At 32.5% G+C, this 72,089-nt stretch overlaps 4 protein-coding genes and 2 long non-coding RNA genes across 6 annotated transcripts; 4 read left to right on the top strand and 2 right to left on the bottom strand.

The window, feature by feature from the left end:
• The first annotated feature begins 17,040 nt into the window (after positions 1-17,040).
• Positions 17,041-17,656, top strand: LOC113471009. The gene is made up of 2 exons (XR_003393872.1): positions 17,041-17,092; positions 17,457-17,656. It is a non-coding gene; the product is annotated as an uncharacterized LOC113471009 (long non-coding RNA).
• An 18,513-nt stretch (positions 17,657-36,169) lies between these two features.
• On the top strand, positions 36,170-40,474 carry LOC103518260. The gene is given in 4 exon segments (XM_026829847.1): positions 36,170-36,180; positions 36,564-36,680; positions 39,343-39,811; positions 40,040-40,474. Coding segments are annotated over 4 exon segments (1,032 nt in total).
• Positions 40,475-43,908: 3,434 nt separating this feature from the next.
• LOC103518189 lies at positions 43,909-52,091 on the bottom strand. The gene is made up of 3 exons (XM_008483248.3): positions 51,843-52,091; positions 46,121-46,322; positions 43,909-44,621 (listed from the first exon to the last, which is right to left on the bottom strand). Exons 1-3 carry the CDS (start codon positions 52,036-52,038, stop codon positions 44,474-44,476), a joined length of 546 nt encoding a protein of 181 aa, XP_008481470.1. The 5' UTR covers positions 52,039-52,091; the 3' UTR covers positions 43,909-44,473.
• Positions 52,092-55,427: 3,336 nt separating this feature from the next.
• Positions 55,428-56,137, top strand: LOC113471037. Its single transcript, XR_003393885.1, has 2 exons — positions 55,428-55,573; positions 55,849-56,137. It is a non-coding gene; the product is annotated as an uncharacterized LOC113471037 (long non-coding RNA).
• On the bottom strand, positions 55,727-68,915 carry LOC103518177. Its single transcript, XM_008483234.3, has 3 exons — positions 68,196-68,915; positions 63,337-63,475; positions 55,727-56,253 (listed from the first exon to the last, which is right to left on the bottom strand). Exons 1-3 carry the CDS (start codon positions 68,488-68,490, stop codon positions 56,079-56,081), a joined length of 609 nt encoding a protein of 202 aa, XP_008481456.1. The 5' UTR covers positions 68,491-68,915; the 3' UTR covers positions 55,727-56,078.
• LOC108253577 lies at positions 59,638-61,428 on the top strand. Its single transcript, XM_017447800.2, has 2 exons — positions 59,638-60,942; positions 61,171-61,428. Exon 1 carries the CDS (start codon positions 59,997-59,999, stop codon positions 60,807-60,809), a length of 813 nt encoding a protein of 270 aa, XP_017303289.1. The 5' UTR covers positions 59,638-59,996; the 3' UTR covers positions 60,810-60,942; positions 61,171-61,428.
• Positions 68,916-72,089: the final 3,174 nt, after the last annotated feature.

Raw genomic sequence — 72,089 nt, 5'->3', positions numbered from 1 at the left:
AAAATATTTATATAAAGCTCTATCTTATAAAACTTTGAATTTTAATATTTTTTATTTATTTATATTTATGTAGATATTCTGGCAATTACTCAATTTTTTCAGCTAACTACTTATTTCGATGGACATTAAATAAATACCTTCCTAATAATATTATTTACCTATAGATAACAATCAAAAAATAATCCATTTCTTATCTACCTATTATTATTATTATTATTTTAAAATAATTACATATTCTGTAAGAGATGTGAGATGATTAAAACTTAACATAACTACTTATCACTCTGATAAGAAATTTTTATATGTAACTACCTACTTATGTGCCTACCTACTGCAATTCACGTGAGAAACCTCCTTATCACTGCATTTTAAAAAAAGACCAATTTTTTTCACTTTTGAAATTTATCTATAAGTAGTACCTGCTTACATGTTTTTTTTTTTTTTTTTTTTTTTTTTTTTTTAATTATTATTTTTTTTTTTTAACTTTGAATTTTCACGTGGCCTGCGTTAGTCAGTTATTATCACTCTGAATATTTTTATTCCTATTTGATTTTTCGTTTCAATAACTAATAATAAAATACTAATGACAAAAAAAAACTAGTGCCTATGAATTCCTAGTAGTTGAGAAGGTACTTACGAAAATTGGCCTGCACTGCCAGGTGAGGATGTTGCCTTGTCAGGATAATTCGCAACACTTCATAAATATCAGCTAACAGTTGCTCCAATCTCCGATAGTGATCCTCCGTCTCTTCGTCTGATGGCAAACAGAATGGAATGGCCATTTTGAGAAATAATTTTCCACAACACTCTTAAAAATATCTCCGTCTCTTCGTCTGATGGCAAACAGAATGGAATGGCCATTTTGAGAAATAATTTTCCACAACACTCTTAAAAATATTTTTTTTTTCCCCAAGAATTCACAATGTCACCACTGTTTAAGAAAATTTTAGTTTTTGAGTTAATTTTAGGCAAGGCAAAATAAAAATTCAATATTTGAAAATTTCAAAGTCACAAAAGTTCAAAAATACATAAAAGACACTAAATTTCATTAAAAAGGTTAGTTTAAAAAAATTCATTAAACTCGAAACGCCGAAATGAAAATTTCACGCGAAATTGAAGTTAAATTTTGGTTATCAGCGAAATAATATTACGATAAAATTTATAAATTCACTGAGATTGAAATAAAATAATTCGAGCAGGTAACACGGAACAGACAACTTCACTCGGCAAGGTTCAAATGCATCCTGAAACAAGAGCGTGCATTCAAAACGAATATAGAGAGACTACTGAAGTTTGAGAAGAGTTTGAGGGGAAAAATTGAAGAGTAGTATTGTAGTATTATACGACTTCAGCAGGGATAATTTTCTACCCCTCTTTTGTACTCTTCAGCATAAAAAGCCCGCCAATATAACCAATCACGAAACGAAGGGATGAGGGCTATGTATAAAGCGTATTGTTCGGAACCTGTTGGCATGAGGGGTATCTTTTCTTCTTTTACTTTTTCTCCGAAGGGATGAGGGCTATGTATAAAGCGTATTGTTCGGAACCTGTTGGCATGAGGGGTATCTTTTCTTCTTTTACTTTTTCTCCTCTTCCTCTTCTTCTTCTTCTTCTTCTTCTTCTTCTTCTTCTTCTTCTTCTTCTTCTTCTTCTTCAAACAAAAACGGGGCAAATGTGTGTTTCTTTTCCTTTCTTTCACTCCTTTTTTTTTCCCTTCATTCTACCTATTCATGAGATTTTTCTGTCCACCTTTTTTTATTGTCTTCGTATTCACGCTTTATTTCAAGACACAATTATGGGTATTTTTTGCAAAGTCATAATCATTGGGATATTTACTTACGATTTTATTGAAAAGTTAAGCTACGAACAATTTCGCAGTCTTTTTGTCTTCAAATATCTAAAAAAAAAAAAAAAATGTTAATAATAAAATGAGACAGATAGGTACCTATAAGCTATAAGGTGATAAGAATTATAAGATTCATGGGAATAATTTGTACGAAGTGGGAGCATTTATAAATAAAACCGTAGGTCTGCCGTTTTATTCCTTGAGTATGCAATCCTCAGTACAATAATACGAGGGGTCAGCGCAGTGTATTTCTAATGTTGGTGGATGTGCTCTTTTTACAACAGAAAGAAAAGTTTACACGAGCTTCAGGAATACGGTTGACTTTAGGTATACGAGTATTGTAAACATTGTTCTACTACCAACGCAACGTTACGAAAATTGGTGAAAGTGACACATCCACCAACACTACGATAGCTTGTGAAATTTGCACATCCACCAATTTTTTAAGAAATATCTAGCTCCATCGCTGAATTCGCCTAATGGACGAAAAAAAAAAGTATTTTTGATAGCTCATTATTAATATTTTTAAATTATTATTTTTATATTTTATATTTTAAGGTTGCAATAATCATGTTTAACCCTAAAGGTCAGTTAGTCCTCAACTCCTCATAGGTTGTTTTCAAGTTTTAATAGGTACATTCTTCAGAAGAGGTCAAGTTAAGAGCGAATTCTCCGAATTAAAATTGAGAGCCGTGACACAATTTAAAAATGAAGGGTTAAAGTTAAAATAATGAACTTCAGGAAAAGTTGCGCGGGAAATCGATAGCGAGTTTGAAGGGCAGTAGAGCAATGTTCTCATTTAGATTGCTTGTGTTAAGGGTTGCATACACGTGTAATTACGAGGCGTTTACACAATTTCATAAAAATAATGATAATTAGAGGCACACTTGCGACCTATCTAATCTTTATGTCTATCATTTCTTGGCCTATAGTTTTTGGAACTACGGTTATTACTGTTAAGAGTATAAGGCCCGTCACACACTGAAACGTAGGCACCTGAAAAACACAACCTATGAAAATGATAGAGGGTTTATAGAGAGTCTTTATCATTTTCATAGATTTGATTTTTCAGCGACTATGCTTCCCATGTGCTACGGGCCTTACGTTTACAGATAAGTAAAAGATTTTTTTCTAGACTGAATGAGTCATCAATTCGGATCAAGCCCATTTCGCTCTGAGTGAGAATTCAAGCAGACACTTTTTTTTTTACTTTCTAGGTATTACATTATCTACTGTTAATTAGGCACCTAAAAATCAATTGATCGTAAATATTATTTGTTCTATTGTTATTTTTCTTTTTTTGTGTTGTAGAAAGGTACACATTAGGTTTTGGGTACTTTCCTATTGCTTTTTTACGTCTACATAGCAATTATGTAATATATCTTAATTTTATGACTTGATTTGACAGCCAGATAAGTACCTAAATGATAATGTGTGCTTATTAGTGGCACACTCGCACACTTGTTCTTCTTAGGACATCAATTTTTACTTATCAACCACAGATCCTGGAAATAATTATCAACCTGGACTCTGCGTTTACTATATCTAACTAGTAGGTACCTCCTAGGAAAAAATGGCTTATCTCTTCTTTTGAGTAGTATAAATTCGTGACTAGGAACGTAAACTGAGGTCACGTGTTTCACCGTATTATCACTGGTGTACTCGTAATATCCCGATTCCGGCTACCAAGGAGTCAACTCGGGACTCTGAAATTTATTTGACAACCACAAACAACGACCATGTTCACCATATACAGGGCGTAGGTGAAGTAGTGTTATCATTAATGAATTATTATGTTCTAAGGACTATGTTGATCCACTTTAATGACGAAGGCACTTTGTTTCGTTGAGACTGGTACCTTGGACAGGAAATTGGGAAAATCAAATATAGGTAGGTACGTATTCAACTTGACTACTCAAAATAGGTTCAGAATTTGTACCATAAGTAGGTAAAATAGACGAATTTGCATTGTATGTCAAATACTTACTTACCAGACCTGATAATTATATTATCCTAATTAATTTGGTCATACCCTGTATAGGGATTGTGATTTTATTCTTTGTATTCTACCTAACGACTTCGACATTAGATAAGAAACATACGTTCAATTAATTTCTATTTCACTATGATAAAAATTATTATAATTGATTTGAAGAGAAAAAAGAAGAAGAAAAAAATCCAAACAAAATGACGTAGGTAAGATGTATCGTTTATCTTAGGACACCTCTTACCTAATTACGTTTCCATGAATTTGTGAACTATGATAACAGAAATGACAGTGTCAAATTTAAAACCCATTAGAAACATTAGAAGCTAAGTTGAAAAACAAAGAACACATTTCAACGAGGGAATCAAAAAACTAGGCCAATCCGCTCAGGCCTTGAGGGCAAATTTGTTTTACGCATTAGTCAAAATTATGGTCGAGGTACCTATTAATAGTCTTTGAGTAGGGATCGGAAATGAGGTGTCCCAGATTTTAATAGAAGAGTGACATCACCCTAATCTTGAAGGATATTTAAATAAAGAAGAAAACCATTTCATTGATAACCAAACGTAGGGACAGACGTCAATCTAGAATTCTAGAAGACAAAGGCTTGCATTAGGATCAGGGAAGCCTCAGGAAATATTGGTTCTGTAAGTACCCATACTGAAAACTTATCAGCTGATTATTAAGACCTTTTTAAACATGACCTCTCTGATGTCAATAAATAGTTTATTCTACATTAAAATACGCTTAACATGAACTTATGATAACATCACCTGAAGTATTCCTAATAATAGGCTTCCTTTCAGAGGTGCTAAATTAGAATCGCTTATCAGAAAATAAATATTTGATAATGATAAGAAATAATTCGTTGTTCAATATTCCAATATTGTTCTTTTGTTTGACAAGCTTTACTCTAAAGTTCTGGATTGTTCACCCTTCAGTACCTACTTACTGAAATCCTTAACATATGACAAAACCTGGCTACATTCTATCCTTTCTTTCTGCTGTAGTACTGACACTATATTCAAACGAATGTACATTTTGACACTAAACTTGCTCTGTAGATCTTTGGCCTTATGTCAAGGGCAATTCTAATAATTGCCCGCGATTAAGCTCCTTTGGTAATTAATAATTTGTTATAATTAAACTGCATAGTTGGGAATCTGCAGAAATATAAATACCTATGTATGATGACAATGTTATGTCTGTATTTTTTCTTTTTATCTACTACTCGACAAAACAATTATTATCTCAAATCAATAGTGTTAGTCTCAGGATGAAAGAGTATAATGTCTACTAGTATGCTTTATCACCCTAAGCAAATAAAATCTGAGTAATCTGCGCTCAAGTTGCATCATTCACTCTAACAATTGATACTATGTACGAAGAATATTTGTTTTGATTATGTTAGCGGTTTGAATACTGTCCAAAATCAGGTATTATCAGAACTTCATCATAGTGGATTTCTAAGTCGTTCTATAAACCAATGGCCTCTATCCCACCCCTGCAATTCGGGGCTCCCAGGCAAAACTTGCGGGGGGACCGAAAAGTTATATAATTACGAGGACACATAATTATCTACAATTGCTAATGTGAACTGACATTGTCCTTTACCCCTACAGCCAACATCACATCTCTTCTTTTCGACTTTACATTTTTCCCCCTTCTTTTTCCCCTCACTAGGTTCATCATTATTATTACTATTATCATAATTTCTAATTTAATTTAAAAACAAAATTACAATAAAGAGGTGCTCTATTAATCTGTTAGCATAATGAGACAACTTGTTTTAGGCTGACAGTCTAAATAAAGCACTGCTTAAACTTATCACCCTTCTCCGCTGGTCTAGACAGATACGAGTAACAATACCTAATATACATCCCGGACTAATTATATTATTAACATCTTTAATGTCCTCTAATAGTCTGAATACGTCGAGTTTAATATCATCACACAACATGGTGAAATCCATTAGACAAAAGTAGGTCTCTGGGTCATCAATATTACACCGAATCTGAGTCCATAACGATTAACGATTTCAATAGCGAACTAATGATACGCTTCTACCAAAGTAGTGTTTGCAAAAAAAAAAAAAAAAAAAAAAAAAAAAAAAAATACGCTTTTACAAAAGAGGGTTTTGAAAAAAAAAAAAAAAAAAAAAAAAAAAAAAAAAAATCATACCAACAACATAAGGTTTCTGAGTTTTCTCAAGAAAGCACGGATACTTTTTCCTCCACTTCCCAATAGTAACCGAAATTGAACCAATTTATTTACTTTTTACTATTTCTCTCTGTAAAGTAAAGGAAACATACGTGGGAGTGTAGGATTGAATTGAATTCTAACAAATCTAAGGTAACAATGAAACCACAGAATTAGGCTGAAAATTAAAAATCATTCAACATACTCAGTCATTTGGATTTTGGGAAAGGAAGAGTGAACTTTACAAGTACTATCCTCTAAATGGCGACCTACTTACATTGAACTAGGTGTGAAGATATGTCCTATACCCAGCGATATGAATAATTATGATGGGGGGATAGTAAATAAAGCTCAGTGCAAATATAACAGCTTTATGAAGGGTTAGCGAATATAGGTAAAAATATTGTCCTTTGTATTCGCGATAGATCCAAGTCAAAAATATAAACTTCCCAAGCTTTACCTGAATTCAAAGGGATGAACACTATTCAATGCATTTGTCTACGCTCTGAATAATTTACAAAAATGTAGAATTCCCATTTTACAAAGATCCAGTGAGTATACCCCTTTTCAGAGTAATTTATCATTAATGCAATTTCAGAAGTGTTAGGTTGCATTTGTATGCAATTGTCTATTGTATGACGATCGCCTGCATTCAACACTATGTCCATTACAAGTCTGAAAAGAACAATCTCTGCCTACACCTGAAAATTATGATGTTGATGAATGAAAGTGTGCATTTTTATCATATTGGTCGTTTTCGAGTTTAATGTGGGAAATATTAATTTATTGTTGAACTTTGAAGAGAGTCTCATGGCTTTTTGAAAAGATGTTTATGTTGCTGTGGTTGTATTCAAGTTCTTCCATGTATGTCCATTACAAGTCTGAAAAGAACAATCTCTGCCTACACCTGAAAATTATGATGTTGATGAATGAAAGTGTGCATTTTTATCATAATTATTGGTCGTTTTCGAGTTTAATGTGGGAAATATTAATTTATTATTGAACTTTGAAGAGAGTCTCATGGCTTTTTGAAAAGATGTTTACGTTGCTGTGGTTGTATTCAAGTTCTTCCATATTTATGTCTATCATTTTTTCAAACAGAACAATCGCAGAACTGATAATTTTACACTTTCATCATACCATGATAGAGCAGGTTAATATTATGTAATTTGTATGAAGTGAAAACTTGCAGGGTGTAAGCTTTACTCCAAGAGTATTTAAATCCGCTAATTTTGAAAGACCTTTCGTTATGGTCTGTGAATCAACAGTATTTGAGGAAAAGTTACGTATGAAAGACGATGTCTACATTGGTTTTTGGTTCTGTTGAGTAGTTCTTCCATTCTTGATTTAGGTACGTTGTTTATTGAGTGATTAACAGTCTAAGTAAATATGTGAATTACTGATGAGTAGAATCAACACACTATAGGGTCTATCAGCAAACCAGCAATAGATCGGTGAAAACCCCTTATTCCAATTCCCATACCTATAACTTTTTGTAACGAACAAATTTCATATGATTTTTTAAAAAAAACGTTCTCATCAAAACAATTTTATTGGGCAGAACTGATAATTTTACACTTTCATCATACCATGATAGAGCAGGTTAATATTATGTAATTTGTATGAAGTGAAAACTTGCAGGGTGTGAGCTTTACTCCAAGAGTATTTAATTCCGCTAATTTTGAGAGACCTTTCGTTATGGCCTGTGAATCAACAGTATTTGAGAAAAAGTTAAGTATGAAAGACGATGTCTACATTGGTTTTTGGTTCTGTTAAGCAGTTCTCAATCCATACAAAACTTGTATCTTCCATTCTTGATTTAGGTACGTTGTTTATTGAGTGATTAACTGTCTAAGTAAATATGTGAATTACTGATGAGTAGAATCAACACACTATAGGGTCTATCAGAAAACCAGCAATAGATCGGTGAAAACCCCTTATTCCAATTCCCATACCTATAACTTTTTGTAACGAACAAATTTGATATGAATTATTTAAAAAAACGTTCTCATCAAAACAATTTTATTGGGTTTAAAAAGATGGCAAATTTTGTGGATAGTTTATCACTTTTCGTTGACCGTAGATGATTTCTCGGAATCCCTAATTTGGGAGACCCTGGAACCTCATATGTGAACAACCTATTGGATATAGGTACAGATGGAACCTGATATTTCAGGTAGATATAGTCCCATAATATAAAAAGAGCATGGCAAATTGATTCATTCTAATACATGACTCATTTTTCGTATGACTCATATTCACCTGACCTACCAAACAGAAAGGAAACAGAAACTTGTATAGACAAAGTAGACGTGTACGAGTATTTCTACTAGACATAATCATCTTGAAAGCATTTCATTTTATTTGTAATATCGGCATACTTCTTTAGGAACTTGTGGATCTCTGCTTGGTTAAAAAAGGGAGCAAGATATTTCCAAATTCAAAAAGTATTCAAAAGTTTTCACTTGTTCTACACTGTCTACACATCAAATTTGAAATGTTGGAGTTGTTCCTTATCCACAGTTGAGACTTTGGATTGGACAATAGACATTTCTTTAAACTTTGCACAGGTTCTTCTACAAGTATAATACTGAGTCATCTTCGGATAAGGTATCGTTTCTATTTATTTATAGTGAGGGGTTATTATCTCCTTCGAGAGACATTGAAGAGAAAAGACAGGAGGAAACGTTTTGTGTGGAGGTCTTAATATCGACTGAATTTTATTTGGGAAACGACATCAAAATCTTTACAAAAATGTGTGGCTGAAACTCTCGCCACATTACTCCCCCCCTAGTGACTTGGTCACACGAATCACGAATTATTAATTTATTGACAATATCGTGTCTGGGTGCCAAAATATGGTAATTTAATTTTCTTTCTTTGTATTGGATACTTTTATGTGGGTAGTAATTTGAAAGTAGGGAGGTACCTAATTGACGGCCTCAAGTTAGAAATAACATTACTATACTATCTATCTATATTTAAAGATTTTTTTTCTAGACTGAATGAGTCATCAATTCGGATCAAGCCCATTTCGCTCTGAGTGAGAATTCAAGCAGACACTTTTTTTTTACTTTCTAGGCATTACATTACCTACTGTTAATTAGGCACCTAAAAATCAATTGATCGTAAATATTATTTGTTCTATTGTTATTTTTCTTTCTTTTTTTGTGTTGCAGAAAGGTACACATTAGGTTTTGGGTACTTTTCTATTGCTTTTTTACGTCTACATAGCAATTATGTAATATATCTTAATAATATGACTTGATTTGACAGTCATGTGGAAAAAAGCTCTTTAGCTCTCTAAAAAAAGCTAAAAAGTTTGAAATAATCCTAAAGTTATCATGTTACAAGAAGGGCAAAAATTATGCCTACCTACTAAAAGCGTACAGTTTCAATTATTGTATAGGTAATGTAGGTAGTTTTTTTTTTCGTTTGCCCTACCTACGATTTTTTTCCTCTCATTTTATGATCCTAATGCATTGATATTATTTTATTCCAAACTGGAAACCTGAAAAGGCATACCTACTGCAGTACTGCAGTAATAAATAGTACATTGGGGATAGTGATTCCCTTATCTCTCCCCTTCAAAAACAAGGATCGGTTTACACAATTATTGAAAAATAATAAAAAATATTTAACTAACATGATTTCAGTTCAATGTCTATTCTTTGGATGGAGTAGAAAATAATGATGTAATTGTGATAGCTTTTGAAGACAGACACGAGACTAAGGTACGCCATGAGTAATGGTAACGTGCAGGAAGAAATTAGCTAATATTTAAATTTAATAAAGCATAAAATTAGTTTTAATAAACTTTTGTCTTCCTCTTCAGTGCTGAAATGCTCTGTATCGGCATGTTTTTTGTTAAATGGGGTTTCACATTTTTTTACTTTCTATCACTACAGTATAGCGGAGCTATACTAGTTTCGTTTAGAAATATGTAGTATGCTACCTAGTTCCTACTTGTAAATATGTTCTCAGTATATTATTCCAGGAATAGGCTGAAAAGTCCATCTGTTTTTCAGACAGCCAAAGAAAGAGATACATAATATCTAATATTTATAGGTACCTACCTAGTTTCCTATACCATTTTTTTTTCTCTCCTGTTTTGTAACTTGTTTCACAAAATTATATTTAATCACAAGCATTTCAGGTAAGTTGGAACCGAACAAGTCAAAACCAGAGCTCTTAACTCTTTTTTACCTTTAGCACTTGAACCTTGTGACCTATCTTAAATTTCAGCACGTGCTCTAAAAAAAAGAGCAGTTTTTTTTTTCTCCACGAGTTTAATTATTTCAAACTAGAATGATTCAGAGGGAGAACAACATAATAATATAATTTTAATATAGAACTAATGATATAACAAATGAAGAGTGCAACTTTAAAGTTTTAGGAATGAAATATGGTGGTGTTTTTTTATTCAAACCTTTCTGGACTAAAGCGCTGACAATATTCCTTCCTTAAAAGTATATTTTACTAAATAATTACCAATTTTTAGTGTGGGTAAAGAAAAGGATCGCAAATCGCAAGTATTTAGTTGAATTTTCTTTTCCCTCCCTAGTAAGGTAATAAAAAAAGAGACGTTAAAAAGTGTAGTACACTTTAAAATCATATTATAAAACGGGTTCAAGGTTTTAAAATCCACGTATTTTCCGCTACTTAAATTGTTGATTTAAAACATTTTCAATTTGAATTTGAAACAATAAAAAGAAGTGGAAGAAAAAAGCCCACTAAAAAAATCTAATATATCTCCTCATAACAAGGAGAAAAAAAAAAGAAAGAAAATAGTTAAGACTGTACGAAACAGGAGGAAAATGGAAGGAAATATTTTCCATTTGGAATCAGCAAAATTCTTCCTCTGGAAAAAAAAAAACTTTCACAAAAAAAGTTAATTATGGACCTCACTTTCAGTCATTGATATTGAATTGAGAAAACAATCATTATAAGTCTAGGCTTTACTTCCAACCAGAATATTAGAAGAAGTTTTCAGTATATTATTCCAGGAATAGGCTGAAAAGTCCATCTGTTTTTCAGACAGCCAAAGAAAGAGATACATAATATCTAATATTTATAGCTACCTACCTAGTTTCCTATACCATTTTTTTTCTCTCCTGTTTTGTAACTTGTTTCACAAAATTATATTTAATCACAAGCATTTCCAGGTAAGTTGGAACCGAACAAGTCAAAACCAGAGCTCTCAACTCTTTTTTACCTTTAGCACTTGAACCTTGTGACCTATCTTAAATTTCAGCACGTGCTCTAAAAAAAGAGCAGTTTTTTTTCTCCACGAGTTTAATTATTTCAAACTTGAATGATTCAGAGGGAGAACAACATAATAATGTAATTTTAATATAGAACTAATGATATAACAAATGAAGAGTGTTCCATTATAATCACATAAGTCTAAAAGATGGGTATGATATTATGATAATTTTGCTAGGAACTTGATTACTTGATGCTAGAATTAAGGAAGAAAAGTCACGTTTCTTACATCACATTTTTTTTCTTTTTAAAAGTACAAGCCACGAGTAGGTATACGATGATGATGAAAATGTTTTCTTAAGTTTTGGGAAAAACTAAGGATTTTACAAGTGGTTTTTGAGATTTTTGTTCCCTCTTCTATTGACAGCTTCCGAAAATATGTATCACAATCACACTACAATTATTTTGTCTTGATATCTTTCAACTTTAAAATCTGCGTCTACCGTTTCCTGTCCAAAGTAAACTGATCGTATGCTAGATTGGCTTTTACATTTTCTCGAACATCTAACTACTAGTGATGCACGACAAGGCGGGAAATTTCTCGTCAATATGGCCAGGTATATCTACGTTGGTGTTAGCAATATTCGAGATGAGAGCCCAAGATAAACAAGTTGTAGATACCTACCATAGAGCAAACAATGTGCTCTCCTCATTTCCTATTTCATAAACAATAAAAAGAAGTGGAAAAAAAAGCCCACTAAAAAAAATCTAATATATCTCCTCATAACAAGGAGAAAAAAAAAATAGTTAAGACTGTACGAAACAGAAGGAAAATGGGAGGAAATATTTTCCATTTGAAATCAGCAAAATTCTTCCTCTGGAAAAAAACTTTCACAAAAAAGTTAATTATGGACCTCACTTTCAGTCATTGATATTGAATTGAGAACACAATCATTATAAGTCTAGGCTTTACTTCCAACCAGAATATTAGAAGAAGTTTTCATAACATATTTAACAAAAAAAGCTCATCACAATATTGAACAACTTAATCGGCGTTACCTCAGAGAGCAAAGAACTTTTCTTCTCCTTCCTCTTGTTTGTGACAAAGTTCTTTTAAACAGAAGTATTTTCCACCCTTTGAGTAAACAATATACAAATATTGTAAAAAGATCTTAGAGCTTTAATGAAGAAAAAAATACAAGATTTTCTTAATAATTTTTTTCAGTAATTAAAAAAATAAAGGGTTTAGAAAAAAAGAAGAAAAAACGTAAACTAAGGATTTTACAAGTGGTTTTTGAGATTTTTGTTCCCTCTTCTATTGACAGCTTCCGAAAATATGTATCACAATCACACTACAATTTTGTCTTGATATCTTTCAACTTTAAAATCTGCGTCTACCGTTTCCTGTCCAAAGTAAACTGATCGTATGCTAGATTGGCTTTTACATTTTCTCGAACATCTAACTACTAGTGATGCACGACAAGACGAGAAATTTCTCGTCAATATGGCCAGGTATACCTACGTTGGTGTTAGCAATATTCGAGATGAGAGCCCAAAATAAACAAGTTGTAGATACCTACCATAGAGCAAACAATGTGCTCTCCTCATTTCCTATTTCAAACGTAAACTTTGAGCGTAATAAAAATAAAAAACAATAAAACCTATAAAATAAATGCTTTTAAAAAATCCTTAAGACAAATAATAACCCTTTTGTATTATCTGCAGAAGAAAAAAATCGTGTTTTCTTTTTTATCCTATAGTATTTATTTATTATATTTATTTTTAAAAATAATAATGGTTTGATGCCTCTAGATAGGAAATTACAAAAGCAGGTTGAGCCTTGCTCATTCCTAATAATGAAACAAAAGCTCATTACTATAAAACTTGAGAAGAAGGTAGGTATTGATTAGATCACAACCCTTTGCCTATTTCAAGACACAACACCAAGAAAATATTATGCGGAAAAGTCATCTTGTGTTTTTGGGAAGAATGGGATGTCTTGTTGAATTTTTCTCAAGGAATATTGTTCTTGTGACTCTCGAAATGTGTGTGCTCTTCATTAAAAATCGTTGAGTGATATAGGCACCTGACTTTTCAGTCGAACAGCCCCCACGGATATGTTTTCTGCTCAAGGAATATTGTTCTTGTGACTCTCGAAATGTGTGTGCTCTTCATTAAAAATCGTTGAGTGATATAGGCACCTGACTTTTCAGTCAAACAGCCCCCACGGATATGTTTTCTAAAAGGTAGAGGGGGGCTGAAATAATTTAAATAATTGAAAAGCTTCAAAACCCATTCATTGGAACATCTCTCCATTCCGTGTAGTTTGCTTTCTTTTTACTCTCTAAGAAATTGTTGCTGAGGAGATCAAATTTTTGTCCTCCTTATTAAGGTATGTTTTCCCCCTACCCTATGTGATTCAGTCTTCGTTTGGTTTGTGCAAAATATGGATGTGAAGTCATTATAAAAATATTAAAATTGTACAATATCCTCACCTGTCTTCAAAAGCTATCACAATTACATCATTATTTTCTACTCCATCCAAAGAATAGACATTGAACTGCTGAAATCATGTTTGTTAAATATTTTTTATTATTTTTCAATAATTGTGTAAACCGATCCCTGTTTTTGAAGGGGAGAGATAAGGGAATCACTATCCCCAATGTACTATTTATTACTGCAGTAGGTATGCCTTTTCAGTTTTCCAGTTTGGAATAAAATAATATCAATGCATTAGGATCATTCTACTAGACATAATCATCTTGAAAGCATTTCATTTTATTTGTAATATCGGCATACTTCTTTAGGAACTTGTGGATCTCTGCTTGGTTGAAAAAGGTAGAAGGATATTTCCAAATTCAAAAAGTATCCAAAAGTTTTCACTTGTTCTACACTGTCTACACATCAAATTTGAAATGTTGGAGTTGTTCCTTATCCACAGTTGTTGAGACTTTGGACAATGGACATTTCTTTAAATTTTGCACAGGTTCTTCTACAAGTATAATACTGAGTCATCTTCGGATAAGGTATCGTTTCTATTTATTTATAGATTATTAATTTATTGACAATATCGTGACTGGGTGCCAAAATATGGTAATTTAATTTTCTTTCTTTGTATTGGATACTTTTATGTGGGTAGTAATATGAAAGTAGGTAGGTACCTAATTGACGGCCTCAAGTTAGAAATAACATTACTATACTATCTATCTATATTTAAAGAAGTTTTCTCAAGAAAGCACGGATACTTTTTCCTCCACTTCCCAATAGTAACCGAAATTGAACCAATTTATTTACTTTTTACTATTTCTGTCTGTAAAGTAAAGGAAACATACGTGGGAGTGTAGGATTGAATTGAATTCTAACAAATCTAAGGTAATAATGAAACCACAGAATTAGACTGAAAATTAAAAATCATTCAACATCCTCAGTCATTTGGATTTTGGGAAAGCAAGAGTGAACTTTACAAGTACTATCCTCTTAATGGCGACCTACTTACATTGAACTAGGTGTGAAGATATGTCCTATACCCAGCGATATGAATAATTATGATGGGGGGATAGTAAATAAAGCTCAGTGCAAATAAGCAAATATATTAATGTGAGTTAAAGGTTTACATGGTTAAGGATAAGCATTAAATGGAGATAAATATCTTGATACTGACGCTACTCACATGAGTATAAAGCCTTTCAGTCTAGAAAGTTAGACAATCCATCAAAAGATGTTTCCCCATTTTAGCTTGAATTTTTGATAATTCAAGATAGGTACCTAAAAATATAAATAAAATAAATATATTCTCGACACACTTTTCACAGGCTTGGTCAGATTGACAAAAACAAAACAATTTTGTGAGTATATCATAAAGGCTTAAAGGTACACTATATAATGTGAGTTAAAGGTTTACATGGTTAAGGATAAGCATTAAATGGAGATAAATATCTTGATACTGACGCTACTCACATGAGTATAAAACCTTTCAGTCTAGAAAGTGAGACAATCCATCAAAAGATGTTTCCCCATTTTAGCTTGAATATTTTTGATAATTCAAGATAGGTACCTAAAAAAATATAAATAAAATAAATATATTTTCGACACACTTTTCACAGTCTTGGTCAGATTGACAAAAACAAAACAATTTTGTGAGTATATCATAAAGGTTTAAAGGTACACTATGAAAACACAACCACAAGTACTGAAGGGCCAACATAAAAGCTAAAGGCTTTACACATATTTAACAAAACATTTAGTGAGGGTCAGATTAAAGATATTACCTCCCAACTTCCACATTCTGGTTAAATGCCACTGCAAGTAATGTTCCTCATATGTTTGTATACGTGGATGTTTTGCTATTAACTTGATTTAAGAGATTTCGTGGAAACGATTTTAACAGCTAGTGCAACTGGGATCAAAAGCTTAGACCTTAGACCATTTACAATGTCCTTTGGAAGAGTACTGAATGCCTAGTATACCTATTAAAGGATTATTTTTTCATCTTAATTAATTTATACAGTGATCCAAAATGCCCAGGTATTGTTATCTGAAGAATGTAGTTCCAAGTATGTTACCTGTTGTGCCTTGAAAACAGCTTTCTCAAATTTTCCCTTGAAATTTGTAATGAATTGCTATAACGGGTTATTTTTAATAAATTTATCATTTTTTATGTCAATTCCAATCTTCATATTGAAACTGTTTCCAGCGCAGACTAACATTTCTCCATATTACCGAAAACAGCTTTCTCAAATTTTCCCTTGAAATTTGTAATGAATTGCTATAACGGGTTATTTTTAATAAATTTATCATTTTTTATGTCAGTTCCAATCTTCATATTGAAACTGTTTCCAGCGCAGACTAACATTTCTCCATATTACGTCAATTTTTCGTTGCAACTGCACTCTGCAATTTCGCCTGAAAACGGGCTTATAATACGTCAAGTAATATTCAGAAACACATAAAATAGGAAATATTATTATGAAGTGTTTAAGGTTTATTCAAATGGCCCCAAATACCCTTTAGCTGAGATAATGCTCTTGGAACATATTGCTCACAAGGCGACCTGATAAGCAAAACTTTAGCAGGGATTTTTTTCTTCTTCTTTTGCAGAGTCTTGGTTTTTCATACAAGATAGGTATTATTTTTATGTGTTTTGACCCTAGGGCTGTCTTTTTATGATTTAAATATAAATGTGTGGCAAAATGAAATATTTTCTGAATATGGTGAAAATTGAGTCTAATGCAGTTTGATTTGCTTTAGTTTTCATAAAGACAATCATAAATACAACGCTTTTGCTATCTACCCTTAACATTTTCAGCTTGAAGAAAGAAGTGAATTAAGTCATTGATGTTTGTCTGTAGATGAAGGGAATTAAACACTTCAAAGCGCCTCTATCCAAGTATTTATATTTGGCTTTAATTTAAATTAGAATTTCGTGGAAGGAGGGACACAGAAAATGGTCAGGAAAAAAAAGCTAGATGTGTATGAATATTTGATGTCATTAACGAAATATTAATAAGGCTCCTTTTTTTTAATTTCAAAAAATAAATCCCTTTATTTGAGTTTAAGTTTGACTTCACTACACAAGCACAAGTTTTCTTCTTTGATTCTTTTTTCCTTGTTGAAATATGTATTTATCGGTTAGGTTGTCTCGAAATCTGTGAGTTCAACGATAAAAGGTGGTAATATAGGGACAGAATGCCTGCTCTAAGTTTGACATTCTACCTACTCTTTTCCTTCAGACCATCTCTATTTTGACGTTTAAAACTCAATGAACAACAACTCAGATGAACACCCTTCTTCGTAACTATGAAGAGAAAGAAGAACTGAGAACTATAGCTGACAGTTTCAGATCCAATTATAAAAAGGTGAGTGTCGATGTCGTTTGAAACCAAAAATCTACAATGTAGGGAAGTTGTCACTTTTTAAGTATGTAAAATGAGTATTTGCTCTTCTTTGATTTTCTTACCTAAAACATTTATGTGATGGATATTTAATCTACTGAAAGAATTTAGTGTTGCATCACTGAACACATCTTTTTTTTCTAATCATTCCCCTTAAAAACAAAATATTCTTTTCAATCTGTGACAGTTGCATTAGGGGGTGGTTGTAGAAATCTCTACAAAATGACAAGTGACATCCTAGCCAATCATACACATTGAGTGTTGATTGTATGGTGATACTAATTGATTAATTGCTTCATACTAATATTTACTTCTTTTTTGTTTTCAGACTAACAAAGGTAAAGAACCAATAGACTTGCCTGCACTGAAAGCCTCCAGTTTATTATCTCTCCTACTGCCAACTCCCTTGCTGAATCGCTCTGTATGGACAACCGTCCTCTTCATTGTGGGTTGGCGAATATTGTTGCGTCAGCGATAATCATCCAATCATCCCTCTTCAAGTTACTATAAGCGAAATTGTGGTTATATGGTTGGCGAATATTGTTGCGTCAGCGATAATCATCCAATCATCCCTCTTCAAGTTACTATAAGCGAAATTGTGGTTATATAAAAAAAAAAAAATATTTTGTATTTTCTTTGGAAAAAAGTCATAGTGGCAGTCTGAATTATAAATTTTTCTTTAAAAGACTTAAATTATTTGAATGTATTATAAAATATTATTTATAAGAGTATTATTTGTAGTTCTATTTATTTGTTTTGTAAGATTTTTTAACTGAATCATTATTGTTTTTCTGTTCGTTTGTTGTATGAATTCATAGTTCAGTTTATTGTTTTTATCAACATTTTCTTTTCGTTTGAAGTGATCGTCTTTTGAATCATTGCTCAAATTTCTTTTCTTTTGGATTTGTCCAAGTTAAAATTACATCTCAAAGCTCAATAGTGAAAAAAAAAGAAAAAAAAATTAAAATTAGAATTATAACCTAAAATACATAGGTACCCAAGTGTGCCAAGTTCTAAATCGATCTGTTCGGTAAAAGTGGCGAGTAAATACAAGATTTGACTCTAATACGACTAAGTAAACGGAGTTCTCATGTTGAATAAAACCATAAAAAAGCATGTATTCATTGACACTAATTTGAAATTCTAGAGCCAATTCGTTTTGACTGTGAAATGTTGATATTTAAAAAACAATCCAAACCTCTGATCTCATTTGTATTAAGGATTTTTTCTATCAATTACACTATGTTCTTCCTTCGTCCTTTTTTCTCCATCTTTTAATTAATCATCATTGCCTATAGTGTCTACAAACATAAACTGTCAAATCTATTATTCCTTTTTTTTAACTATAATTTTCTTACCTCTAATGATCACACCACGGAAAATCCTGAAAATTATGATTTTCCAAGGTACCTATTTTCATCATGAAGAAGATTTCTTTTTCCCTTTTTTTCCTCAGTTCTTTCTTGATTTCATAACTTTGGTCTTTAGGTCTTTATTACGTTTCCTTTTTACACTGGTAGGCAACTCTTTCTTTCTCTCTCCCTTTCTTTTTAAAGAATATCTCTGTCTTACCTTTTGTGTTAAAATTTGTTTCACTTTAAAGAGTGTTGAAAGTTTTCTTCCTTCTTTTTTTCCTAGCACAAAAAGAAAATAACACACTCTTTCAGCGGAAATGATCTCCATAGGTATAATATTTCATTACACAGACCGGTATTCATGGAAATAAAGCATAAATATTCTCTATTTATGATATTATGATAATTTTGCTAGGAACTTGATTACTTGATGCTAGAATTAAGGAAGAAAAGTCACGTTTCTTACATCACAAGATTCGGTGTAATATTGATGACCCAGAGACCTACTTTTGTCTAATGGATTTCACCATGTTGTGTGATGATATTAAACTCGACGTATTGAGAATATTAGAAGACATTAAAGATGTTAATAATATAATTAGTTCGGGATGTATATTAGGTATTGTTACTCGTATCTATTCTGTCTAGACCAGCGGAGAAGGGTGATAAGTTTAAGCAGTGCTTTATTTAGACTGTCAGCCTAGAACAAGTTGTCCCATTATGCTAACAGATTAATAGAGCACCTCTTTATTGTAATTTTGTTTTTAAATTAAATTAGAAATTATAATAATAGTAATAATAATGATGAACATAGTGAGGGGAAAAAGAAGGGGGGAAAAATGTAAAGTCGAAAAGAAGAGAATGAAGAGATGTGATGTCGGCTGTAGGGGTCAAGGACCATGTCAGTTCACATTAGCAATTGTAGATAATTATGTGTCCTCGTAATTATATAACTTTTCGGTCCCCCCCGCAAGTTTTGCCTGGGAGCCCCGAATTGCAGGGGTAGGATAGAGGCCATTGGTTTATAGAACGACTTAGAAATCCATTATGATGAAGTTCTGATAATACCTGATTTTGGACAGTATTCAAACTGCTAACACAATCAAAGCAAATATTCCTCGTACATAGTATCAATTTTTAGAGTGAATGATGCAACTTGAGCGCAGATTACTCAGATTTTATTTGCTTAGGGTGATAAAGCATATCTACTAGTAGACATTATACTCTTTCATCCTGAGACTAACACTATTGATTTGAGATAATAATTGTTTTGTCGAGTAGTAGATAAAAAGAAAAAATACAGACATAACATTGTCATCATACATAGGTATTTATATTTCTGCAGATTCCCAACTATGCAGTTTAATTATAACAAATTATTAATTACCAAAGGAGCTTAATCGCGGGCAATTATTAGAATTGCCCTTGACATAAGGCCAAAGATCTACAGAGCAAGTTTAGTGTCAAAATGTACATTCGTTTGAATATAGTGTCAGTACTACAGCAGAAAGAAAGGATAGAATGTAGCCAGGTTTTGTCATATGTTAAGGATTTCAGTAAGTAGGTAGGTACTGAAGGGTGAACAATCCAGAACTTTAAAGTAAAGCTTGTCAAACAAAAGAACAATATTGGAATATTGAACAACGAATTATTTCTTATCATTATCAAATATTTATTTTCTGATAAGCGATTCAAATTTAGCACCTCTGAAAGGAAGCCTATTATTAGGAATACTTCAGGTGATGTTATCATAAGTTCATGTTAAGCGTATTTTAATGTAGAATAAACTATTTATTGACATCAGAGAGGTTATGTTTGAAAAGGTCTTAATAATCAGCTGATAAGTTTTCAGTATGGGTACTTACAGAACCAATATTTCCTGAGGCTTCCCTGATCCTAATGCAAGCCTTTGTCTTCTAGAATTCTAGATTGACGTCTGTCCCTACGTTTGGTTATCAATTAAATCGTTTTCTTCTTTATTTAAATATCCTTCAAGATTAGGGTGATACTAGTTTTTTTTTTTTTATTATTATTTATTAAACCAGTGGAAGACATGAATATTATTTGTGATATTATTTAAATATTTTTAGACCTCATCAGCATTCATTTTTGAAGGGTAGGCATCAATCTGAAAATAATAAGTCATTTAAAATCTGAATACAATCAACCTCAAGTTAACTGGTGAACTTGCTAAAGATAAAGATAGTAAAAATATAGCATACACCCTGTATTCAAATTATGAGTTGAAAGACCAAACAATATCAAAGGAGATTGCTACCGTGTTACTATGTACAGTAGAGATACAGACTGCTATGTGCTTACAGTGTACAGGCTATTACATAGACCAAGTACATAGGAATTCATATACTCAAGCACTACTGAGTTAGTCCTGAGTCAGTAGTGTAGATAAAATGTGTAGTAGACATTCGGATGGATTTATACCGGAGAAAAATAGTTATAACTACCTCTCCCCTCTTAATCTGTTGAAACCTGACTATATGTTTACCATAAAATTGTAAACTCTACAAGGTTAAGACTCAAAATTACTGAAATCTACTCTTTTTAGGCCTTTATTCCTGAGAAATGTTAGAATGCTTTGTTTCCCAGTCACATATTTTTGTTGTCCTCACCAAACTTCTAGAAATTCACTATGGAACACTCCAAGGAAAGTGAAAAATCCACTAAATTTGAACAACTATACCACTATGTTACCCAACTCCACACTTTGCCATCAGCGAAAATCATCGAACCCTGTAGTTCTCGCTCAGCAGATAATTCTTTATTCTCTTGTGTTCAAGATAGAGGATAGAGTGAACCTCTATAATATTTCCTGAGGCTTCCCTGATCCTAATGCAAGCCTTTGTCTTCTAGAATTCTAGATTGACGTCTGTCCCTACGTTTGGTTATCAATGAAATGGTTTTCTTCTTTATTTAAATATCCTTCAAGATTAGGGTGATGTCACTCTTCTATTAAAATCTGGGACACCTCATTTCCGATCCCTACTCAAAGACTATTAATAGGTACCTCGACCATAATTTTGACTAATGCGTAAAACAAATTTGCCCTCAAGGCCTGAGCGGATTGGCCTAGTTTTTTGATTCCCTCGTTGAAATGTGTTCTTTGTTTTTCAACTTAGCTTCTAATGTTTCTAATGGGTTTTAAATTTGACACTGTCATTTCTGTTATCATAGTTCACAAATTCATGGAAACGTAATTAGGTAAGAGGTGTCCTAAGATAAACGATACATCTTACCTACGTCATTTTGTTTGGATTTTTTTCTTCTTCTTTTTTCTCTTCAAATCAATTATAATAATTTTTATCATAGTGAAATAGAAATTAATTGAACGTATGTTTCTTATCTAATGTCGAAGTCGTTAGGTAGAATACAAAGAATAAAATCACAATCCCTATACAGGGTATGACCAAATTAATTAGGATAATATAATTATCAGGTCTGGTAAGTAAGTATTTGACATACAGTTCAAATTCGTCTATTTTACCTACTTATAGTACAAATTCTGAACCTCTTTTAAGTGGTCAAGTTGAATACGTACCTACCTATATTTGATTTCCCCAATTTCCTGTCCAAGGTACCAGTCTCAACGAAACAAAGTGTCTTCGTCATTAAAGTGGATCAACATAGTCCTTAGAACATAATAATTCATTAATGATAACACTACTTCACCTACGCCCTGTATATGGTGAACATGGTCGTTGTTTGTGGTTGTCAAATAAATTTCAGAGTCCCGAGTTGACTCCTTGGTAGCCGGAATCGGGATATTACGAGTACACCAGTGATAATGCGGTGAAACACGTGACCTCAGTTTACGTTCCTAGTCACGAATTTATACAACTCAAAAGAAGAGATAAGCCATTTTTTCCTATGAGGTACCTACTAGTTAGATATAGTAAACGCAGAGTCCAGGTTGATAATTATTTCCAGGATCTGTGGTTGATAAGTAAAAATTGATGTCCTAAGAAGAACAAGTGTGCGAGTGTGCCACTAATAAGCACACATTATCATTTAGGTACTTATCTGTAAACGTAAGGCCCGTAGCACATGGGAAGCATAGTCGCTGAAAAATCAAATCCATGAAAATGATAAAGACTCTCTACAAACCCTCTATCATTTTCATAGGTTGTGTTTTTCAGGTGCCTACGTTTCAGTGTGTGACGGGCCTTATACTCTTAGTAATAATAACCGTAGTTCCAAAAACTATAGGCCAAGAAATCATAGACATAAAGATTAGATAGGTCGCAAGTGTGCCTCTAATTATTATTTTTATAAAATTGTGTAAACGCCTCGTAATTACACGTGTATGCAACCCTTAATACAAGCAAAATAAATGAGAACATTACTCTACTGCCCTTCAAACTCGCTATCGATTTCCCGCGCAACTTTTCCTGAAGTTTTTCCAAAATAATTAGGACCAGAGATATAAGTGTTTTTGTCTGGAAAAACCCTTAGGTGGGCGAATAAATGGTACACTTACCCACCAAGTTTCCTTTTGGTCAATTATTTATGTAGTTATCTAGGTACCTATATTATAAAAAATTCCAAGTTGAAATACCCAACACATTCGTAATGTACAAAACGGCAAGTACGAGGTATTTTTCTATTGCTCACACTCACATCTTAACATTCGTAACGCTATCAAATTAGAGGGCATAGCTGAATACCACTCATAATTCAGTAGTTAAGAGATGTGTATTTATTTCTTTAGTACCTAAATATTTGAAATTACCCATGTGTCTTCCATCGCAAAACTTGTGTACAATATGAATAAATATAACACATGGAACAAAGAATATTAAATAGCGTAAACACAACCACATTAATCATCAATATTAAAATAGCGACGGTCGTTTTAAATTAATCAATGCAAAAAAAAGAAAAAAAAAAAAAACATTCGGAGTTGCATCTTGGCTTCTTCCATAGTGCGTTGTTTAATTTCTGAGTCAAGGATTTACAATTGATTGCCATCTACATAATAATTCGCTTGACATTGAACTTGTAATGCAATAATATGCACTGTCCGTATTGACCAATACGCTAACTCACATTTATTTCACAAGCTATCGTAGTGTTGGTGGATGTGTCACTTTCACCAATTTTCGTAACGTTGCGTTGGTAGTAGAACAATGTTTACAATACTCGTATACCTAAAGTCAACCGTATTCCTGAAGCTCGTGTAAACTTTTCCTTCTGTTGTAAAAAGAGCACATCCACCAACATTAGAAATACACTGCGCTGACCTATAATTATGTTTATACATTGTAAAGTATACTTACTTATGTACACAATTGTACATACCAATAAATATGGATAATAATATAGGTAGTATCTTTGTGTAAGAACAAACTTACGAGGACATCAAGTTTAAAAATGGTTTCACTTTTTAAATGACAGTAAAATAACTGCACCTTAGTTGTAGGACAATTATTTGAAACTCAACCAAGTTTCCTTTTGGTCAATTATTTATGTAGTTATCTAGGTACCTATATTATAAAAAATTCCAAGTTGAAATACCCAACACATTCGCAATGTACAAAACGGCAAGTAGGGTAAGTGTACCATTTATTCGCCCACCTAAAAAACGTACCATTTATTGGCCCACCTGTGGGTCTGGATATTTACGGTATGTCTAAGTATACATGCTATGTATTCACCTAATATACCCAGGTACTCTTTTCAAATAGGTATATGGGTAAAATTTCCAAAATAATTAGGACCAGAGATATAAGTGTTTTTGTCTGGAAAAACCCTTAGGTGGGCGAATAAATGGTACACTTACCCTATATTAATATGAGATCAAAAGAAATGGTATTTATGCTAACAAACGAAGTGAGAGAGTATACCTAATTTATTCCAATAAAATAAATAAATACCAATAATAATATTGGTAATTAAGTTTTCTAATAGGTACCTATATCATAATAAATTCTTGTGTAATGTAGATATACCTGAAGTTCATTATTTTAACTTTAACCCTTCATTTTTAAATTGTGTCACGGCTCTCAATTTTAATTCGGAGAATTCGCTCTTAACTTGACCTCTTCTGAAGAATGTACCTATTAAAACTTGAAAACAACCTATGAGGAGTTGAGGACTAACTGACCTTTAGGGTTAAACATGATTATTGCAACCTTAAAATATAAAATATAAAAATAATAATTTAAAAATATTAATAATGAGCTATCAAAAATACTTTTTTTTTTCGTCCATTAGGCGAATTCAGCGATGGAGCTAGATATTTCTTAAAAAATTGGTGGATGTGCAAATTTCACAAGCTATCGTAGTGTTGGTGGATGTGTCACTTTCACCAATTTTCGTAACGTTGCGTTGGTAGTAGAACAATGTTTACAATAGGTACTCTTATACCTAAAGTCAACCGTATTCCTGAAGCTCGTGTAAACTTTTCTTTCTGTTGTAAAAAGAGCACATCCACCAACATTAGAAATACACTGCGCTGACCCCTCGTATTATTGTACTGAGGATTGCATACTCAAGGAATAAAACGGCAGACCTACGGTTTTATTTATAAATGCTCCCACTTCGTACAAATTATTCCCATGAATCTTATAATTCTTATCACCTTATAGCTTATAGGTACCTATCTGTCTCATTTTATTATTAACATTTTTTTTTTTAGATATTTATTTTCATTTTAAAAGTGGATCTGTAAGTCTTCGACGCGACGGCGATTTATGCGAATACAGCGATTTGAGTAGATTCTATCGAAGATTACAGGTAACGAGAAGACAAAAAGACTGCGAAATTGTTCGTAGCTTAACTTTTCAATAAAATCGTAAGTAAATATCCCAATGATTATGACTTTGCAAAAAATACCCATAATTGTGTCTTGAAATAAAGCGTGAATACGAAGACAATAAAAAAAGGTGGACAGAAAAATCTCATGAATAGGTAGAATGAAGGAAAAAAAAGGAGTGAAAGAAAGGAAAAGAAACACACATTTGCGTCAAAATTGACCAATCAAATGCCTTGAGACTATGCTTAGCACGAACTTAAGAGCCAGCATTTTGTTCATAAATATGGGTGTAAGTGAATCGATCGAAGCAAGTTCTATGAATCAAGTTGGATACGAGTTACTCACTATAGTAGGTCATTTAGCACGTATGCTTTATTTGACGTGCGAACATACAACATTATTATGGCGTGAGGTTTCCTTTGTTCTTTACAACAGTGGAGTAGAGGACAATAAAATTGTAAAGTGTGCAGTTCTGTATTACATTCCAATATCAGACATACTTGATAACCACTATCTTGGACGTTTAATAAAGTACATAGTACGTTCTTTAGATCAGGTACTCTACTTCTACATCAAGTACGTATAAAGTGAGAACAAATCAATACCTACCAATGATAGTTTCAAATGTTCAAGTACTTTTGGCTCTGATGGTCAAAGATGATTACCTAGGTACTACCTATTCAAAATCATCTCTAAAAGTGCCTAAAATTAGGTGGAAATTTGAAATTCTCTAGAAATTTCCGCTATTATTGTGTCTATGTGATATTTTCTGGCATAACATTCTCCACTGACCGAGACTGAGTGCTAGTTTTTACCCATGTCACGTTTTACACAACATGAACTATTGAAGAGTAGGTATTAGGGTAGGTACTTCGTCATATAATTTCTCAATTGTAAGTAACTTCTTACTTCACTTATCCTATAAAAAAATGTACAATTTAGTTAGTAGTTATGGAAACTTTTCAAGGAGGTACATACTAGGTACTCCAGTTAAATATGTTAGATGTTCATAAAATTAAAAAAAAAAGTGTTTTTCTTATCATATTCTTGACTTGTTAAGTAAATACCTAGTTATAATGCACTTGGAATTATACTCTCTTAAAAATTGTTTAGATTTAATCAGATTTATTCTGTATTTAATGGGAGGAAAAAATGAGTACTTACTTTAGAGAATAATTACGAACTTTATCTAATTTATTTTTTCAGGGTATCAATTAATAGAGTACCTAAGACTCAATTTGTTGAGTCACATCATCATAATATTTTTATTCTCGCTTGAGTTTGTTTCGTTTTCCATTCTGCTCCACATACCAAAAGTGAAAAAAATTGGTCTTTTTTTAAAATGCAGTGATAAGGAGGTTTCTCACGTGAATTGCAGTAGGTAGGCACATAAGTAGGTAGTTACATATAAAAATTTCTTATCAGAGTGATAAGTAGTTATGTTAAGTTTTAATCATCTCACATCTCTTACAGAATATGTAATTATTTAGTTCTTTTTTTCCCATCTATTTATTTACCTGGTGGTGACAACACACTACAAAGTGTAATTATTTGAACTTGGGTAATCGACATTATACAAGGTACAGAGCTACAATGTGATGGATGGAAAGATACGGAAGGAACCTTATACGAGTTATTATCAACGAAAGAAATTAGGGTAGTGGTAATAATGTATAAAAAAATGCAAATCAATGAAAGAAAATTGCAACAGTACCTAAGACTCAATTTGTTGAGTCACATCATCATAATATTTTTATTCTCGCTTGAGTTTGTTTCGTTTTCCATTCTGCTCCACATATGTAATAAGTTGGTTAGAAATCTAAGTATGACGAATGTACCTATAACTAACTAATAGATAATGGATCAGAATAGGTTTGTTCAAATTACCAGTTCTAGACATCTGGATAATCTACATTAATCATACTCGAGTAGTTATCTATGACGAATGTACCTATAACTAACTAATAGATAATGGATCAGAATAGGTTTGTTCAAATTACCAGTTCTAGACATCTGGATAATCTAATTTAATCATACTCGAGTAGTTATCAAATAAATTATCTCAGGTTATTATTTGAAAGAGAGAGAAAAAGTTACCCATATTTAACCTATAAACTGTTTTTCATAGTAGAAAATGAGCACATTACTTATAAACGCATAAAGAGGTATTACAATTTGTGGAAATCGGTGTTCAGTTCTTTTTTTCCCATCTATTTATTTACCTGGTGGTGACAACACACTACAAAGTGTAATTATTTGAACTTGGGTAATCGACATTATAAGTACAAGGTACAGAGCTACAATGTGATGGATCGAAAGATACGGAAGGAACCTTATACGAGTTATTATCAACGAAAGAAATTAGGGTAGTGGAAATAATGTATAAAAAAAATGCAAATCAATGAAAGAAAATTGCAACATTATAACCTTCGAATAACGTCTATTTTAATACAAATGCAGTAAAACATTCAAATAATACGTACCGACATATCATTGTATGAAACGTCATTAGGTATGCCCTAACATTGACTTGGTGAACTTGGAGATTGTTTTCAATAGATAATTTAATCATTTAATTCCGTTTGAACAGTCGTGCTTCTTATCAAGTGCGATATCTCTTCTGAGAAAATAATTTCATTAAGATAATAAGGTTAATTATTACTGCAGTGTATTGTCAGGTGAACCGCACTATAGTTAATCGTATTTCTGGAATAAAATTTTTCTTTTTGTAAGTTCTGGCAAGTACAGAGGTACCTAATTGTGATTTCCTCAGGCTAAATAGTTCAGTAGACATACTGTCATCTAAGTAACTAACATACAAATATATTAAGTTACAGTTGTTAAAAAAATGCTGTATTAGGAGACCAAGTGATATCTCTGATATAAGGACCTGCCTAAACCATAAGATGTTTCGATTTTATAACCTAGCGTGAAGCGTCATTTACATCCAAGTGTTTTCTATACGCTTGCCTCCTAATTACTACTGAAACCATAATATCCTATGCCTATGACATTAAAATTAGTGTGGTAGAAAAAATACTACTAAAACTACTATCCAACTGATTTATTATTATTATTATCATTATTATTTTATTTTTTAACGACAGCTCCTCAAGGTCATTTCTACAACTAATACCTACTATTCTTTTTATTTTCAAGGCAACCTTTAGGTTTTTTCTAATCATGACCCTTAAATTTTAAATCTGAGGTTCATCTCTCGACTGCAGGTGTGTGTATCTTTTTTTTTTTTTTTTTTTTTTTTTTTTTTTTTTTTCTTATTTAACCACGCACCTAATCACCTAATGGAATCAAATTTGTCCAATCAATGAAAATCTTTTCATTCATAAATATTGTTCATTTCATTTAAGTAATGATCTCATGTATTTCAAATAACTGATTTTTAAAACAATCAATAATTTCAATGAAAAATGATATTCTGATCAAATCTCTCACTGGAAATTAGTCAGGAAAATCAACATTCTCTGTTTAAATTACCTATCTTATGCATGAAATGAAAGCTTCAAAATCATATTTAACTGTTTTATTTTCAGTAAAATTTACCTGAACTACTCGGACTTACTTTTTTCTTGTTTTAATTAAACCTTAAATTCCTTCAATAAACAGTCCTGCAACTACAGTCGCCTTCTTCGAATTCCTTCTAATTGTTTCACAATTCCGGCCTAAATAACTGAAGTAAGAATCTACATAATAATGAACAATGATTTTTGATCAGAACTTTTTATTCATTTATTTATTTATAAAATAAGCGCAATGGTGATGTAATTAATAATAATTTTCCCTTTTAAAAAGTTTTTTTTTCTAAATTATTTTTAAGGACCAAATGTAAGAGTTTTGATATTTTTTTGGGCATAAATGGAATTATAAAAATACACCAAACTAGTGACAGTATGGTCAAATAGATACAACTTTCTCAGCCAAGTCTTAAATATCAAGGAAATCACTATTATCAAACTGATTCATACCTACATTACATTGCTTTTACATCTTGTAATCTTATATTTTATCAATATTTAGTACCTACATGTTATTCAATTTTTATTTTTTAATGAGCATTGCTTTTACATCTTGTAATCTTATATTTTATCAATATTTAGTACCTACATGTTATTCAATTTTTATTTTTTAATGAGTTTTTTTTTCCATTATTTAATATTGTAAAATAGTGTTGTGTGTAGGAGAATGATGATGTCTGAAGAAATCGTTTGAAAATCCACCTATTTCCCGATAAGGGTTACCTATAAGAAAATAATACCTTCATGAATATTATCAGTTGTCCTACGAGAACACAACTCAACTATTTACAAATTTTCTCCGGCCCAATGGTCTTTCATGCAAATGTACAGATTTTTTTAATGAATTATATGTATAACAATAATCGTGTAAAATGTGTCCCAAACCGTTAGAATAAAATTTATACTAATGTATTACTACTTATTCTTTACTCTTTATGTTTAAATTATTTGAGTCCAAATTAAATTTTAATAGGTACCTATTTCTATTCAGTCACGAGATTTTTCCTTGAACGTGGATTTTCCATTTCCAATCCAGTTTTTGCCTTCATTCCAATTCATTTTACAACTTATTTAGTACTCTTTATGTTTAAATTATTTGAGTCCAAATTAAATTTTAATAGGTACCTATTTCTATTCAGTCACGAGATTTTTCCTTGAACGTGAATTTTCCATTTCTAATCCAATTTTTGCCTTCATTCCAATTCATTTTAACTTATTTATAGAAAACTCAAATGATCTAAACAAGAGAGTAAATCAATACAGCTAAATTGAAACTTAGCTGACGGTTTTTCATGTTGATTTAAATCTCTTTATTTTTAAAAAATTGACTAAACAAAATTATGAATATAAATATTATTATTGAAAATATACATGTTTTTCAAAATATAAAACTTGACTTTTCTCATTTTCTTTCTTAAATGCTTCAACAATCCAGTATCTGGGTACTTCATAGCAAACAAGTCCAGGTTCAATTCCTGGTCGGCCAATGAATCATTCCTGTATTTAATATTAGGGTACACAAAGTGGAGTAGCTCATTGTGAGCAAAAAGTGATCAGGGGTGTCTTTTTTTAAGCTATTTATTATCAAGTTATTCATCTCATATACAATGAGATAGGTAGACATTATTTACAATACATAATGATGTACCAAAATACTCAACTATTGAAGGAGATAATTCTATAAACTATGTAGTTACCACAGGTTTTCTTCCTGGTAGATAAATTGCACATAATAGGTAATAGGTATCCAGTGTTTCACTATCATTATAGTCTAATTTTTTAAATGGATTTCTAAAGAAGTGCCGTACCTATATGTTATGTTTGTTATGTTACATGCAATACACACTTGCCTGCAATCATCAGAGTTTGGACTTGATCCTATATATATATAAAACACCTTCAATCTGAATGTTTATTCTTCATGCTACATTGCATTTTTTTACATTTTGCAAAACTCTTTATCAAGTATCAGAGAACGATAAAAATTTTATTGTAGGCGATAGTAAGGTAAGAAGTATGTCAATCTGAATGTTTATTCTTCATGCTACATTGCATTTTTTTACATTTTGCAAAACTCTTTATCAAGTATCAGAGAACGATAAAAATTGTAGGCGATAGTAAGGTAAGAAGTATTTTTGGTGGGTTCCACTGTTTCGGTGCTTGAGTACCTACTTAACAGGTAAGACAAGACCTTTGAGTTCAAGCATCAAAGGGTCGAAACATTAATGGACGATGATTATCTCTAAGGCCCAAAAAACCTAGCTACTCAAATTTAAAATTAAGTCATACATGGCTAGTGGATATGGGTTCCACTGTTTCGGTGCTTGAGTACCTACTTAACAGGTAAGACAAGACCTTTGAGTTCAAGCATCAAAGGGTCGAAACATTAATTGAGGATGATTATCTCTAAGGCCCAAAAAACCTAGCTACTCAAATTTAAAATTAAGTCATACATGGCTAGTGGATGAATATGAAATTATTTGTAATTAGAAAGTTTAGAGATAATGGAAGAATGTGCTAAAGCTAAATCTGTTGAAAACGAAGAGAGGAGCAATTTCATCTTATATTGTTAATTATTTTGACGAGTGAGTTGAGTTTTTCGAACCGAGTGTAAAAACCCAGCATGATAGAGAATTAAAAATGACTAAAATAGATCAAATTAAGAGATAAAGGGAAAAAAAGGAGTTACAATATTGTGCTGAAGGATTTCTCAGGTCTTTCTCTAAAACTTTGAACGACATCTTACTTATAAAGGTAAAATTTATTTACCTGGGAAAATCCTACAATGCTGCAGTGAGCACCAAAGTTGTGACATAATAACACAAAGAAACTGCATTTACATTACATTTACATTACATGTAGTTGAATTAGTCGATTATTTTCTTCTAATGAAAGATCTCATAACCGCCCAAGTGCCCTAATCAAAAAGCTTTGTAATTTTAATACGTACCTATTAGGTAGTTTCAGTAGGTAGCTACCTAAAAGATTCATTCATGCATATAGGTACATGGGTAATTCACTTTTTTTACGTAGGTAATGTAGGTATGCACCTCCAGATGACTGACGTTCGAATCCCAGTAACAACCTAAAAACACACATCAGAGTAATACCTAGAAAACAAGAGCAAACATAAAAAAAAAAAATCAATAGAATTTTCACATTGAATAAACAAGATTAGTAAATTCCTGTCATAGCTGTAATCTGTAACTCTGAAGTTTGCAACACAATTCAGAAATTAACATGGAAAACAATTTCTGGAGTTTTTCGAACCGAGTGTAAAAACCCAGCATGATAGAGAATTAAAAATGACTAAAATAGATCAAATTAAGAGATAAAGGGAAAAAAGGAGTTACAATATTGTGCTGAAGGATTTCTCAGGTCTTTCTCTAAAACTTTGAATGACATCTTACTTATAAAGGTAAAATTTATTTACTTTAACTAAATGAGCGATTAGATTAGTCTGATGAGTCATTTACTGAAACTGTACTATTCTTGTAAATAATCTATAGAAGATATCACGGTTAAGAAATTATGACGTAATATTTTTTCTCAAATGACAAAGCAATCAAAAGCTAGGTAATATTGAAATATCGCAACTGATTTGCAAGTTAGAGGAAGCAACAACAAGTTAGCAATAAAAAAAGGGTTGAAAATTCATTAATTAGCATGAATAAAATGCATATTCATAATTCTTCACTTTGAAATCTGTACTTATTAAATTCTAATTTTAACACCATCAGTAGATCTTTAACCGAAGCGTTCACTATTAGGTATTTCATTTTTTTAAATGACATCAATGAAAAGTTAAAGCCTTGAAAATAAATTTAAGTCATATTATGGACACTTGGTTGACTGATTGATCACATTAAGCTCTCACAGTTCTTACACATTTTATAATATTCATAACCAAAGTGAAGATAGTTTCCATTTTGTTCTTCTTTTTTATCTCCTGATGATGAACTATAATCGAAAAATAAATTAATTTGATAAAATTGTGGATCATGGACTGGGGAATCTTTGACAGTAAGCATTTATGACAGTAAGCACTCTTGAACAGTTTACAATAGGTACCTGCCGCTTACCTTATAGATTAGATTGTGAATTTGGAATCTCCATTTGTCCAATACACAGTTCTTACACATTTTATAATATTCATAACCAAAGTGAAGATAGTTTCCATTTTGTTCTTCTTTTTTATCTCCTGATGATGAACTTTAATCGAAAAATAAATTAATTTGATAAAATTGTGGATCATGGACTGGGGAATCTTTGAACGTTATTTATGACAGTAAGCACTCTTGAACAGTTTACAATAGGTACCTACCACTTACCTTATAGATTAGATTGTGAATTTGGAATCTCTATTTGTCCAATTTAAAGTTGTCCGGTTGTAGACGGAAATTAAAATATGTATTTCATTCACACTCATGCACGATTTCACTTCCACTCTACAATTTTATCACATTATGGTTTTTTCAAAAATGCCGCCTTTTCAATGTTTACAAGTGGGTAGTTTAAACTTGGAGATATCAAAGCCGTGGATTCTGGATTACATCATAGAAGTGAGACTGTTTGTTGCTTTCAAATTTCTCTATTCGGTACTCCGTTTTTCCTTAAAGTTCTCATTTTATTAGGTACATATTCTGGATTACATCATAGAAGTGAGACTGTTTGTTGCTTTCAAATTTCTCTATTCGGTACTCCGTTTTTCCTTAAAGTTCTCATTTTAGGTATTAGGTACATATTATTATTATTTATTCTTGGTTATTTGTTTAATAATAGTTCTATGGTCACGGTGAAATCAGAATCTGCAAACAGACTACCTAACTAGATAGGTAATTAGGACGTGCACTTGATTGCTCAAATGTCACTAAACCTATTTGATTATTCTCATTCATAGTATAAATTGATCTAATTGTTCTAAGTGCCAAAGAGATTTTCCGACCGCGGTACACTGATCATTGCTTACTCGGTACTAGTTAGAGTTAGGTATTCTGTATTATCAGTTTTTTACCTATCGGTCTTAAAACTAACTACCAGAAAGATTTTATCACAAAATACCAGGGGAAAACCTTTCAGGTTGTTTCACTATAGATTGTTAGAAAAATGTTTGGCGTTTTGCACCTCCCTAGAAAAATTAAGAAAATTGGATAAGGAATTGTAAAATAGGTAAGTATAAACAATCAAACAACAATCAAACTATGAAATTGTTACAGTGATCAGCAACACCATAAACATATATTTGCATCACTCCATTGTCAGTGCAATCGTCAAAGGAAACAAAAAACATCACAACAACAATTAATCAAAGTCCCGTCTTATCCTAACGCTAAGTACTTCATTCATATAGTCAACTATCTAACGAAATCAGCGAGGGCGTTAAACATATTCTCATTTAAGTTCCATAAACTAGACTAAGTTCGCCTACAATAGTAAGATCACCTCGGTTGGAGAAATTTTAAAAAGTTTTTGATTGGGATTCATTTTTTTACATCACTTCAATTTGTGTTGTTTGTGTGTGTTCATTATTCTGCTCAGTGTCTGTGCCATTTTTTATTTTATTTTAAAATATTCTAGTTTCATTTTGACTTGAAAAGTATTTCGCTACCTATTATTTTGTAAGTATTAAATTTATTTTAATTGTACTAGAATCATTTACTTCATTTGTACAGGCTGTCCTAGAATTTATGCTTAGATACTAGGCTTTTCCCTGCTTGAATCCTTAGATTTCTATCCGTTAGAAGGTTAGACAGTCTTTCATTAAGTCCAACGAATGAACCATTATTACCATTCTGTGTGATAAACCTATTATTTTGTAAGTATTAAATTTATTTTAATTGTACTAGAATCATTTACTTCATTTGTACAGGCTGTCCTAGAATTTATGCTTAGGTACTAGGGTTTTCCCTGCTTGAATCCTTAGATTTCTATCCGTTAGAAGGTTAGACAGTCTTTCATTAAGTCTAACGAATGAACCATTATTACCATTTTGTGTGATAACAAAAAGTCCCATTATTTCGAAACAATAAGAGTGTACCTGGACAGGTGAATTGTTTCAAAAAGTACAACTTCAAAGTTTGTCCTGAAGTGGATTGATTTAAGTCGATAAAAAGGATAAAGAAACGTAGAAATTGATAAATTAATTTAAAATCGAAAGTACCTACTATTTAGAAAACAGGAAAGTAGAAAATAGGTATATTCGCGAAAGATGTCCTAGGTGTTCAATGTTCATTCTACTTTTGAAATCATACAATCTTTGACAGAAGTGAATCTACTGAAGAAGAGTTAGAAATCTCCACCGTCATTGTCAGAGGTGTCATGAACGGTGATGAACTCATTTCAATCTCAGATACCTATGTATCACCAAATCTATACTCAAAACTACCTTGAACTCATTTCTTCGACAACAATGAAGGCACTTTTATCTTGGTTGTCTATACTACTATTATTACTTTCTTTGTTCTACTGTTGAATTGTTTTTCAAAATAGGTATATCTACGTTTTTGCATAGGTGAGTAAGTCCCCTAAAAAAAGATCACTCATGAATTTTTTGTAAGGGCAATCACTAATACGTATACCTATTTGTAATTTGCTGAAACATCGGTTTTTGTATATTTTAGTAATTTTTATTTGCATGTCTCTTCTTCTAGTGAGGTCAAATTCTTCAGCTTTTTTGTGTATTTGTCATTCATAATAACCATTGCAAATTAATAATAAAGCCTGACCTGACACCCAGTTCGATGGTACCTAATGTCCTCCTAGTCTTAAAACATCCATAATACTCCGATCAGACTTGCCGTTCCCAACTTTAATGATTGCCAATTTTTTTACGTGTGATAACAAAAAGTCCCATTATTTCGAAACAATAAGAGTGTACCTGGACAGGTGAATTGTTTCAAAAAGTACAACTTCAAAGTTTGTCCTGAAGTGGATTGATTTAAGTCGATAAAAAGGATAAAGAAACGTAGAAATTGATAAATTAATTTAAAATCGAAAGTACCTACTATTTAGAAAACAGGAAAGTAGAAAATAGGTATATTCGCGAAAGATGTCCTAGGTGTTCAATGTTCATTCTACTTTTGAAATCATACAATCTTTGACAGAAGTGAATCTACTGAAGAAGAGTTAGAAATCTCCACCGTCATTGTCAGAGGTGTCATGAACGGTGATGAACTCATTTCAATCTCAGATACCTATGTATCACCAAATCTATACTCAAAACTACCTTGAACTCATTTCTCCGACAACAATGAAGACACTTTTATCTTAGTTGTCTATACTACTATTTTTACTTTCTTTGTTCTACTGGTGAATTGTTTTTCAAAATAGGTATATCTACGTTTTTGCATAGGTGAGTAAGTCCCCTAAAAAGAGATCACTCATGAATTGTTTGTAAGGGCAATCACTAATACGTATAGGTACCTATTTGTAATTTGCTGAAACATACGTTTTTGTATATTTTAGTAATTTTTATTTGCATGTCTCTTCTTCTAGTGAGGTTTTGTATGGGATTCTTCTATGTATGGGATTCTAAATGGGATTATAGAGTTATTTATTATAAAGATAGGTACCTACCCACTGTTGGAAAGAGACCTTATTGTGCCTTTGTCGACAGTTATCATTCATTCGAGGAAGTCATTTTAGATAAAGAAGTAGGTACTTAACTATTCTATAGGTACTGAAAGTTTTTTTATGAACTTTTGTAGGATTGTTTCAATATGTAGGATTGTATATATTCATATATATTCTATAGGATTGTATCCGTATTTCTGTAGGTACATACAATGTTCTTGTCTTTGGAGGAAAGTGAGTATCTATGTAGTATCTAGACACAGCATCGTTAAGGCTTTAGCTTAGCTTAGTATGTAAGAGAACGAAAAACTTTTGCCTCGATTTTAAATAAACCCTAAGCTTTCAGGAGGTACTTTGCCATTCAAACAATAGGTATGTCCCATGTCAATACGATGTGAATTTTTTTACAACATAACAAACCTACACATTGTTGGAACTACGTGGGATTTTTTAAACGGCGAAAGTTATGACAAAATCCATATATATATTACATAAATAATTACAATACTAGTGGGGAATTTTCTAAGTTACGTTAGCAGTTTATAGCTAGGTGCTCTTCACTTCGGGTTATAATCATATTCATGGTTTTGAGGAGGTGAGTATACCAATGCGGTAATTAAACCACGTGGTAAGATGGATTTTATTGTAGTTAAGATACCTTGGCTTAATTCATTACTCAAGTATGTATCTATGATGTGCCTACTCTGTGCAGTGTACAGATATGCTAATTTCAAAGTATATGAAAAAACCAAAGTGTACAAAACTACAAATTAAATATTGTACGGGAAGGTACAATACAACGAGGGAAGTGGAATGTAGGGGAACGGGGGAATGGAATCCTCGCAAAACAATACCTCCAAGTCCCCGAAGGAATAAAGTTTTCACGTTTTCCCATTAATCTTCTCGTTGACATCTGAAGTTATCTTACAAATACCACATTAACATACTGACGCTACCCCGATTAGCCCTTCTACAGCAGGCCTGAAAATGATACACTTGTAATCCAGATGACTGACGTTCGAATCCCAGTAACAACCTAAAAACACACATCAGAGTAATACCTAGAAAACAAGAGCAAACATAAAAAAAAATCAATAGAATTTTCACATTGAATAAACAAGATTAGTAAATTCCTGTCATAGCTGTAATCTGTAACTCTGAAGTTTGCAACACAAAACAGAAATTAACATGGAAAACAATTTCTAGGAAAATTTTGCTGGGGCTATCATAATCTAGTCTGCGAAATTTACTTGGAATTCATCATCCAATTGAACAATTTACCTGGGAAATCCAAATCTAACGGAAACGGTAGTAACCACTTAATACCTAGGTACTAATTTATTTAGGCTATTAAATTCTGGATACAATCATTTCCCTTTACGTAGGTCTTCTTTTCGTAGGAAATAGATTAATTCCATCTAACAATTTGAATTCCATATCAATTAAAACAACATTTCAATTTCAGTTAATACTACTGATTTCGGATTTTCCCCTTATTCGCTTATTCCAGACTTTCAGGTATATGCCTATCACAAACTCTATACAATACAAGGTTAACCTAGAGAGTGGTAGGAAAAAGTTCAACTTTAGCAATGAATAAATCTCCATTGTATCCAAGCCTTGTCAACTTCATTAGCAAAGCTTACTCATCTACAATTCCTCATTTTCTAGAGCCTTTGCCTCTTCTTCTTCTTTTCCACCTTCTTATTCTTGGTCTGGATACATTTCTTCTCCTTGCAAAATCTTAATCACTTCAACCATTATTTCCTTACCATGAAATAACAATACCTCGAAATTTCATTATTCTTTATATGAACTGTAGGGAAAGACTGTTTCCCTTTCATAGTACTATCTGAGCTTTTTATACAGGAACTCTCTTAATTTTGAACTTTAGATAAAATATTTTTTCACAAAGTCTTTCAAATAGGCAAATGAAGATCTGAAAATTGATACAAAATGAAAGATTAAAATGCTCCTATTACTCGTACTCAAATTCAGTAAGTGCCCGGTGAGTAATACCAATCTATTTTCCACATCAGATGGAGAAGAAGTGTACTTCTCAACTTGTCATTAGCAAAGCTTACTCATCTACAATTCCTCATTTTCTAGAGCCTTTGCCTCTTCTTCTTCTTTTCCACCTTCTTATTCTTGGTCTGGATACATTTCTTCTCCTTGCAAAATCTTAATCACTTCAACCATTATTTCCTTACCATGAAATAACAATACCTCGAAATTTCATTATTCTTTATATGAACTGTAGGGAAAGACTGTTTCCCTTTCATAGTACTATCTGAGCTTTTTATACAGGAACTCTCTTAATTTTGAACTTTAGATAAAATATTTTTTCACAAAGTCTTTCAAATAGGCAAATGAAGATCTGAAAATTGATACAAAATGAAAGATTAAAATGCTCCTATTACTCGTACTCAAATTCAGTAAGTGCCCGGTGAGTAATACCAATCTATTTTCCACATCAGATGGAGAAGAAGTGTACTTCTCAACTTGTTATTCAGGGTCTATTTCAACGAAAGAACACCAGGAAGTAACCCTAAAAATATTTGAGTCCAAAATCTTAAGGGCTAGTAAATCTAAAAAAAAGATCATCAATTTTATCATCCGTCTTGTGTTTTTTTATTCATTTATTATTTTCGTATAAAAAATAATTCTATTAAAAAGTGAAACTCACGATTTTTTCTCTTCTGATCTGAACCCGGAAAAACTTCTTCTTTTTTGGAGGGGCAAGGGAAGATCTAAAAAACACGTTGATTTAGGATTTATTCGGACAGAGAATTTTTTATTTGTATAATCTGTGTGTGACTAAAATACTAATAGGTAAGTATAAGTACATGGTTACAATTTCCATGTGACACTTCCCATCATCAAGTTGGCAATTAGGCATTACACTAACACTCGTATTTATGAACAAGAATGATCGTTCTTAGATCAGTCTCAAGTCAAGACAAAATGAACCTTATTTCGCAGGATTCTCACGGTTCTGAACTTCGTGGATGAGTCCCCTATTCTGGTATTCGGACGTGCTGCCCTCCTGGGTTATACCGCTCGTGGTGACTCCCGCCAATGTCTGACAGCATATCCCCTCTGTCCTCGCAACCCTGACCAACTGGTGGACTACTTGAACAATCACAACGGCGGATTTTTCCGCTTCTTCAATCAACAACTTCCCCACATCCCCCAGTATGCTCCTTTCTATCAGAATAATTACCAGAGTAATCTGCAAGGAAGTTTCGGGAACCAGCAAAATGGATTCTACAACAAACAACCCTACAGAAAGTTTAAAAAATTCACCAAACTCTACGACACAGAAAACAGCAAGAAATTACCTTCGCAATACGCTGATAAGAATCAGAACTACGAGTACTATAAGGATTCTACAACAAACAACCCTACAGAAAGTTTAAAAAATTCACCAAACTCTACGACACAGAAAACAGCAAGAAATTACCTTCGCAATATGCTGATAAGAATCAGAACTACGAGTACTATAAAGAGCCTCGGATTCTGTATGGAAAAGAAACTAACAACAAAGTAACATTCGATACTCTGCCTCCATATGATTTTAGTTCTGGATCTGAAGGAAATTTTCATTCTGTCGCAAGCACAGATATTTCGCCACATAGAGGAGGAAAGAAGCTGAAATTCCAAGAATTTGAAGGTCCAGAAGTCAGCCACACGAACACCTAGTTCTGGATCTGAAGGAAATTTTCATTCTGTCGCAAGCACAGATATTTCGCCACATAGAGGAGGAAAGAAGCTGAAATTCCAAGAACTTGAAGGTCCAGAAGTCAGCCACACGAACACAAATCATATGTTTTTCCCGTCGGAATCTCAGAACTCCCATACATTTATTTTTCCAAGTGAGGAATATGGTGGTCAATTCCAACAATCTTTTAATTATCGGAGACCCAAAGCGATGACATTCCCGGACAAAACAGGAACGGGCACTTTGATCCTGGATGTTGACAAGTACGGGAATTATGTTGTGAGGAAAGATAGAGAAGAACCACTTCTGGAGTCTGTAAACAAAGTGAGGTTTGTAAATGAAAATGAACCTGATTATTCTAACAAACATAGTAAAAGACAGATAAAGAAGTAAGCGATGACATTCCCGGACAAAACAGGAACGGGCACTTTGATCCTGGATGTTGACAAGTACGGGAATTATGTTGTGAGGAAAGATAGGGAAGAACCACTTCTGGAGTCCGTAAACAAAGTGAGGTTTGTAAATGAAAATGAACCTGATTATTATAACAAACATAGTAAAAGACAGATAAAGAAGGTGGTTTTTCCTTGAGAAAAAACAAATCTTGGATATTTTGGAGAAGATTTTGTAAATTTCATTGTAAATTTATATTTTGTATTTTTTGAAATTATGTTAATTTCAGAAGTAATTTTGTATACTAATTTTATTGTAAATGATTTTATTCTTTCAATTTATAGGTATACCCACCACAACCAATAAAGAGTAAATTTATCTATCGTATTCTACTTAATTTTAAAAACTGGAAAAAAGATTTGGAAAAATACAACTTTGGTCAGCTTGAGAAGGAGTTAAATAAAAGCTATGTCTATGTTATAGCAGGAGATATATCACATCACATTTATCAAAGTCCATTTCAATACTTAATGGAGGTAAGGTTAATGTGTTGTTGAACAGTTTAGGACTCCATGATTATATTTTGTATTTTTTGAAATTATGTTAATTTCAGAAGTAATTTTGTATACTAATTTTATTGTAAATGATTTTATTCTTTCAATTTGTAGGTACCCACTTAGAGTAGGTACAGTACATACATAGTTATTATTGTTCAAAACAATGTACAAAATTTATTTATTTTGTATGATATTAAAACACATTTCAAAAATTTACATAAAAGGCTTTTTAAAGAAAGTTACCTTTCAAGGTTGGGTAATGACCAAGCACTACGATTTGTGCAATGATAATGGTAATCAATAAACTAGGCATCTTCAAGAACAAATTTCACTCCTGTCCTGTAGGATACTAATACTTTTTTATACAAAATACCACATACCTACCTACCACATTGTACAACTTTTCTTAATGTAAATAAAGATATTGTTTGAAAAAAATAAATTAAATATAAAAGAGACATTTTTAAAAGGAAAGAAGTTTGATCTCTTTTTTTCCTTTCTTCTGCTCTTCCTCTTTTCTTTATTTTCTACATCAAGTATGTTGATAAGTAAATATAAGAACCTCTTCAGATCTTGAAGATTTCCACATTTCAGGAAATCTAACAAACCTCAAATTATAGAGTAGGTACCAACGTCTTACATCGCCTTAGTTTTCCAACAAAGTCAAAATTTATTTTATTTATTGGAATGCAAAATTGAAAACATTAAATTCAAGCCTTCTTTTGAAAGAAAAGAAAAACTCAATTTATGGACATTTGAAAAATGATTAGGACCAACGTCTTACATCGCCTTAGTTTTCCAACAAAGTCAAAATTTATTTTATTTATTGGAATGCAAAATTGAAAACATTAAATTCAAGACTTCTTTTGAAAGAAAAGAAAAACTTAATTTATGGTCATTTGAAACATGATTATGTTAGGGTGACACATCCACCATTGGGTAGTGGAGACGCCAGATTCCTCGTATTGAAAATTTCAGGAATTTTTTCTCAGCTCTTCAATGAAATGCAGGTGAACCTTCATAGGAAATTTGTCCTTCAGTAAAGAAGAGGAGACATGTATATTCTTCTAGTACAATGTCAATACTCTCAGCAGAAAGAAAGTAATCCTCATATAAAGTATGAAAAACTCAAGTTTTACTGGCTCTACTTAGATTGGGAAGAGCTTATGTTATACTAATTATTATGATGATTTGTCCACAATTTTGGTCGGTATCTAAGTGCACAGTAGACATTAACAGTTTGTACTTTTATTAGAGGGAAGACCGAGATTTCTGAGTGCTATGGTCTGGCCACTTCAAAAATTTCTGTTCGATGAAATTAATAATTCACGATACATTGCTGATAATATTGTAAGTATGCAATGTGCAACATTTGGATCGTGATCTTCAGAATCAATAGATTGACATCATGATTCAAGTGTATGTTTATTTACCTACCTACCTATTTGTTATTAATTATAATTTATTACCCTTCAGTAAAGAAGAGGAGACATGTATATTCTTCTAGTACAATGTCAATACTCTCAGCAGAAAGAAAGTAATCCTCATATAAAGTATATGAAAAACTCAAGTTTTACTGGCTCTACTTAGAGTGGGAAGAGTTTATGTTATACTAATTATTATTATGATGATTTTTCCACAATTTGGTCGGTATCTAAGTGCACAGTAGACAGTAACAGTTTGTACTTTTTATTAGAAATTAGAGGGAAGACCGAGATTTCTGAGTGCTATGGTCTGGCCACTTCAAAAATTTCTGTTCGATGAAATAATTCACGATACATTGCTGATAATATTGTAAGTATGCAATGTGCAACATTTGGATCGTGATCTTCAGAATCAATAGATTGACATCATGATTCAAGTGTATGTTTATTTACCTACCTATTTGTTATTAATTATAATTTATTAGGTATTAAAAAACAATCCAAGTTTAAAGTATTTTCATCAAATAAGAAAATTCCCTGCTAGGTTGGGGTAGAATTTTGATTTCATCTTGTCCTTGTAGAAAGCTTGCTATTGTCACATAAAGTAAGTTTCCTGAAATCTATATATTACTTTTAATTATTTTTTCCCTTTGAAGTTATTCTTTTATTTTCCAACATTTTCTTTTTTTACAATCACCAGGAAAGACATTTTTTCCCTTTATTCTTAACAATAAGATAAAGGAGCAAATAGCAACATGTTTATTACGTATGGAAAGAATATTTACATTGTTCTTGTCTTTGGAAAATGTTATTATAGAGTTATTTATTATAAAGATAGGTACCTACCCACTGTTGGAAAGAGACCTTATTGTGCCTTTGTCGACAGTTATCATTCATTTGAGGAAGTCATTTTAGATAAAGAAGTAGGTACTTAACTATTCTATAGGGTTGTATCCGTATTTCTGTAGGTACATATGTACAATGTTCTTGTCTTTGGAGGAAAGTGAGTATCTATGTAGTATCTAGACACAGCACCGTTAAGGCTTTAGCTTAACTTAGCATGTATGAGAACGAAAAACTTTTGCCTCGATTTTAAATAAACCCTAAGCTTTCAGGAGGTACTTTGCCATTCAAACAATAGGCATGTCCCATGTCAATACGATGTGATTTTTTTTTTCTTCTTCTTCTCTTTTTCAGGCCTATTGTTGTGCTCTCATACTTTCTGTTATTCAATTGAGCACAGGAATTTAATAATGTCAAAATATTATATTAAATATAAAAAAAAAGCTTAAAAAGATAATAAATAAAATGTAAAGTTGTATTCTACAGTAGGTATGAGTTTCACCTCATCTTTTCTCCTTTCCTCTGGATGTTATTAGTACGATATTAACACCTTGAACACAGGGTATTAAAATTGGTAAAGGGGAAGGTCGAATCTTACAACCAATAAAGAGTAAATTTATCTATCGTATTCTACTTAATTTTAAAAACTGGAAAAAAGATTTGGAAAAATACAACTTTGGTCAGTTTAAGAAGGAGTTAAATAAAAGCTATGTCTATGTTAAAGCAGTAGATATGTCACATTTTAAATTTTTTGAAGTTATCACATCACATTTATCAAAGTCCATCTCAATACTTAGTGAAAAGTGGAAGGTGAGGTTAATGTGTTGTTGAACAGTTTAGGACTCCATGGTGACTAAATTTGATATGTTTACAATCTATATGTTAAAGATTGCGGTAGATAAAACAAGTCATAACAAAATAATGACCCTTTCAAATCTTGCGTTCTTATTGGGACACCCTTTATAACCAATGGGGAACGCGTTCAAACTTTCTCAACTTGGCGGGCCGGAGCCCTACCACGCTCCTTAATAAATAAATTAAAATCGTCAACAATTTACATTAACAACTAGAATACCCTTTGTCAGATCACCACCAACGAATCTATTTCCTAATCCTAAATGAGAAGATCTCTTTTGATTTTGAATTTGGCGCGCTCTCGACAATGAACGAAAGTTTCACCGTACTTTCTTCTTCTTCAAAGCAGGGCAGCCCCTACCCCTGCGCTTCAGGTCGTGGCAAAGTTCTTGAGATCCAACAATGTCCCCGAGAAAAACGCTCAGGAGGTAGTATTGTTGCTTGTCCACAGGCACTCGCGTGTAGTCTCTGAAATACAGGAACGAAAGTTGTGTATTGTATGAATTTTCATTAGGGTTTCAAGGCAATAACGTCAAAGCAGGGCAGCCCCTACCCCTGCGCTTCAGGTCGTGGCAAAGTTCTTGAGATCCAACAATGTCCCCGAGAAAAACGCTCAGGAGATAGTATTGTTGCTTGTCCACAGGCACTCGCGTGTAATCTCTGAAATACAGGAACGAAAGTTGTGTATTGTATGAATTTTCATTTAAGTTTCAAGGCAATAACAAAACTGAGGAAAGGCCCTTAAAAACATTTACCTACTGAAAAAATGGTCAAGTTCCCAACCAACCATCAAAAAAATTGGTCTGTGAAAGCAGTGATATTTACATAGGTTGTGGTCAAGTCTTTTCTTTCAGTAGTCCATACTAGCCTAGCGATTGTTTTAATGGGTAAAAAGTCACTAAGTCTGACACCTTCGTACACATAACTCTCTTAGTAATAAGTTTTTTAAATACAAGGATATCTGCTTTAAGCTCTAAATACGGATGTATCTATAAGCTCTAACAACGTCAAATTCCACAAACTTCTTCCTCACATAATTCTTCCTCAGGATAAAACTTATCTGAGGTTAGCAGACCGTTCAATATTCCAACCATCAAAAAAATTGGTCTGTGAAAGCAGTGATATTTACATAGGTTGTGGTCAAGTCTTTTCTTTCAGTAGTCCATACTAGCCTGGCGTTTTAATGGGTAAAAAGTCGCTAAGTCTGACACCTTCGTACACATAACTCTCTTAGTAATAAGTTTTTTAAATACAAGGATATCTGCTTTAAGCTCAATATACGGATGTATCTATAAGCTCAATATACGGATTACCTATAAGCTCTAATACGGATGTAAATAAAGATCAGCAGGATGAACGACGTCAAATTCCACAAACTTCTTCCTCAGGATAAAACTTATCTGAGGTTAGCAGACCGTTCAATATTATGAAGATAAAATATTACGCAAAACCACACTTCAAGGCGAGAGAATATTGTCAATAGCCAACTAATTAGTCAAAGCACCAGTCTACATGCAAAATAATCACTTGGTTTAGTTCGACAGTTTAGCTTTTGCAAAATACTGTGTAATATTTTGCATGGAGTAGAATTATGTCTTGTATACGGTATACCTAAATTAGCTGATCTAACTAGTGGGTAGGTACCTAATATACATGTAATACACAAACAAGCCCATACAACAAGTCCACACTCCACAATTAACCATTACATAAAGTAGGTCTTCAATGGACTTTAGGTAGAAGTAGAACACACTCAAGAAAAGAGTCCCAACGTGGTCTCCGATGGCTCAAAGGGACCCAAAACTGCTTTTAAATAAAAACCCCTCTTTGTGTACCTATCTACCTATCCCTTTAAGTTGACTTCCATCATTGTGAATTTCATCAAAATTGTTGCTTGCAGATATATCGCTGGTCCAGGAGTAATCAGTATTCAACTTACTACATACTTCAGTATAAGTTCAACTTACTTCAATATTGAAGACCAATTGACTCGGGCTCTCGTTGCCAAGTTTCTATCGCCCAGGGCGTATTCCGAGCAAATATCTTCATAGATACAGAAGTTATTGCCCATTTCAGAGGCAAGTCTCTTTTCAACATCTTCGGCGTCAATTTTCACATCCCCAAGGTCTAAATGTCTTTTGTTCCTTGAACCACCTCCGATGTATGTTTCTGAAAGAAAGAGGAAGTAGCTTTTATCAGGAGAATTTCTTTTCCGGCAAATTGTAAATTTGACCTCAAATTCAACCAGGTCTTTCTAAGGCTAAGGGTTGGTTGGTAAGAAATGACTTTGGCTTAACCTCGCCCAATGGTCATTTGCCAATTCATAGTCTCTGTCGTAGTTAAGATTCATAAACGGTTTAAACTTTCATAACGAGCTAAAGCAAGGTTTATAACATTATTTAGGCTAAGGGTTGGTTGGTAAGAAATGACTTTGGCTTAACCTCGCCCAATGGTCATTTGCCAATTCATAGTCTCTGTCGTAGTTAAGAATCATAAACGGTTTAAACTTTCATAACGAGCTAAAGCAAGGTTTATAACATTATTAGATAAATAGCTACATTTTAATTCTGAGAGTAAGTCTTCAGCTTTCAGTCTGTAATGTCTGCCCATCTGTCTAATGTCTAAGTTAAGTATGAAAATACGTTTTCAGTAGGCATATTGACTTGCATTGTTTTGGCCAGTGTTAATTAATTACATTTACGATTGCACAATAAAATGAGCGTACCCATATACCTAGCCACACAATGTTTGTTCATATGTCATTACATTAACCCTTACAATATTAAGTATGTCTTTACATATTGGAACTGAAACAGAATAAGTACAGACCTAATAAAGTTCAACTGGACAAAAGTATTGTCTTATCAACTTATCACTGACGAGCAAAACTTAAAATCATTAGTAGCTTTCCACTTTCATTTTCAACAGGAGAATGAAACCATTAAAATTATGTCTCCGGAACAGTGTTAATTAATTACATTTACGATTGCACAATAAAATGAGCGTACCCATATACCTAGCCACACAATGTTTGTTCATATGTCATTACTCATTACATTAACCCTTACAATATTAAGTATGTCTTTACATATTTGAACTGAAACAGAATAAGTACAGTACAAAGTTCAACTGGACAAAAGTATTGTCTTATCAACCTATCACTGACGAGCAAAACTTAAAATCATTAGTACCTAGCTTTCCACTTTCATTTTCAACAGGAGAATGAAACCATTAAAATTATGTCTCCGGAGTTGTCACATTAGAATCAAACGGGCTAAACCAGTCTTACACGCACAAATACGTGAGTGGCAACATGTCTCAGAGTTAGGAATTCGGGTTAATGCAATCCTCAGTCCACAATATTGTAAGAAAGTGTTAAACCTTGAAATTACTGCTATGTCATATATTACATTATTTTATATTCAGTAGTGTAGTCGATTGCTAGTTGTCACATTATGACAACACCGACCCCGTATAAGTGGAAAAGGGCAAAGAAGATGAAATGTAGTTGTAGTTGTAATTGATTGTTATTAGTTCCTATGTTATTCACAGAATTGCCGTTTACGGCTAAATTTTCGGTAGGTACATATAATATCCAGGTAAACCTAACCAACATCAACCCAATACTTTTATTTTCTGGCAACCCAAGCTTTCGGCAGTCCTTTTATTGATTGTTTCTATCGCAGGAAAAGGACTTTTCATTCTCATTGTAGCAGTGAAAACAGATTTTATGAAATGACTTTTTATTTTGTTTTGAAATAGGAGACTATGAATAATTATTTATATTCTAGGTTCCTCACTAGTCTAACTTCTATTTTACGGCTAAATTTTCGGTAGGTACATATAATATCCAGGTAAACCTAACCAACATCAACCCAATACTTTTATTTTCTGGCAACCCAAACTTTCGGCAGTCCTTTTATTGATTGTTTCTATCGCAGGAAAAGGACTTTTCATTCTCATTGTAGCAGTGAAAACCGATTTTATGAAATGACTTTTTATTTTGAAATAGGAGACTATGAATAATTATTTATATTCTAGGTTCCTCACTAGTCTAACTTCTACAGCAAACATTTCAATATTCCAAACACAAACAGTGATTTAATTAGAGTGCATATAGGTGCCTTCCTACCTCTCGGGTTATAATTTCGATTTCACGCAGTTTAACAATTAAAATTTCAGGTCGGGTGACTTTGAATGTCCTTTTAATTAATATTAATTTTCATATAGATGGATCCCAACAATGTTCCTGTCGTAGGGAACAATGTTTTCAGGTGAACCCTGAGAGGTCGGAACAATAAATGATGATCTATTTAAACAGTGTCTAGAGCAGACTTTCCACTGATATGGATGAGATATTGTTTCAAAATAATTGTTTTGCTCAAATTGAATAACAATTGAAATATTTAATAGACATATTGCTGCTCTGAGTGCAAGAATTCATCGCTTTTAATTAGTAGCTAAGGTAGATACTTATATTTTTCTATGACTCTTCTTAATGACTATGGAAACTTTGGTAAAATAACTGCTGTCAGCTGATATTTGGTAGGCATTTAATTTTATCGCCTAAGTACCTGATAGTAGGTGAGCTCTCCGTTTACATGCCGAAAGGAAAATCTGAAATTACCCGTTTATTTTCTCAACAATTTCATCATATTTTGTATTGCATCTGATTAATGCTTGCTCCTCTTAGTGTATACGTACAACTTATGAAATAATATACGGTGGATATTGTTTGTGAAAAATTATCAAAATGCTTATTCATTAAGAACATTTTGCCCTGCAGATATTTAACTAATATCAAAACATTCTCATCATATTTAAAAAAATGAGGTTTAGGTATGTAATTAATAATTATGTATCTTATTTATGTGGGGGTGATGGTGAATAAAAGCATCAATCAGAGATGAAGCAAGATGAATATGTATGTACCTTCCACCCTATGTGTAATGTGCACCTTCTTATTATGTAGGTACCTACATGAAGATATCTTCCAGAAAAGTTTCTAAATTCACAAAGAAATCCTCAAAATTAAACAAAGATATTCTTTACCTCATTATTCAGAAGTCAGGAAAACCAAAATATACCTAATGTATCAATTACACAGTAAATGTAGGTAAGTTTGTAAGGATATTCTGTGAATTGACGCAATAACGCAAGTGTAGGTATACCAATGCGGTAATTAAACCACGTGGTAAGATGGATTTTATTGTAGTTAAGATACCTTGGCTTAATTCATTACTCAAGCTTCTTAATGACTATGGAAACTTTGGTAAAATAACTGCTGTCAGCTGATATTTGGTAGGCATTTAATTTTATCGCCTAAGTACCTGATGGTAGGTGAGCTCTTCTCTTACATGCCGAAAGGAAAATCTGAAATTACCCGTTTATTTTCTCAACAATTTCATCATATTTCGTATTGCATCTGATTAATGCTTGCTCCTCTTAGTGTATACGTACAACTTATGAAATAATATACGGTGGGTATTGTTTATGAAAAATTATCAAAATGCTTATTCATTAAGAACATTTTGCCCTGCAGATATTTAACTAATATCAAAACATTCTCATCATATTTAAAAAAAATGAGGTTTAGGTATGTAATTAATAATTATGTATCTTATTTATGTGGGGGTGATAGTGAATAAAAGCATCAATCAGAGATGAAGCAAGATGATAGGTAGGTACCTACTTAGTTTTTAGGTGCACTTAATGCCTATACATATGTGTGTTTTCTTATGTATGTACCTTCCACCCTATGTGTAATGTGCACCTTCTTATTATGTAGGTACATGAAGATATCTTCCAGAAAAGTTTCTAAATTCACAAAGAAATCCTCAAAATTAAACAAACCTATTCTTTATCTCATTATTCAGAAGTCAGGAAAACCAAAATATACCTAATGTATCAATTACACAGTAAATGTAGGTAAGTTTGTAAGGATATTCTGTGAATTGACGCAATAACGCAAGTGTAGGTATACCAATAAACGCATTGTAAAGACTTTACGCGCTTAAAAGCCTTTGAGTGTGTTGTAATAAATCATTATTTTAAAGTGAAAAATACATGAATATTATGATAGCACATTGCTTCTTTGTACCCCTATTTATTGGAAACCAAAAAATCTCAAAATAAAACTTAGCAAAATATTGTAGGCAGTCTATTGAGGGAACTCATTTTTGCTGCCGTGATAAAAATAGATCATCATCGATGAATAGATTAGTCAGTAGGTAATCTCTAATATCACACACCTATCCATCTATCCAATATCTAGACAAGTGACTTCAATGACATATATACCTACTTACATAAATCTGATGATTTTTGGTAAAGAACCAAATAACTATATTATTTCTGTGTTCGAATTCCTTAAAATTCCGAAAAAGGATTTTTCTCTTATTTCATGTAGAAATAAAATTTGGTAGTTTTGACACATCCACTAAACACTAAAGGAATAAGAGGAGATAAAATTAGTTCTGAACTTCATCCAACAAAGGGGTATTTTTTTCCATCAAACATATTGATATTATGGGGTCATTAGGACTTCAAGGTCATTATGCATCTGTATCTTGAAGCTAATGTAAAAGTAATTAGGATTGACATCATCCTACAGGTTATCATTAGGTTAAACTCTTACAATAGAATTTCAGTCTAGGCATGAGGCTGTAAAACTATGAAATGACTTCCAACAGGCAGACATCTACATTATTTGTTACTGCTGTAAGAATTAATTAAATTTGACAATTTACAAGCAATATTGATATAAAAAATTGAGGAATTGATATAAATATTCTAAAGTATTTAAAGGAAATATTTACATAAAGTACACAACACATATTGATGCAGTTAGGATTCTAACCACAGTCCCCCGGAATTGAATTCCGTGTGCAACCTATACATTAGGTACATTTTGGTAGATAGGTACAAGTAGTAAAGTAAATTGGAAGTAAATTTCAATGAACATATTGATGCAGTTAGGATTCTAACCACAGTCCCCCGGAATTGAATTCCGTGTGCAACCTATACATTAGGTACATTTTGGTAGATACAAGTAGTAAAGTAAATTGGAAGTAAATTTCAATGCCCCAAGTACAAGAAAGTAGGAGTTAACTGTTATATCATGGTGACATAATAATAGTCACCTCAAACAAGAGTGTTACGTGCATTCTATACCAGACAACAATAAAACGAACAATAGAATTGTAAACAATCACAAGTTTAAAGATATAATTACTATAGGAACAGGAACTCTAGAAATAGACTAATGACATTGGATAATTGAAAGTGTGAAATAAGAACATTAACAAATGGAGTTTTAAAGCGCAAATTTAACTTTTCATATAATAAAGTTATCTCAAATGTATCTCTTTTAAATTTAGTGCAATTGAAACAATATCTATCCCAAAGTTGGTGTAACAAAGTAGGTTCGTAATGTTATAGCCGAAAAACGATGAAATTCTGTTTCGTGTTAATAAAGGCCGGGCGGTGCTGCGAACTCTTGACGTTCGCGCGCCTCCCGGCGCGCTTGATTCAAGCAAAAATAGTTTCCTTACTTCAAGTCCCTGACAGGATATGACTGATTTTCTTTTTGAAAATAAAAACAAATGAATTCAATCGTTATTGAAATATTTTAAAAGGACACTTCAAAATAATGGACTTACTATAAAATATTATAAATCATGGACTTACTTGGATTCAAAGAGTACGCCAGTTTCTTGACAAAGTTCGACATTTTTACAGCCAAAATGATCACTGGAAATCCAATGAGTTGCACGGGTAATTCAAAGGGGGCCTTGTGTGTGACCTGCATGCTCACAAAATCGGTCAAATAAATTAAAATTAAATTTAAAATCGAGATGGCACTAATAATATTTATGGCTCGCATAATGTCGAGGTTCACCTGCTTGTCTTGCTAGTCAACTATTAAGTAATTCTACTCGAGACTTCATAACATGTGCTTCCTTGGAGAAGTGAAAGTGATTCTTTATTTTGGTCTGATCTTTCTTCACTAGTTGGTGTTATAGATTCTCGTAATATTCGTTTACCTAGACACATATCTAGCAGTGGTGGAGTGAGGTTGACCTAGTCATTTAAGGGTGGGTGTTTTGCTAGTAGAGAATTGTTGAGTCATGATGGGGATTCCATGCTAAGTTGGGGAACAAGGCTGCCTGTAGCGTACTTACAGCGGGAGGTAACCAATGATAAAACATCTGATGAAGATGTTACAAATACAGAGGTACTTGTGCATTGACATTGTTCTTAGTTGAGTGTCATGACTGTCATTTATTTCGAAGATTTTTTTCTTCCATTTAGGTATGTTACAGAGTTTTCCTGAAAGAGCTTTTCAACCGAATTTTTCTTTCTCTTCTATTTCTTTTGAACTGTCCAGCTAACGTTCTACTTGCCGGGGATTTTCAAACGTGACTTCGTTTCATTTGAAAAATTTATTATTATGGACAACTTTGTAGTGCCTTTTAGCCAAGTTATATCTGAAACACCCTTATTTATCGTTTGAATCATCAGATGCAAGCGAATGTAATACATAGAGAGCTAGTTACAAATACAGAGGTACTTGTGCATTGACATTGTTCTTAGTTGAGTGTCATGACTGTCATTTATTTCGAAGATTTTTTTTCTTCCATTTAGGTATGTTACAGAGTTTTCCTGAAAGAGCTTTTCCACCGAATTTTTCTTTCTCTTCTCCTATTTCTTTTGAACTGTCCAGCTAACGTTCTACTTGCCGGGGATTTTCAAACGTGACTTCGTTTTCATTTGAAAAAAATATTATTATTGACAACTTTGTAGTGCCTTATAGCCAAGTTATATCTCAAACACCCTTATTTATGGCCTGAAACATCGGATGCAAGCGAATGTAAGTATATTAACTGATCTGCGGATTTGCTCACAGATATTCTTCGATCTACTATAACGTTTAATTGAATAAAACATAACTATAATATCCAGACTCCACAGAATACCAATACTACTGATTGTTATCTAACAAATCTATGAGGTTCTATGGTGTTCTATGGAGTAAAGAGCGAAATGGAGAAGAGAGTAATATTGGAAATGGTATCAGTAAGTATAAAGTATAGGCATCCTTGTAAGTATAAAGTAGGCATCCTTCTCCTTGTAAGTATAAAGTAGGCATCCTTCTCCTTGTAGGTATAAAGTAGGTATCAGGATGGACAGCATTCAATTCCCCCGATTTTAATCTATGAGGTTCTATGGTGTTCTATGGAGTAAAGAGCGAAATGGAGAAGAGAGTAATATTGGAAATGGTATCAGTAAGTATAAAGTAGGTATCCTTGTAAGTATAAAGTAGGCATCCTTCTCCTTGTAGGTATAAAGTAGGTATCAGGATAATAAAATCTCGAGCGGAGGTTTAATAGATTATAGACCTGAGGCTTCCTCTACATCTACAAGCTAACACTTTGAGCTTTGTGCTCGTATTATTAAGAAGGCAAAATCTCGAACAAATGAGGATAAAAATCCACTTTTAGGCGATTGAACCAGAGTCCTCCTATTTACCAGGCGAGCACCTTACCACGCTACCGAAAGTATGCAGAATCATTCTACCTTGCGCATTACAGAATACGAGTATTTCTACCAAATTGGAATATTACACACTACAATCCCACTCAACAGCTTTAGAATCAACATCTCAGGCTGTTCATGTTGGATGAATATGCAAACATCCACACACAAGGTATAGCCAACTTCTGCCTGCCAGTGATAAGGCAAAACAAATTTTACCTGACTCAGTGACTATAGTAGCTCAGTTGAATACTACCGAGAAATGTAAAGAGTTTTGCCTACATTCAGGAGTTACTAGTGATATAAAATCGATTTGGTACTTACAAGATACCTAACCTATTCTGAATTGCGAGGTTAGGGAAGAGGACTTTTGTTGTGTTCAGGTTCTATACAATTGGTAGAAAATTCAAATTTACATTGCCTTACCTACTCACAAACTTTTTACTTATTTGTTTCAGCACAACCACCTAATAATACCTCTCTGGAAACGACAACAAACCTGAAGTTCATCTTGAAGACATCCAGACCAAGACGTGATATATAAATTTTATTTATAGCTTTCATTTTGATCATCAAAAATCAAGGAGGGTCAAAAGCATCCTTATGAAATTTTAATGAATGAGGAATTCCTCTCTTGGAAACTTCAAAATTGCGTGCAATAATCGTTGAGTTTTACGATTATTATGTCAAACCACACTAACACAGCTTATTAAAAGATTTTTTTTCATCTTTCCTCTCGGATTTTTGTTGTTTTTTCCACAGTAAATATTCATTTAAAGATTTTCTCCCCTCTGCGTATTAATATGCATTATTAATTATGGTTTAATTAAAAACTAAGTAACGAGAGTAAGAGCTTCTTTTTTTTAGTCTTATGGTGTCTTTATTGTTATTGAGGGAATGATTTTTAATGTTACCGAAAAAAGGTGCTTCATAATGTATTAATATGCATTATTAATTATGGTTTAATTAAAAACTAAGTAACGAGAGTAAGAGCTTCTTTTTTTTAGTCTTATGGTGTCTTTACTGTTATTGAGGGAATGATTTTTAATGTTACCGAAAAAAGGTGCTTCATAAGCAAGTACCTACCTTATGGGGGAGAAACTTCACTATATGAAAATCCATTAAAATATTAGAATAATAATCAACGCATTAACGTGAAACATAAAACATTGTAAGTAAGAATAGGCATTCGTACCTAACTGCCTACGTATAGACTGCAAGGTCCCTTTTAATATGAAAATATTTGATTTGCAGTAGTTCCCAAATAGTCTGTTTGATGTTCATTAGCTTTTGGCCCTGATTGAACCAATGCGGGCCTCGTAGGTTTCCTTTTTCTCAATCTTCATATAGATCGCTGGATCACTTGTAACAGAAACCTCACATCATTGTTACAATATATTTTCTGAAACTGAAAGAACTAATTTGGAATGAAATGAAACAATGTTATGTTCATAAAAATGGTAACAGTTTTGTAATGATTTTTTGTATTTTGTTTTACAAAACTTGAAAGAAAGAGAAAACATAGAGACCTCTAGGTATGTGAATAAATGTTATCAGAAAAATCAAATTACAGATGAATTTCACAATTCTCACATACATCACTTCAATTTTGATACAGACAACTTTTCAGGAAAATTAAACAACTGGTCTCACCCAAAATACATTTTTACATCATACTAAATTTAAATTATCACATAATTAAGAATGGTTAACTCAGAAACTTAACATTAATTCTTACCTATTTACATAGTAGCTATACCTAAGTCTATACGTACATAACAGGTACCTAATATCTAACATTGAAAAAAAAGACATTACGCCCTTTCAAATGGGACATTTTTGATAGAGAAAGCTAATATTTTAATCGTGCAAGGCATTTTAAGGTAACATTAATTCTTACCTATTTACATAGTAGCTATACCTAAGTCTATACGTACATAACAGGTACCTAATATCTAACATTGAAAAAAAAAAAAGACATTACGCCCTTTCAAATGGGACATTTTTGATAGAGAAAGCTAATTTTAATTGTGCAAGGCATTTTAATCGTGTTAAGCACTAATAGATAAAATTAATTTGAAACTCTTTTGCTCTCTTTGAAATTCCAACTTCCTTCAGATATGGAAAAACACAAGTTACACAGCTACATAATTCTGAGATCTTGGCTTCTTGATTGAGATCTTCAGATCTGTTTAGAACTTTAGACTATAACTTTAGCTAAGCAAGTTGAACTTTCCTTGCTTGTAAAATAGACTTCCTTTTTTATACTTTCGGCTACAACTAGTTAAGTACATAGTCAGAAAATACTTTTAATGAAGTTAACGTTCGATGAAAAATGTCCAGCAATGACCAATTAAATTGGCAAAATTGAACAGACTCCTAATAATATCAGTAGGAAACTTTATCCTTCTTTAGCATATTCAAAATTTGGACTCCTGGTAACGGGCAGCTGGGGTAGAAATTGTGGCATCCATTGCCGTCGATTCCGGATATCAGCTGCCCCATGTGAGCCGCAAAATGGTACTTGGACGTCACTTCTGCCGTCATACTGATACTTGTCTCCCTGAAAAAAAAAGTCAATAATTAAAATTTAGTAATTTGGTAAATGTATATTGACAGTACTTCGGATTTATTCTTTTTCATTCTATTAAAGTAGTAAAGTACCAAGTACAGAAAATAAATAGGCACCTAAACCTACTACGAAATCTGCATAAAAAAACACACAGTAAATTTGAATATGAAGGTACAGAATGACTGAGAATCAAGCACTCATATGATGAAAATTTACGAGTTTATTCGGAAAACTACTTTTAGCACATACGTTCCTTTGCCCCGCTGTACATAGCATTAAAGTTAAACGCATTGCTTTTTTATACTTTCGGCTACAACTAGTTAAGTACATAGTCAGAAAATACTTTTAATGAAGTTAACGTTCGATGAAAAATGTCCAGCAGTGACCAATTAAATTGGCAAAATTTTTGGAGCTTCGATTCAAACCATCATACCTTTATTAGATGAGATGTCAAGTGCACTTTTTAGTCCAGAAAACTGGAATAACCAAGACGTGATATATAAATTTTATTTATAGCTTTCATTTTGATCATCAAAAATCAAGGAGGGTCAAAAGCATCCTTATGAAATTTTTATGAATGAGGAATTCCTCTCTTGGAAGCTTCAAAATTGCGTGCAATAATCGTTGAGTTTTACGATTATTATGTCAAACCACACTAACACAGCTTATTAAAAGATTTTTTTCATCTTTCCTCTCGGATTTTTGTTGTTTTTTCCACAGTAAATATTCATTTAAAGATCAGGTTCAAAGCTGTCTATCATTAAGATATGTACCTACTCAAAAAAGCAAGATCTGTGTGTAGAGCGGTTTTTCTTTAGTTACAACTTGGCTATAAAGTAATTGCGATTAATTTTTCGGAATGAACCTCCCTTAGCAAGCACCTGTGAAACTTATATCAAACTAGAGCCACAGATTTTTTCGTCGTGAAGAACGGGCAAAAAGTTACTACCATAAAAATAAAAATTCTTATAGTTCAATATCTAGAATAGCCAGATATGTATTTTTTGAGATGTTTTTACTATACAGATTAGAACAGTAGTATCTTTGAAAGTTCTTAAGACAAAAGGAAAATGGATAATCTACCCACATAGGTGTAAGGATCCTCCGTAGACGTGTAGACGAGTGGGTATCACACCAGGTTTGCACAGCGGAGGTGCTGGATTAGATTCCTGACAGAATCGAAGTTTTTGCATAGCTGATATGTATTTGTATTGAAAATAATTTTTGAAAGACAAAATATAAACACAAAACTCAGGTACATTAATTTTTTGAGATGTTTTTACTATACAGATTAGAACAGTAGTATCTTTGAAAGTTCTTAAGACAAAAGGAAAATGGATAATCTACCCACATACCTAGGTGTAAGGATATCACACCAGGTTTGCACAGCGGAGGTCCTGGATTAGATTCCTGACAGAATCGAAGTTTTTGCATAGCTGATATGTATTTGTATTGAAAATAATTTTTGAAAGACAAAGTATTTAAGCACAAAACTCAGGTACATTAATAATGATACATCATAATTTTTTAAGCAATTCAATAAGCATAAAAGCATTTTAAATTTGTTTTAGTGTGGAAAAATCAATACAACTTACATGTTTGAGTATTTTGAAAATAGATAGGTAGGTGTTAAAAAATAAATGAAAATGTTAAAAGTTGGAGACGGTGACTTAAGTTTATACAACATGGTACCTATCATCCCACTTAGAAGTTAATTTTTAAAAACTTTACTTAAATGCTGCAAATAAATACTTTTGTATCAAAATTGCTCCAGATTAAAGGCTATAATTCATAAAGCGTTCGAAATATCATCAGGTTTTTTTATTTATTATCTGCTTTTGTTTGGGAAAAAAATCCAATGGCTACTATTTTTGTGGTTGTGATTTTTTAAAAGTTGCCATATGTAGGAGACACTGGAAGCGCTGTATGATTTGGAAAATTGAATTATTGTTTTTAATTAATCAACCTCCATTCTCTAGCATTCAATTGCCTATAGGTACCTACAGGAGGTTCTGGTACGATTTTTGGTGAAGTAACATAAAGAAAGACATCCTTAGAATTAGAATCCATATATCAGTTATCGATATCCATAAATTATTTGATAATTTATGATGCAAGGATAAAAAAAAGTACATCTAAGGTACCCTGTACCCAATATGCGAGTACCAATTACTCAACACATTATCTTATGCATGTGTATGCAAAGACTCCGGAAGCACGTAAATATTGCAACGCGCATATAAATTTCTTTTAATTTTCATATTCAAAGGGGTAGGTATAAATAAATCCTTCAGTCACATAATACGAAATAAATTGAGTCAAAGTCTAAAAGTATAAGGCGACATATGATTTATGTAGAGCGTTCTAATGTATGGGAAATAACTAAAAACAAATCTAATGTATGGAAAAACGGTGGAACTTCCACCTTCCTTAACCTTGTGCAGGGTAAGAACATAGGCCTTAAAATGTATAAGGCGACATATGATTTATGTAGAGCGTTCTAATGTATGGGAAATAACTAAAAACAAATCTAATGTATGGAAAAACGGTGGAACTCCCACCTTCCTTAACCTTGTGCAGGGTAAGAACATAGGCCTTAAAATGTATCTAAGGTAAAACTTTGTTCCTAAGACTATTCCTCTTGCTTCCTCGAAAATCCGTGCGAATTTTCTTCTTAGGAAATGAATATTTATCTTGCTCAGAGTATGTAATAGAATCAGGCTAGAGAAGTGATTATTATCTATGTTATAATCGAATTTTCTTCTTAGGAAATGAATATTTATCTTGCTCAGAGTATGTAATAGAATCAGGCTAGAGAAGTGATTATTATCTATGTTATATTCTCAAGTTGGTTATTCATGAAGCAGGTTTATTTATTTTATCAAAATACGAGTGCCCTAGCTTTTCTTCTATGCCTCAATTTAGGTAACTTTACATTCGATGATGTTGGTGATAAACTTGTGGGGCTAGTTTCTAACTACCTAGCCCTTGCCCTTGGGGCTATCATGTTTCATATTACTAAGTAAGGTACCCAATTATTGTTTTTAATTAATCAACCTCCATTCTCTAGCATTCAATTGCCTATAGGTACCTACAGGAGGTTCTGGTACGATTTTTGGTGGTGACATAAAGGAAGACATCCTTAGAATCAGAATCCATATAAGTATCATTTATCAATATCCATAAATTATTTGATAATTTATGATGCAAGGATAAAAAAAGTACATCTAAGGTACCCTGTACCCAATATGCGAGTACCAATTACTCAACACATTATCTTATGCATGTGTATGCAAAGACTCCGGAAGCACGTAAATATTGCAACACGCATATAAATTTCTTTTAATTTTCATATTCAAAGGGGTAGGTATGTGACAACTTCAACAAAATATTGTTTGTAATAATTCATGAATTTTACGTCTCGATTTTTATATCCAGTATATTTTGAATAACTACGAGTTCCTTGGATTTCTATCTTTTGATTGGGCATTCATTTTGTTTAATATTTGTATAATATACACTTTTTATGAACTTTTTCTAATTATCTAGTAACGATAAAATTTACTTGAATGTCTTTCATAAATCACTAAATATTTAATTCTAAATAATTGTGTACAAATCAACTGAATTATTTTGATGGATCGATTCCGTGAAAATTGTATTGAACAAGAAGTGAACATAAATCATGGTAAATAAAAGTAAATAAGATAGTAAGACATTTTCAGTAGTAAAGTATGAAGATACAATATGATCTATTAGTTACCATTTTTATCATCGAGACCTCAACCAGTATTATGTGTCTATCAAAAAGCGAGAAAACAGTTCATGAAAGAAATGAAAAGTCTCTCATCAGAAATAGACGAGCAGCAAAAACAACCACAACTCAGAAATACTATTTCTACCAACCAATTCTACCTGTCAATAGACCAGACATTGCAAAGAGTTCAGAAGAAGTAAATATATTCGAAGATTCTCGGGTCCGGATATGTTTGTTACAGTTCCTTCAAAACAATCATTCTAGCCTATGGAATCGCAGTATAGAAGACGCGATTTATGAGCCCATGAAATTTGTGTATCAATATGGAGGAATACCAAAGCTGAATTCATTAGAAGGGTATTTTGTCGCCCAAAGATTCGTAGATAATTACGAGAAAGAACTGGACATTTGGATAAACGAGCACATAGTACAAATGATAAAAGAAGATAAAAATTATCGACGTCAAAATTTGCTGGAGATGTTGCGGAGACATAAGAACCATGAGGGAAAAGTACCCTACCATTACGTAGAGCAGTATTGGGCTTGGGAACTATATCATACTGAGAGGTACAACAAGCGAGAACTAGTGTTAAGAAATTCACTTCACGTTATCTACGGCCAATTAGAAAAATATTTGCACAATTTTGTATTCTCATTGGAAAAGTGGGAGCACCCTGGTATTCCTATTATTCCGTTCAATGTCATGATGGACTATTTGCAGGCAGGACAACCGTTTATGCAAGACACTTTGAAGAAACTATTCCTTGGAAGCATAGATGTTCTTCAGTGAATAAGGATCTTGGAAGGATCGAAGATTTTCCCACTGAAAATGTCAGATAATATTTGAAAACATTATTTTTGGTAGCATGAATGCTTGCACAAATCGTTCTACAATAAATGAATACTCTATTTGAACTAATAAAGTGAGTTCAGAATTTTAAATTTTATACAGATCTCACAAGGGCCCTTATTTATGATTCAGTTCTGCAGCTCTTGAAACAAAACTAGTAATAACACTGATGGAAATTTTAAGGTAAGATACGAAATTGTAGAAAACATTTACTGTAAAAATTACACTATCTACTATGGTCCCACAGTTTTTCGTTATCTTTTGACTGATCACAACACGATTTCCATCACTGTATTTTCAGATCGTAGGTACCTATTATATCAAAAACAGTTGACTGCACAGGCAACTTAATGGTCCATGGTTTACAGGAAAACAGCATCGCCACATTGGTGAAAGGGAAAGTGTTTGAAGCGATTAGACGGTAATGTAATCATCTGAAACGGATATCCCAATGTTGAACACAAAATTATTGCAAATCCGTTAACATTTCTGATTCAGAATTTGACTGTTGGAGTTTTCCAAACCATACTGTAAACTTACTAAAGACAATTCAATTCCAGTTAAGGAATTTGAGAACTTTTGTAATAAGGACGGGGAAATATAATAAAAGCATATAATATGTAGGTAGGTAACTACATATGAATCAAGGTCTGCCCAGATATAACTTTTGTAATAAGGACGGGGAAATATAATAAAAGCATATAATATGTAGGTAGGTAACTACATATGAATCAAGGTCTGCCCAGATATATGGGCTTGTACTCGTATATTAATGTTTGGGCATACTAAATAAAATGTAGGAAGTAAAACTTGAATGTTCCATGGCTACCCAAATATTTCATCGGGGGAATAGAACACCGGAAATAGAAACAAATCAAAAATTCGGGGGAATCGACAAACGCCCATCAGGATAATAAAATCTCGAGCGGAGGGTTAATAGATTATAGACCTGAGGCTTCCTCTACAAGCTAACACTTTGAGCTTTGTGCTCGTATTATTAAGAAGGCAAAATCTCGAACAAATGAGGATGAAAATCCACTTTTAGGCGATTGAACCAGAGTCCTCCTATTTACCAGGCGAGCACCTTACCACGCTACCGAAAGTATGCAGAATCATTCTACCTTGCGCATTACAGAATACAAGTATTTCCACCAAATTGGAATATTACACACTACATTCCCAGTCAACAGCTTTAGAATCAATATCTCAGGCTGTTCATATTGGATGAATATGCAAACATCCACACACAAGGTATAGCCAACTTCTGCCTGCTAGTGATAAGGCAAAACAAATTTTACCTGACTCAGTGACTATAGTAGCTCAGTTGAATACTGCCGAGAAATGTAAAGAGTTTTGCCTACATTCAGGAGTTACTAGTGATATAAAATCGATTTGGTACTTACAAGATAACCTATTCTGAATTACGAGGTTAGGGAAGAGGACTTTTTTTGTGTTCATTATATCAAAAACAGTTGACTGCACAGGCAACTTAATGGTCCATGGTTTACAGGAAAACAGCATCGCCACATTGGTGAAAGGGAAAGTGTTTGAAGCGATTAGACGGTAATGTAATCATCTGAAACGGATATCCCAATGTTGAACACAAAATTATTGCAAATCCGTTAACATTTCTGATTCAGAATTTGACTGTTGGAGTTTTCCAAACCATACTGTAAACTTACTAAAGACAATTCAATTCCAGTTAAGGAATTTGAGAACTTTTGGAATAAGGACGGGGAAATATAATAAAAGCATATAATATGTAGGTAGGTAACTACATATGAATCAAGGTCTGCCCAGATATTATATGGGCTTGTACTCGTATATTAATGTTTGGGCATACTAAATAAAATGTAGGAAGTAAAACTTGAATGTTGTTATTATAAGTTTATAATTTGAAGAGATTTAGCACTAGGCAGCCATGTAGGTACTTATTTGATATATCATAGGTGAAATCATCACTCCACCCTATGCCATAAACATGATCTAATATAGGTGCCTACGTTACTAGGCACCTACTAGGTATGGGAAACAGTCATAACTATTCTAGATATTCTGATTGTTAAGCTATAATATTCGCATGAAATCATCACTCCACCCTATGCCATAAACATGATCTAATATAGGTGCCTACGTTACTAGGCACCTACTAGGTATGGGAAACAGTCAGATAACTATTCTAGATATTCTGATTGTTAAGCTATAATATTCGCATACCTACCTACTGTTTTTAATGTATTCTCTGTCTCAATCAATAACTTCGGATTTTATTCTTTTGAATAGAGTTAGGGTTCTACTGAGCTACCTATGTACTGTGAAACATTCCACTTCCTCCCAATGTAGGTGTTTCCATTCTAGATTTTCCAAGAGTTACTGATTTGTCCATCTTATCAATACAAGGATTGGTTAGGTTTGTAATTTCTCCATTTTACTCTGCTTTGAGTTAATTCTTTTCACTGAAAATTACCTGATGAGTTTCAGCAAACTCTTCTCTCCATCCGTGAGAGCGTCTTTATTGGTGGATGCGTTCAGTTCACATATCAGCTTGGGTAGACAGCTGTTCTTCATTGTGCTAATCATCTTCTTTTTGATTGATAGGAATGTTGCTGAAAAAAATCAGAGAAAAGGAAATGTAAACATTTAAAAAAAAAAAAGAGGAAAAAAAAAAAAAAAAGAAAAAAAAAAAGGGGGAAAAAAAAATTTTTTTAAAAAAAAAAAAAAAAAAAAAAAAAAAAATCAGGCCAACAATTACCCAACTATCGATGTTACATATTAGGGTAGGTATTTTTCTTTATCCACCTTCTCTTAGCCTGCATTAGAAAACACAATAGTTTCAGCACATCCACTAAAAATACCCAAATCTTGTTAGACTCTCCTTTATATTTTAGTAGGTCTTTATAATATTAATTAAAAGCCTCAACACCAAAATAAGAACCGGTCTCAGAGATAAATGTGGCGAACTTCCACAGAAACAAAGTATTTCCTGCTCGGAAATATTCGACCAATCCATTTAGGCAAACTAGTTTTATTATAAATCATACTGGCATTGCTAAGGTTGGTAGACACACATGAATGAACTTATGCAATAATTTATGCAATAGTATACAGTCTTGGATACTACTGGCAACGTAGCCAGTGTTCACATAATGGCAGACATTGGCTTGGACCAAAGGAAATATGAGCATCGGTCTACGTTTAACTACTAATGTGATAAACCGATTTGTTACTTGACTTGGTTGCATGGGACACCAAATATACTCCGAGGAAATAATTTATATCAGCAGATTGCTGTAAGTCCTCTTCATTCGAGAAAAGAGAGATTCTTTCAGAAAAGAGAGATAGATTCCTAGATAGGGATAACAAAGAGATAAACAAAATCAAAGCAAGAAAATCAGTACGTGTGTTCAAACCTGAAACCTGTACCTATATCCAAGTTGATAATAACATTGAAATGTATGTACATCGCCTTTTTCACCTACTATTCCATTTCCTTTTTCAACAGATGATAAATAAAACTCAAGATGAATCGGAAAAAGGGAGGTTATCTTCAAAACAAACTGGTCTGTTACAAACGCTAAAAGGTCAACGTAAAACGCATTGTAAAGACTTTACGCGCTTAAAAGCCTTTGAGTGTGTTGTAATAAATCATTATTTTAAAGTGAAAAATACATGAATATTTTGAGAGCACATTGCTTCTTTGTACCCTTATTTATTGGAAACCAAAAAATCTCAAAATAAAACTTATTAGCAAAATATTGTAGGCAGTCTATTGAGGGAACTCATTTTTGCTACCGTGATAAAAATAGATCATTATCGATGAATAGATTAGTCAGTAGGTAATCTTTCATATCACACACCTATCCAATTTCTAGACAAGTAATTTCAATGACATTATGGGGTCATTAGGACTTCAAGGTCATTATGCATCTGTATCTTGAAGCTAATGTAAAAGTAATTAGGATTGACATCATCCTACAGTTTATCATTAGGTTAAACTCTTACAATAGAATTTCAGTCTAGGCATGAGACTGTAAAACTATGAAATGACTTCCAACAGGCAGATATCTACATTATTTGTTACTGCTGTAAGAATTAATTAAATTTGACAATTTACAAGCAATATTGATATAAACATTTGAGGAATTGATACAAATATTCTAAAGTATTTAAAGGAAATATTTACATAAAGTACACAACGAGAAGAAATTTCTTGCAAATTCTAAAAAGATGACAAAGAAAAAGAGGATAACTGATGATATGCTATTTAAAAACATCTTCTCTAATGTGTTTTACAGAATAACACAAAATTCACACATCTCATTAGTTGGAATCACGTGCATGATACATCATAATTTTTTAAGCAATTCAATAAGCATAAAAGCATTTTAAATTTGTTTTAGTGTGGAAAAATCAATACAACTTACATATTTGAGTATTTTGAAAATAGATAGGTAGGTGTTAAAAAATAAATGAAAATGTTAAAAGTTGAAGACGGTGACTTAAGTTTATACAACATGGTACCTATCATCCCACTTAGAAGTTAATTTTTAAAAACTTTACTTAAGTGCTGCATATGAAATTCCAAATAAATTAAAGCTTTGTATATTTTTTCCTCGAATACCTACTACAATAGGCTAATGGCTTCTAGGACTTTTTTTTATTATTTTACTTCATAATACTATATTTTGACACCTGCTTAATATTATGAGTTTGTTTGATTGAACCATCAATTTGTCATTTGATAACATCAATACTAAAATTTGTGAATTCTGTAGAACTTGTGCTGTTAGTGTCATTTAATATTTATTGCTCATCAACAGCATGTGACAAGATTATTCTCAAGTTGGTTATTCATGAAGCAGGTTTATTTATTTTATCAAAATACGAGTGCCCTAGCTTTTCTTCTATGCCTCAATTTAAGTAACTTTACATTCGATTATGTTGGTGATAAAATTGTGGGGCTAGTTTCTAACTACCTAGCCCTTGCCCTTGAGGCTATCATGTTTCATATTACTAAGTAAGCTACCTATCTACTTAGATCGTAATCTGTCCACAAGTAATTCAACATTCAATTCAGCCTAACCTAACTAGAAAGCGTTGTGCAATTTTCAGGCACGATTCAAAAGCTTTTAAGCATAGTTATTTATTATTTGCTTTTTTTACATTCAATTCAGCCTAACCTAACTAGAAAGCGTTGTGCAATTTTCAGGCACGATTCAAAAGCTTTTAAGCATAGTTATTTATTATTTATTTTGCTTTTTTAAAAAAAGATTTTCATAATAACAAATTGTCCCAAAAATCTCTAGTAGATTTATGGCTCGGTGCTCTAACTCATCTCTCTATTCTAAAATATTCCTCGTTTTTACTAAAGTCTAAAAGGTCTTATTTATTTTTTAATATGAGGGTGAAATATGGGTATTCGAATATTCGATGTATTTATGATTTTTTTTTCGTTTTTACTAAAGTCTAAAAGGTCTTATTTATTTTTTAATATGAGGGTGAAATATGGGTATTCGAATATTCGATGTATTTATGATTATTTTTTTCAAATAGGTAGTTATTGAACATTTTAAAATGAACAACACTTTTGATGTAAAGTTTGGTACCCACGCTACCAATTTTCCTCACGCTCAAATTTTAAGAAAAGTCAAACCGTGTGCACCAGGCTCCTGTTTGATAAAGCGTGTGTTAGACTTGATTAAAATGAAGTGTGTTGTCAAACCCATGTTTATTCACTTGTGTAAGTATCTAGGTACAGATTTCAAAGATATAATTATCACATTACGGTGACATGTTGATACGAATAATATGCAACGCCACACAACCAGTCGCATGATTACAATTCACAATAGACTGTTACACAAACACCTAGCAGCTCAGGACAGCTAGCACATACCTACTCATAATGCTCATACTAATGAGAAATAGATACTATCCATCATAGGTCTATATTCTTCCCAACCTCGATAACTTCTAGAGCCCATTGTTTCGTTCCAATGGTAAGGTCGTATAAATGTTATCATCTTAGCCATGAAGAACTTTTCAATGTCATTCTAGACCACGATAGTACAAACCAATCCAGTGGCGTAGACTTCAAAATGGGTGAACTAGAAATCAGTATTTTTTTCATTATTATTACTTTTTCACCTCATGCTTCTTTATGTGACTTTTGGTATGGATAAGGGCAGAGAGAAGCGGTTAGAGGAGGAGTTCACACCAGATTTTCAGTCACAAGAAATAATAAGGATAATAGGTTCTCTATCCGTACTCAAATGGCAAATGAATTATACGATATTGAAATCATCATATGAAATTCCAAATAAATTAAAGCTTTGTATATTTTTTCCTCGAATACCTACTACAATAGGCTAATGGCTTCTAGGACTTTTTTTTTATTATTTTACTTCATAATACTATATTTTGACACCTGCTTAATATTATGAGTTTGTTTGATTGAACCATCAATTTGTCATTTGATAACATCAATACTAAAATTTGTGAATTCTGTAGAACTTGTGCTGTTAGTGTCATTTAATATTTATTGCTCATCAACAGCATGTGACAACACTTGAATGTTGTTATTATAAGTTTATAATTTGAAGAGATTTAGCACTAGGCAGCCATGTAGGTACTTATTTGATATATCATAGGTACCTACGTGGTATCTAGAATTCACATGTTATATTAGAACTCAGGTTTACCTTGCAAGATACTTTATTTCTTGGAATTTCAACGAAACCGGAAAAAGGCTCGATGCAACCATGTTGGCTTCTTTAATTTCATTACACCGATTTCAAAATAGCAAATTTAAACGTGCAATTTCTTACAAATTTAATGTTGCCATTGATTTCTCAACTCACTTTATACGTATCCTTCATACAACGCAGATGATTGCTGAAATGGATCTTTGTGTCCGCAGACTTATCCTTATACCATAACAGATTTAATCAAACCAATACTAAGTGGAAGACCTCTTACATCATCAATGTCTGCCCCATATGCAGCGTGCAGCCAATATACATAGATAACATTCTCATGTGCTACATTTGATGAACTACATTTTTATCATTGGTTATGGATACTTTAAGTTCTGTTGCTCATATTGGACTATACCTTTGCTATGTGCAAATGATTTTACATCATTACATGTTGTTCATTCTGCTTCTGGTAATGGATTCAATTCTACAGATTCTTCTGAAACTGATGAGTAGAATGATACTTTTCTTGGAGCCCTTGGAGCTTCGATTCAAACCATCATACCTTTATTAGATGAGATGTCAAGTGCACTTTTTAGTCCAGAAAACTGGAATAGAATAGAATACTTACATTTACTTTTCATAGATTCCTTGTTACTTTCAGTTTCATTTTCATCATTATCATCTTCTTCCTCTTCTTCATTATCTCCCTCATTCCCATTTATCACATCACTCAATGATATTTCATTGTTATAATAGGATTTGTCTTTACTTCGTCTAGTGATGGGATTTGGTTTATTTACATCTGTAATAACTTCAGTCTCATTATCATCAATAAGTAATTTGCTTATGAAAGTACTATATTCACATGTTAGAAGGAAAAACAAAATTATCAATATTAATATTCGAAGTACATTTGTTTCCATTGTGGAGAATAATTTTCAAGTTTTAAAATATTTACCACCACTAGATATTGTGTTTGTTTCTATATCAATGTTGTCATGGGACCGATAGTCCCATATTATCCTTTGCAAGTCCTTATAAAGTTGTATCTCATTTTATAAATCTGATGATCTTCCTCTTACATATTTCCTCACTTACAAGTAGTTTTGTAACATTGAAAATTGCCAGAGCACAGCATCAATTGATAGAAAGGTAGGCACTCAAAAAATATAATTGCTTATCATCACATGATCACAAAGAAAATATAAAATTTTGATTTTATAAATAAAATAATCAAATTTTGATATTCAAGTTCTTCCAAATATTTGATAGTTTAGAGATAATAATTTTATGTAATTCTGAGTTAAATTATTTCAAAAAATAGGAAGTAAAAATTCACTCGTTTGACTAGATATAATTAAAGAAAAATTACTATTATTAAGAAAAAATATTATACAAAATATGTTTAGTGACAGGATAGGGATAACAAAGAGATAAACAAAATCAAAGCAAGAAAATCAGTACGTGTGTTCAAACCTGAAACCTGTACCTATATCCAAGTTGATAATAACATTGAAATGTATGTACATCGCCTTTTTCACCTACTATTCCATTTCCTTTTTCAACAGATGATAAATAAAACTCAAGATGAATCGGAAAAAGGGAGGTTATCTTCAAAACAAACTGGTCTGTTACAAACGCTAAAAGGTCAACGTATGATTCCTACATCTCTACATGGTCTCAATAAATAGTCATTTATTTAGCGTTCAATGAATTGGAGACGTCCACAATTTGATGAATTTCAAGGCCATTCGACCTACTCTTTGCCAGATCCAGATGTGTACGTAATACTAGTCCGAATACCGACTGATCTTCTTTGGAAGTGGTTTGAAACCAACTCTTATCAGGTTCCAGGTTCGGTGTGTTGTTTTTTGTAAGTGTTGTATGATGCATTGTATTCTCGATATGACCTACAATGGTTTACTACTATACCACTTTGAGATTGTTTAAAAAATCTCCTTAAAACCAGTCGCTTCTTTTTTGCACTCCAATTAGTAGAGAAGTCCAAGAGCCGAAAAAATCCTCGACTGCCCAGAATTGAACCAAGGACCTTCAAAGTTTGGGCCTAGTGCGACGCCCAACAAAAGAAATAAATGGTTAAGAATTCAAGTAATATTATTATGAATTTGAAGCAAGATATGAAATTACATCGCCTTTTTCACCTACTATTCCATTTCCTTTTTCAACAGATGATAAATAAAACTCAAGATGAATCGGAAAAAGGGAGGTTATCTCCAAAACAAACTGGTCTGTTACAAACTCTAAAAGGTCAACGTTATAAAAAAAAAAAAAAAAAAAAAAAAAAAAAAAAAAAATCTTGGCAAAACAGCTGATAATTCTCCTACTTTAAAATTTACGTCTCCACTTCTCCCACACAAAAACAACAAATCTGTTGGATATTTATTTTTATTTACCTACATAATTATTTAAAAAAAATTCAAGGATGCCCTTAGTAGACCAACTGATATAATAGTGGCACACAATATTATTGTGGCCTACATCAACGAATTTGAAAGTGAAAGTATGTTCTGTTGGATACTACAGGGTTACAGCAAATTAATGAACCGTCAAGCACTATCAAACCGACAATGTTGGTAGGTAGTAGCAAACTAAGTACACTAGTATACACAGTACGCTATACAGACTCCAGATATGTAGGTACCCAGTTCGACAGTAGTTGGACTACACACACCCAAGTCACATGGTAGACTGTAGTCAGGTAGATTGAGAATGATAATGTAATAATAGCTGATTACAGTATTATCATTCTTACTAAAATGTTACGTGTAACATCTTTATCATTGCCACAATGGGTCTATTTATTCATAGGCAACCATGGTGAAAGATAGTATGACTGTGTATAGTTACTTATAAGTATGTAAAGTTAATCATCAATTCATCATAGACCAGGTAAGTACAGAAAGGTACGTAAGAATTCAGAATTATTTTCGAACTCTAGAAACACCTTCTATCCTTGAATAGTCAAAAGGAAATTCTATTAAAAACGTTCGAAATATTTCAAGAGACCTTGGGCCTAGCAGTGTCATTATTGTCCATGTAAACATCGCGTTAATTAGATTCCTAAATAATTAATGAACAATTTGACACTAGGTCACAGGTCGCATGCATATAATGCTATGGGCCTATAATTGTGTCGCACCGTAACTCATCAGTCCTTTACAGGTAAAAAATTCATGAAAATTTTGTCTGTTCAATTTTTATTGTGAGAAGAAAAAAAAAATCATCAAAGTTCAAGAAGTAAACCAAACAGACAGTTCCTGTGTTCCGATATGGGTACCAGAAAACCATTTTTCGACAACCTAAGCTATCATGCGTCAGGCTAAATAAGCCTGACGGGGCCTGTGCTGAAATGCCACTGTCAGGCATATACGCCCGACGGGGCGACCAAAGTGTTAAGAAGTAAACCAAACAGACAGTTCCTGTGTTCCGATATGGGTACCAGAAAACCATTTTTCGACAACCTAAGCTATCATCTCTGGAATTTCCTTTTTCAACGAGCCAGCATTCAGCAAACTTCGTACCTACATGGGATCTGAAGATGGCGTAGACTTGATCCATTTCCTAAATTATTTTGTCTCATTGAATGGCAAATAGGTATTTCTATTGTTACCTTACGGTCATTTCAATGTGAAGTAGGTGTGTTTGGTAATGAAATTAACATACACTTCGGTCAAGATTGCATAACATGCAATTTACGTTATCGGTATTGTTATACTTACGTCATCTGTTTTGTAAATAATACTTATCTGTGTGCAAGTTTATTAATTGCAAGATTTGCAAGTTACTGTTTCCGCTTCACCAGAAATCATGAATTTAGATTTTTTTTATTAGGTATTATTATTTTTTATATGACTATTGACTAACTATAGATATTAACCCCTGATTAATTTTACAAGTATGTGATATGCAACACATGTTCAGTCTGGAAACATAATCAAAAGTATTATAAAATGGACATCATTAGAAATCATGAATTTAGATTTTTTTTATTAGGTATTATTATTTTTTATATGACTATTGACTAACTATAGATATTAACCCCTGATTAATATTACAAGTATGTGATATGCAACACATCTTCAGTCTGGAAACATAATCAAAAGTATTATAAAATGGACATCATGGTTGTGGTCCACCAGATACTTCAGATAGTAGCATCGACCGTTTTAAGCCTCCGGTTACCGAACAATATTTAGAAAACTCCCGTTCTCTTGGATGTTTAATTTACGTTCTTTTTTTAATTTATGGGACAAATGCCTTCTTTGTGGGCAAACTTATCTGCAATTTTTAATTTTTGTATTATATTTTTCCATTTTTCAAGGGAAACAAGAAAAAAAGGGTAGGTAATCTCGTCCACCAATTATATTTTTTATAATATGTACCTATATATTTACCTCTATAATTTAAAAAATGCTGGAAGAAAATAAATAATAATACTATCAAAATGTTATTCATCTTTATTTTGAGTAGGGTGAAAAAGCAACCCAACATAAAACCAACA

Source organism: Diaphorina citri, unplaced genomic scaffold (genome assembly GCF_000475195.1).
Source record: "Diaphorina citri unplaced genomic scaffold, Diaci psyllid genome assembly version 1.1 scaffold59, whole genome shotgun sequence".
NCBI lineage: Eukaryota > Metazoa > Arthropoda > Insecta > Hemiptera > Psyllidae > Diaphorina > Diaphorina citri.
Note: the sequence above shows the minus strand (reverse complement) of the source record. Positions and strands in the feature narration are given on the sequence as shown.

Coding starts and splice junctions, on each gene's coding strand:
- LOC103518189 (XM_008483248.3), bottom strand. CDS start 52,038: ATGCGAGCCATAAATATTATTAGTGCCATCTCGATTTTAAATTTAATT. Junction 46,323..51,842: donor GGCGTACTCTTTGAATCCAA/GTAAGTCCATGA, acceptor TCTTTCTTTCAG/AAACATACATCGGAGGTGGT. Junction 44,622..46,120: donor AATTGGTCTTCAATATTGAA/GTAAGTTGAACT, acceptor CCTGTATTTCAG/AGACTACACGCGAGTGCCTG.
- LOC108253577 (XM_017447800.2), top strand. CDS start 59,997: ATGAAGATACAATATGATCTATTAGTTACCATTTTTATCATCGAGACC.
- LOC103518177 (XM_008483234.3), bottom strand. CDS start 68,490: ATGGAAACAAATGTACTTCGAATATTAATATTGATAATTTTGTTTTTC. Junction 63,476..68,195: donor GGAATCTATGAAAAGTAAAT/GTAAGTATTCTA, acceptor GATTTTTTTCAG/CAACATTCCTATCAATCAAA. Junction 56,254..63,336: donor AGTTTGCTGAAACTCATCAG/GTAATTTTCAGT, acceptor TTTTTTTTTCAG/GGAGACAAGTATCAGTATGA.